The sequence below is a fragment of the Pyrgilauda ruficollis genome, unplaced genomic scaffold (genome assembly GCF_017590135.1).
Source record: "Pyrgilauda ruficollis isolate IOZ18807 unplaced genomic scaffold, ASM1759013v1 scaffold12, whole genome shotgun sequence".
NCBI classification, from domain to species: domain Eukaryota; kingdom Metazoa; phylum Chordata; class Aves; order Passeriformes; family Passeridae; genus Pyrgilauda; species Pyrgilauda ruficollis.
In genome coordinates, this window is record NW_024510321.1 from 6,026,811 (window position 1) to 6,098,899 (window position 72,089).

Here is a 72,089-nt window from a genome sequence, read left to right on the forward strand (position 1 = left end):
CAATGTGCTTGTTAAAACAGTTCCTAATATATTGTATATGACTGAAAATGACTTAATTGTTCTATTTCTTCTGACCCCAATAAAAAGTGTCCCCGATATTGTTTGAGTCACTCCCTGTTCACAAGAGCCTACATGTATGTCACCGGGTGACTTTGAAACATTTCTCAGCTACATCAGTTCAACTGCTCTTATTTATTTATTTAGATTTGTAATAATGACAGTAAATGGCCATCTGAATCAATCTGGGCACTTTGCAGTCATTAATACTGCAGCATCGATATCACATAACACAATTATAGTGCAATAAATTACCCACATGCCTCATCTGTTGCCCAACCAAAATAAGAACTCCCTGTATCTATCACATTGCTCATTTATGCCCTTTCCCTCTAAAACACCTTGATAGCGGAAAAAAGGGCTTTGAAATGTTCCTGAAAGCTTAACAAAACCCTGTCCTTTCAAAGGGAAGATGCAGATATGAGAGCTGAGGAAATGGCATGTGGGATGCTCCATCAGCTGATATGTCCTTATGAGTAGAGAAGGGCCCAATCCTCCACACAGTCAACTCATAAAGTTACTTAAATTAACATCAGAAAACCTCAGAACATCTTTCACTGATCACATCTGCAACTGGATTGTGTGACAGTTCAGGAAGACTTCAGCTCTCTTGTCTCAAACCATGTGGGGCTTCCAATGACGAAACCAAAACCTTGATTTTTTTGTAGAAACCCTAAGTCACTGACACAGCTCTGAATCCAATGTGAAGCCAGAACTAGGAGCAGTCTGTCACACTGCACATCATTCTGAGCTTCCATATTGGCCTGAGAAATAATTTAGCAGTGCCCAATTCAGCAGCTTAACCTTCAAGAGTGGAAGGACTTGGGAACATCAGCACCTCATGCTGATGTTCCTTCCTTCCACTTCAGGAGTGGAAGGAAGGAACATCAGCACCTCAGTCCCACTATGACAGCAAGTACCTTTTTCATGCAACCTCCTTCTGAGTAGCAGAAAGGATTGTTTTTACCTCAGATGGATTTTGGAGCATCTTTATTGGAGGAACAGAGGAAGGGAGGGACAGAGGGAGGGGGGAAAAGAGGAAGGGAGGGAGGGAAGTTTCTGGAGTGCAAAGAGCTCTTTGTGCAACCATGAAGATCAGAGCTCCCGTGCTGTTTTGTCATGGGCTGGAAGGGGAAAGAAGCTGAACCAATGATTTTGCAGAAGCAGTAGCTCGAAGCAGCAGTAATCCTTGGATTCAAGAGACTGGAATCCTTTTTCCAATTTCCCACAGGATCCCCTTAGAAAACCCATTAGAACAGCAGACTTGACCCTGGTAGGCCTTGATTCAAAGTCCTCTGGATTCAATAGGAGCCTTTCTGTTGTTTTTGGTGGATTTTGCATCACTTTGATGTTAAGTCCATCACATTTGTGTTGCTCAGAGCAAACTGCTTGTGTTGCTGTTAACAATTCCTCAGGCTCATACATAAAAGCAGGGAGGTAACACTATGGTTTATAGCATCAAAGTAGTGTGCCCTGCTCAGTCCTGCTGGTGGGATTTCTTTGGGTAATTCAACAAGCAGCTCTACAGGGTAACAAACTGTGTTAACTATTCGTGCTAGATGTTTGTGTCTCCTTCACAACTGCAGCAGTATTGCCCAAATCTGCTGTAACGTGACAAATAATCTATTGGTCAAATTTGTTTGTAGAATGAATCAATTCCAATCAGTAATTGCCTTTGGGCAACAGTTCAATTATGGCCTTATCTTTTGCTTCTTGCTGTTGTAAAAACATCTAAGTAAGTTTTGAAGAGCAATTGGCTTCATTAGCACTCAGAATCAGGCATTGTTGTTTGTTGATGCTTATTTTATTAATATAATCCTGTTTTCTGCACGTCTTCTTTGCGGACATGGAGTAACAATGTAGTGACAATACCATAGCACACAGTGAACCATGCTAAATACAAATTAACATTGATAACCAAGGAGGAGTATGATGCATCTCTCACCCCACTGCTGGAGTTGTGAGATCTCTGCATCTCTCAAGGTTCAAACAAGAGATGCTGTTTTTATTTCAGCTGTTCTCTGTGTTTATTTTTCTGTACAGAAAAAAAAAATACTTGCTGGAGGTGCAGAGTTTTTCTTCAGAAGGAAAAAGCACACTCTTGAAATATTCATCATAAAAAAAAAAAAAAAACCACCACCAAAAAACCCCACACTCTATTACTTCACTCAGCCTTTCTTTTGGAAAGCAAAATAAATCATAATTTATGCATGGAGACTTGAAAATCGTCACAAAGTAGCATAAGGGCAGCCTGACAAAATAAGGCACAGACCTTAGGCTAGGAAATCACCCACCAAGTAAACAAGGTGACACAGACAATTGGGCACTGAGAGCTTAGTGATTTTTGAGGCAAGGGAAAGCATTTTGCTGATATAACCTAAGGGAATTTGAAATCACTCCAAAATGCACTACCTGAAGACAGGCAATTTTTTGGAATGTGTGCATATTATATCATTATACCTAAATATGCTGAGCAAAGAGCAGGATAATATTTGCCTTTCCTTAAATGCTGTTAAAATGAATTCAATTTGGGGCAAAACTGCTCAGCTTTAGTCAGTATTTTTGTGCATTAGTATCCAGTTGAATCCCAGGGCAAGCCAAACAAGCTGCAGACATTGGTGCAGCTTGATATTGCTATTTTTATTCATTTCTGTTTATTGCAGCAAAGCTTAGAAGCCAAGAGAGAACCACCTCACTCGGCTTTACCCAAACAAATATAAGAACATCTCTTCTTCAAAGAGCCTACTCTTTTATTTGTACTGTTTGTACTTCACCTTATCTGTATGAAGACCCATTGAAGTAAGTGGAACAATTTACAGAATGAGGCATATTATGATTTCCAATCTGATGTAGCAAAATGAAACTTTTATAAAGCCCTCAGCTGCTCAGCTGATAGGATGCAGTGGGGGAAATGCCTCTCTTGCCTTAGCTGAAGGTGTCATCCACACATTTTAAAGCTTTCTGGCCAAACTCATCTCTAGATATTGCTGCGGCAATTATACCCAGAGTGATCCAAACAGGACTAGATACTTACATAATTGGAGTATCTGTGCTGAGTAGACAGTTTTAAATGATGTGTGAGCTTTAGTAATTTTGAAAGAAAGTTTCATTAATTATTTGGAGCCAGGAGGAAACTCTCCCTTTAAACACCTTTTTGTGTAAATAACCATTTTGAGGTTCCGCCAGCTGTATTCTCTGAACTTGGCTGGAACAAAGGGGGAAAGGTTTTAAGGACTCCTGGTGATTTGGCAGCACAATGATCCTTCTTAAGAAATGAGTTGTGCATCTGCAATCTCTGGAACAGAATTGAATTGTGACAGCCTCACAGGTCACTGTCAGAGCGCGTCCTCACTTGTGGCAAATGTACAAGATAGGTTTATCACAGAATCACAGAATGGTTCTGGGCAATGACACCTTCCACTATCCCAGGTTGCTCAAAGCCCTGTCCAACCTGGCCTTGAACACTGCCAGGGATGGGGCACCTGCAACCTCTGAGGGTAACTTGTGTCAGTGCCTCACCATGCTCACAGGAAAGAATTTCCTCCTGGGATCTAAACCTCCCTTCTCTCAGTTTGAAGCCACTCCCCCTTGCCCTATCCCTCCATGCTCCTGTCAAAAGTCCCTCTCCAGCTCTCATGTGGTCCCTTGAGATAATGGAAGGTGCTATAAGGTGACTCTGGAGCCTTCAAGTCTCCAGGCTGGATAACCTCATCTCTCTCACTCTGTCTTCATGGGAGAAATGTTCCAGCCTTCTGAGCATCTTTGTGGCCTCCTCTGGACTTGCTTCAGCAAATTCATGTCTTCCTCATGTTGGGGACCCCAGAGCTGGACACAGCACTGCAGGTGGGCTCTCATGAGGGCAGAACAGAGGGGCAGAATCACCTCCCTCAACCTTCCTCAGCCAGCTGGGCACCCTTCTTTTCCATAGAATCATGGAATCACAGAACGTTCTGAGTTCAAAGAGAACCACAAGGATCATCAAAATCCAGTCTCTGGCCCTGCACTGTACAGCCCCAAGAATCCCACCATGTGCCTAAGAGAACAGTCTAAATACTTATTGGACTCTGCCAGGCTCACCAGTGCTGTGACCGCTGCCCTGGAGAGCCTGTTCCAGTGCCCAGCCACCCTCTGGGTGAAGAACCTTTTTCTAACATCCAACCTAATAAATTTGATGCTGCCCAGAACACAATTGGCTTTCTGGGCCGTGAGGGCACAGTGCTGGGTCATGTCCAGCCTCTCATCCACCAGCCCAGCTGGATGCTGTGGATCAGTCTAGGCAAGCTCGTGTTGCTTGTAGGTGCAGGAAGCTGGGAGAGCCTGAGTGGCTCGTTATGGTAGGTGAGATGCAGTGTGGTGACTAATTCAGCCTTGCCACCCCGGTGCTTCCTTGAATCCATAAGTGGCTTTTGAAATTTTCGCTCAGGTAGCATAGTGTTGCCCAAGTTGTTTGGTGAATCAAGAATCAGGCTGTGAATGGCAAGTCCTACAGAGGAAAGAAGCAAAACAACTCCACACCTTTCATTTTTCAAGTCACAAATACAATGTAGATAATGGATATCTTTAATTTGTATTCACATTTTCTAACCTGATGTCTTAAAGCTCACTATTATTTTCCCTAGAAATAAGGATTATTTCAATCTATGCTTAGATTATCAGCTTCTAAAAACCTCTTCTAAGATCTTAATGTTCTGTACATGACAGCCACTTAGAAAAACAAGGGTTTTTTTGTTCTTGCACTGTGCAGTTTTTATTTCCTGTTAAATGCATTCATTATACATTAACATAATTACTTTAATTTATTACCTTAGTAAATGTCAGGCCCATAGGATGTCAGCGTATTCCGTGTATTACACTGCACTCATCCTGTTTAACAAAGAACCTTGATCAAACTCAGCCTCATGGTTCTACTCCACACAGGCATTTTTGAAAGACCATTGTGCAATAAAAAATGTGCACTTATAATTAAATTCTGCCTTTGTTTATACCTATGTACTCCTGTTGTGATCCACACAAACTGAGACCTGCAAAGCCATGTCCAGCTGGCTGGGATGCTGAAAGGCCCTGTGTTGCTACTTCTAATCCTAGTTCTTTTAATGCATTAAATCACTCTCACACCCTGACTTTAGGATAGAGGCTTTTTGTTTGATCTTTTTTCTCCCTAAAGTTTAAAAATGTTAGAACCCTCAAATTTGCTGTTTAAAAACCTCTTTGATTCTGCTTAACACATGGGACAGAACAAGAAATGATCCCAAGAAGTTTATCTAACTTCAGTTCCTGATCCCAGATCAGGATCACGTTCGTCTTTACCTATGATGTGATCAGGATCACAGCATATTTACACTTATTCATAGCTTCACTATTAAAAATGCAGATTTTGAAGCAAGTTAGAGGCACTGGCTACAACACTGTATGTCATCTGCTGTGCTTCATCAAGAGGGAACTGCTACTCCCCTTTTCTGCCCTTTGCAGATTCCCCAGCAGCAGGTACCTCACAGGTAACTGCTGACCACACAGTCCTCTTAGAGGAGGGTTGAAGTATCCTCCTCAGACTCTTGGAGTTTCTGTACAATCTTTTTCTTTTCCAAGGAAGGCATGCAACTTCCTGTTGAGGGTTATAGACCCATGTTTTTCAAAAGAAATTATTGCAAACACTGTTCCTGATCTGTATTGGCAGAATGCACTGGAATGACTCCATAAAAGTCATGTTTGTTTCATATACTGTCAATAATTATAGGAGTAATATCCTCATCTGGCATATTCACAGACTATATGATTTCAAATATTTGCCTCTGATTTTTTCAGTGCAATGCATTGACAAGCTCAAAGAAGGCAGATCTTGTCTTGACAAAGCATCTGTACTGTCTATTTCTGTAAAACATCCCCATGACTTTGGAGAGGCCTTCTAAAAACACTGCATAGTTTCTGAGATCTCTGCTACAGTATTTAAGATATAAGTTATTCATTATTTTCTGCAAAACAAAAACATGTGACAGGCTGAGAGCAAGGGAGATGAAAACAAAATATCAGGGAACCTGTTTCTCTCTAGATTGGAAAGAAAATCCAGTGTTTTCTTCAAACCACTCATCTCACTGTGAGCAGACCACTTTGTGGGAATATATACAGAAGGAGTGGACACCTCTCTGAACAAACCTGTTTGAGTAGGACTCTATTAGACCAGGTTTTCTATACGTGTGCAGCCCAAAGCATGCCTCAGGAGAGTTGTGGAAGTCTAATATAATTTATGAGAAATCATAAATATCTCCTCTCCAAAGAACTTAATTTATTTTCAAATTTGATAGAATTCCCAGAACAAATAGATAATTCTTCTAAAATGCAGGCATAAACTATAAAAATATGTTTCTTAGAAACAAAACCATTGACATTTTTGATCAATATCTATATTTTTTGTCTTGACATAGAAACCTAACAACTTTTCTCTGATTTTTTTTTTTTAAAAACATGATTAAAAATTATTGTGATGGGAAATTTTTCATTCTAGATTAAAAGAAGAAGTACATTTTCAATCCTTCCTCTCTCCAGATGTTATTGCAATGACTGAAATCTTCCAATCCATCACATTTTAGGCAAGAAAATTTGCACCTAGGTGTCAACTAGAAGCCATCTTCTTCCAGTGCTGGAGATGCCACCAGTACTCTCAGCTCTGATCATAACTGGGTTTCTCTCCTTCACCATTGTTCCTGGGGAAACAGAGGTGTGCAGGCAGCAACCTTTGCAATGAGGACCATTGTGGATGATTTCTCATGGATTTATGAATGAAAATCTACTGTCCAGCTTGTCCAGTTTTTTTTTTTTTCCTTCTGAGAACATTCTTTTATTCTTCCTTGCTGAGAAATGCAGAGAACTTCAACTTAAGACATTTTAAAAAGTAATATGATAAAAAATGTCTGTTTTTTCTTTCAGAATGGTGCACTTTACTTACTCATTCTCTGCTGAAGAGTGAGAATGAGCATTTACCCTTTCTATATAACAACATTTTCTTTTTATTTTTAGACTGTCAAGTACCAGACTGAGAAGGATCTCAGCTAGGACTGTGTTTGCTGTGAAGGTGCAGATCTTTCTTTGGACTTGATGATCTTAAAGGTATTTTCCAACCTAAATGATTTTATTACCTTATTTTATGTTGGGGTCCTGTACCTACTTTAGATAAGAGGTTAAACATGTGAAAGTTCAACATTATAAATGTCTGTTGCATGATCTAAGTAGTGTGGAAGGACATGGCTTGGCTCGGATGTGGCCTCCTTCCCTCTGTGGACAGACAGCCAGGCACAGCTGTCAGTGACCCCAGGAATCTTTTCCCAGGCAGGTGAGTTGGACTCTTGGCCTGATGACATCAGCTACAATTAAAATTTCATCTTCACAAGCTCATTTTGAGGCCAATCATGGAGCAAGAGATTATCCCTGCACATGTGTTGTGGGGTAAGCTGTTTTCACACTTTGATCTCCTTTCTGCTGGAATCTCTTGGTGCATCCTGGATCCAAGGAAGAGATGAGCTGGAATATGCCTCTGTTACTTGTGCGATTTGTGAGCTTAATGTCATGAAGCACTGTGCCCTGGGCTTTCCTCAGCACATTTTTGAGGGAAAAGAGAATCTCACAAGAATTATTACAGCATCCCTTAAGATGAATGCCCACCACACTTCTGGAACCTGTGCTTAGTTTTGTCCTTCTTGTGAGGATTTCAAGCACCTTCAAAGTGAATGCTAAGACAAATAAGATAGTTATCTTGGTGCTATGTCTCTTGAGTGAAGTACAGCAGAATTTCTCTGTGCATGAGCTTTCCAGCAGAGCTGGGTCATTAGATTTCAGTCATGAGTGGCCAGCAGCTACGAGATTTTTCTCAGTGCAGAGACTGTCAGTCACATCAGATCTGATTCATTTTGTGATGTGGCTAAGCATCCAAAATGCAACAGGCTGAGACCAATAAACTAATTTCATTTTTGATCTGTGGAAGATTTGTGGCTTTTATGCTGAAATATCAGGGTTCAAAGCAGCTGGTTTCACCACATTCTTGGTGCTGCCCCCTCCTTTAACCCACAGTAGCAGAATCACATGGAACAATTTATGAGCTCATGTTCATCCGAGACCTTGTGTTTCTTTGCTTACTGTACCTTTCTATCTATAAAAAAAAAATAAAAAAAATTAAATAAATATGCTTAAATGAGTCAGTGATTATTGAACTGGGAAGCAGATCTGAATTTTACAATTACACATAACATATCTATATTGGGGTACAGGAAGTAAAGAAAAAAAAAAGAAAAAACAACAAAACTTTAACATTTTCACATGCCAGAAAAACTAGCTTTCATGTACTCTAAATAAAAGAAAGGTAAGTTGTGTTTGGGAATAAAAACACAGCCTTCAAATTCACTCTTCAAGTATACTCTGTTACAGCAGCATGATTCCTTTTATGATTGTATCCATCATGCTGTCAAAAAAAGAAATCTTATCTTCACTCATTACTAAATATACAAAGAGCTGGGATTTCCACTTGGCAAATGCTCCTGTTTACCTGAAGGCTTGATTTTCCCTGCACTTTGATAAAGTTCATTTGCTGAGATAGACTATACTTTTTAATCCTTAAACTGCTTGAGTTTGTAAACCAAGTTTTGCTCTGAAGTAAGAAGCATGTGCATGGAGTTGCTATTTTCTTTAGGAAAATTAAAGATTTTGTTATGGAAGGAAGCCAAAGGGCCCATCTGGATCTGTCCTGTCTGAGTTGTGAGTTATAGCTCCTGTTTACAACTGCTCTGCAAAATGAAGTCTAGGTGAGGATGCCTTCAGTAGTCACTGTCAGCCTTGTCTTCTTCAGTTTTTTGTCTTCAAGAAAGGTCTATCAATAATGGAGACACTCTCTTGGCACCTGTCATCCCCAGTATGTTTAGACCTTTGTAATACTCTCTCTCCTCATCAAAACCTTACATTAAATATATCAAAAAGAATGTTGCTGGTTTAGAAGACACAGAACCAGGCTCTCATGTGCCATAGGTGTACTTTTCTTCATAATGAATGTGAATAATCCTCTCTAAACATGTTGATGCAGACGAACTTCCTGAATCCAAGTATTGCTCTGACTGCCCTGGATTGCTTCTCTTTCTCTTGCATCCTTTCAAAACTAAAATAACTATTATTATTATTATTTCTATTATTATTATTACTTCTATTATAATGGCAACCACAAACCATTACTGAAATCATGGTCTCAGTTTTTTGAGCAGTGTTTAATTGTGAAATCCCAAACAGCTCTCTACCTTGTTATTGAAAGAAACACAACAGGGAAAGGGTGTTACTGTAACTCAAGTGCAGAAGTGATTTGCACAATAGATATGACAACTTTCCCTTTGATTTGAGGCTTTGTCATCCACTTAGTGTTCACTACTGTGTCTGTGTCTCTACAAACCCTACTATTGTAGATCATTTGTTCTGTCTGAAACCTGTCTCCTTTGATTAGCAGTCTTGGAGTTACGTAAATTTCTTTTTCCCTCCCCATTATTTTCTTACTTTCTATTTCAGCATTGTCCAATTTCCTGTAGGATTCAGTCCCTAAACTTTACTCTGGTAAAGTTTGGTGGAGACAACAATCACTACAGCAACCTAGTGCTGCTTTGTCTAAGACGGGATTGCTCCCGTCAACAGGTGCTGTTGGGGCAATTCAGCACTAAAATTCACCTGGGTTAAAGAGTTCTGCTCCTCTTTAATAGTTCTTCCTTGTTCTTAGTACATTTTCTATTATTTAGTCTGTATCATCTGCAGTGTTGTCTCGTTCAACTCATGTTGAAGTCCAGCTTTGGAGTCCTCATTAATGACTGTCTTTCCATGCAGGTACAACCTGGCTAATTTAATCTCCTGGTTCATTGTTTCTTTCAGGTCACTGGCATAACAATGTGAGCAGTGATCACCCATACACTAATCCTTTTGAGTTTTCCCCTCCTATCCTGACCTGATTTCACATTCACTTAAACTACAGACTGGTTCTTTATGAACAGCGACCTGCCTTTCAACCATTTGTGCATGAGTTTATGCTTTTGCATGGTGCTATATCCAGAAGTCAAGAATTCTGATGTCCTTACATGATTTCTCTGTAGTTATGACTATCTTTAATTAAACAATAGCTTTCTAGGCGTTCCCCTGCTGTGTTCCTGATTAATGTTTCCACTAACTTCCCAGTTTATGAATCAAAATCTGCAATCTGTTATCATTTTTATGCCACCATTGACTGAAATTCTTTATATGTGTTAAAAATGAACTTGCCAAACCCTATGACATTTAGCTGTGTAATGTGTGTAGATGCACACATACACACAGGGTTCAAATCTGCAACTCACTCCCAGCTTGTCCCCAGCTTCTTGCTGGTGTTCACACACCTTTATCTTCTTAATGACCTGCAGAATATTGGGTGAATGCTGCAAAATGCAGGAAGGTTAAAATAGAAGAAGGGCTATTTGTGTTCCATTTATATTTACCCATAATTATTTGGTTGATTTTCAGTGAAGGGGATTTCATATAGGATGTGGAAAGCTGTTTTTTCCTGACACCTGGCTATCTCCACATTGAATGGTCTATTTCACAGGTGACAGAGGCAGTTAGAATGATAATACTCAGCAAACTTCCTTTAAGAATCCTGACATGTTAACCTAGGGAAGGATTAGAGGGTACCATTGTAGCTCTCACACAGAGTTGCATCATCCTCTTTGGGAGCCAGGGTGGTTTTTGGTGTGTGCAGTGGTGCAATCAGGCAGTGATCAGATTCAGAGTCCCAGCATTTCCAGGCATTTCCTGGAGCTGTGCTCTTCTGTCCTTTCCCCACCCCTTGACCTATTGCTCACTCCTGGGCCCTGCTTCTACCTGCCCTGGTGAAGGTTTAAATGAGGAGTTGTCATTATGTAGATGAGCTTAGAGCTGTTTTATTCTGAAAGGAATGATACTAAAAGTTTCCTGATTTTCTTCCAAAATTCAGTAGTTTTGCTGGCTCCCTGAACAGATGTGAACTCAAATTCCTGAATGATGTGAGTCCTCAGCGGCAGGACTTGGACTGGATTTTTCCCACCATTAAGTGTAAAAAGAACTTGAATCCCTTTAAGCATCAGGGTGAAATAAAGGGCCAGCAGATTTTCCACAAATACAAACAAAAAAAAAATTCAGCAGAAAAATATACTTGACAGCAGTCTTCACTTGCACCTGAGATGCAGAAGACTGCAGGATGGTCTTGGCTTGCTGGAGAATGGAGACTGAGGGTGGGGCTTCCCATGTTTCCAGCATGTGTCCTAATCACTCTACCCTGCAGGGAGTGAATTTCCCCAGTTGTTCCTATGAGAACTTGATCATTTGAATAAATAATTCATCACCATAGGGACAGTAGCCACTTTTTTTTAAATTTTTTTTAATATATAATCCCTCATTATGTCCTAGCCATTGGGGTATTAAGACTTTTACTGTCTCTTTCTCACATACACACAAACATGTTTTCTTTTGACCAGAACCTCCTCTCTGGCCTTGTGTTGTCACTTAATAAGTGGGATTTTTTTATTATTTTAACCACTGTTTTCATGTAACTGGAGGTTTTCAATGGAAAAATATTGAGATCAAAACCATTTCTCACTAGGTTTATGCCATCAAGAAAGAGAATAATACCATGTCATGTGACCTAACCAGATTGTGATATTCATATTTTCAAATTAGAAAGAAAACTGAAGGAGAATTGTACAATGGAGATATGTGTCCATCTATATGGTTGCCAATAATAGTGATTGTAGACATTTTGATTGCATGTTTCTCCACAAATTTTGCACATTTCTGTTTCTTTCATTGAGAATGACAAACATGTAGCATCAAGCAGATGGATGATGTGTACTCTCTTTGCCTATACTTTGGGTCAAATATGTCTCTTTGAAATTAATTGTTTTGTTTTGTTTTCTTTACTCCTGTCTGTAATAGGACCAAGCATTTCATTCCTATTCTTTGGTCTTGCAAGATCCCCAGGGTAAACCAAATTTGGTTCTATTCCCATTGAGTAACATACTCCTTGAGCAATCCCATCAGCTTCTGTGAGGCTATTTGGGATCATCCAATGGGGTCAAAACTACATGAGTCTGGCCCCAAGATATTTACACACTCCCTGGCTCAATGGCACCTCAGTTTCAGTCAGTGTCTTTGGGTGATGTCGCATTTCAGCCTTTAATAATCAGTTTGTTTCACCTCTCAGAGTCACATTTTAATGAATAATCTCTTCATGTAGAAACCAAATCTGTGACAGTGTAAAAGCATTGAAGAAAATGTTTTCCTATGGATGTCTCACAGAAGAAGAAAGGATGAACTCACCCCAGCAACTATTTGCTTAGTTCTTGGGGAATTTACGCTTCTACGTCAATGGTTCAAAGGTTGTCTGAACTTGCAGTGACCTCAAATGTTCAGCATTTACATCCAGGAGTTATTTTCCATTGGAGAAACTTGTGGGTACCCTACTGCCTGCTTTGGAATGGTGCTGGGCTCATCATTCTCAGAATGTTTCTCTGCTTCTGCTCTGTTCAATGGAAGTGGTCACCATTCTAGACTGAAGCTAGGAACATTTTTTTAAAAAGAAGAACATGTTTAAACAAGAGTAACAGAAGGGCCTCGTAATGGAGAAATCAAATCACAAAATATTAATCTCACCTAATTTTATCCCTTTTGACACTTAGTTATCTAATCTGGAGTCTCCTGTTGCCAGTGAAAAGAGATAGACAGCAATGAATGGCCTTCTGGAGGTATTTATGTCTCTTCGTGCTGACTATAGGTGGAGCCCAGACAACTGGTTTATAGTAAATGTTGAGCTTCTCATGGGCTACAGATAGAGATGTGATAAGTGGATCCCGCCCCTAATATCCCAAAGCCTCATCTTCTTCCATCAGTGACTCAGGAGAAAAATAATAACCATGTCTACAAGCAAGGAGTGTCTACACTAAAGGAAAATATCAATTTGTTATAAATCCTGGCCTGGGCTGAGGGTGTCTCAGTGCAGGGGAGCAGGAGCTGGTCACTGGGTTCACTAGAGGGAGCTCAGAAGAAACCTGTCAGTCTCACCATGATCATGATGTTCCTGTTGCAGAATTATTCCAGAGAAAGCACTTATGGTGGAAAGGCCTCTGAGGTCTTTTCTCCTGCTCATAGACATAATGCTGGATTTATCAAACCTGATTTTTCAGCCAGATTATAACTTCTCGTCCATTTGATCTTATTTTGATTACCTTACCTGGAAAAGACATGCATAGAGAAAAATGTGGTCCAAGATAAGCACATCTTTGTCTACAGAGAAAAGCAACAACAACAACAACAACAACAATCACAACAATAAATCTCTCTTCAAGAACAAATCTTTCTGTCTTGGAAAGACTTTGGACACATGAGCACCTCTGGATGCATTTCGCACGTGTTGTACACATGTATATAGCAATAAACATGCCCTGTTCTAAGATTTATAGTTCTGAGGAATGAAAAAAGGCTGACCATTCTCTTTTCTTTCTAAATCACCCATGCCAGCTCATACTTTGAATCAGTGCTTCCCCAGATCTACAATATTTTCCATTTTGGTGGGTTGAGACAAGAAAATCTTGCTACTGAGGTCAGTGCTTTAGCAGCTTCTGTTCTGGATTGGTGGACTCAGATGAGCATGAACTTTTTCCAGAAGCAGTCCCAGCTCAGTGGGATGTAGCTGATTTCTGTGAAAGTGTATGTCTGCCTGCACAACTGATATCCCAAAGCATTCTATTTTTATGCTGTGAGTTGCTGTGTTGAGATCTAAAATGTTCAGAATTATTTTTATTGGACAAACACAAGCACTGAAATCATGAGGTTCTGGCAGGCTCCAAGCTCTGCCAGCTTAACACTTCTTTGTGCTTGGCAGGCAAAACAGTTTTTAATATTTTAATTTTACTTTGCTGGTTCCTGCACAATGTGGGTAGTTCTCAGTGACTTTAATCAAAAGGTAGGAAGTATGCAAGGACTATTTATGAGACTTTTAACTGAATTGAATCAAATAATGCATTATCTGATCAATTTTAACAGCAGTAATGCAAATTTAATTTTGGACCCAAACCTGTATAATTTGCTGCAGCTCGTCAGCCAGCTGAATTACCCAATGTGCTGGGTGTCTCACTGTACAGCCCAATGATTCAGATTTGTTTGTGGTGCTGACTGGGGATAGAAACCTGCTCTCTGTAAGCCAATGGAAAGGCCCAAATAATTCCATTGGTTTGAAGGAAGTTATGTTCTGTTGACCTTGGACCTTCAGCCCCTTTCCTGCAAAACACAGGCTCAGCAAGGCAAGTTTAGTATTTACTTCGTGCGATGAGAAGGGGGGTGGTAAGGAAGGAAAGGAAAACCTGGATCATCTCCAGCAGTAAAAAGCTCCAGGTAGATCATTGCCAGGTTCTTTTCTGCAGATAAGCTTAAATAGATGTTACACCCAGTGACTGCTACTGTGACCTGCAAATGTCACAGTGCGACAGAGCCCCATAAAAGGGGTACAAATCAGAGGGAAAACAGAGACAAGGATTGTGACCTGCAAAGAATCAGTTCCTCTCTTTTCTTCATAACAATGGCATGAGCTTGGATTAATATTACCAACATTAGAGACTGCAGCAGGACTGCTGAGCCAGGAGTGCGCTGTAAAGACAAAGTAATACATCCTTTCAGAAGCTGCTCTTGCTCAATATTTTCTTTTTCTGTGATGTGTTTCTCTGCCTCCTGATTATTATTTCCTGTGTGCACCTGACACAGTTGCATAAAAAGCATACAGAGCAGCTTGGTGAGCTCACCATGGCTCAGCAGTCAGGCAGGACTATGGATTGTAATTTACAGCAGAGCCCAAGCTCTGAGCAGCAGATTCAATTTTATAAGTGCCTCTCTAGTTCAGCTTAGGTAAGAGTCTCTGGAACAGACAGCTTTCCATGTGCTATAAATAGTGAGTGGTAAAATGTGCTCCCTCAGTACACATCATTGATTGCCATGCAAAGCACATTCTCAAGAATAGCCAGCCTCACCCCCCTCATCACGTACCGGGGTATTTATTTATTCCTTATTGTCATTACAGGCAAATAAGAGGTTTGACCCGATGTAGCAGAGAGGTGGAAGGCTGATTATTTTATTTCTACAGCTGTTGCATTGCTGTGTTTTACAATATGTTTGTAAATCATCAGCATAATGGCACGTTATTATAGCTGGCAAGTTATATCTTCAAGGAAATATATTTTAATTTACTGAAAAGGAATATGAATAGCTAACTATCTTATCAGCAGGCCTATCTTAAGTACAAGAACAAGGTCCACCCAGATACTGATTAATATCAACTGTATTGATTTTATTACTCATACTTTATAAACGACACTGATATTCTTGAAGAGTGCAAACATTTGCTTTCTTGTGCTATTGTCTCAGTTGGAGTGTAAATCTCTCAGTTTTGTGATTATTGTTCTGGTCATTTTTTCATGACTGGAGGCATTTTAATGATGATTTATGGGGTTATATATAGTTGTACTATAAACTTCTGATTGCAATTAAAAACAAGTTAAATGAAAACTTCCATCTTGAAGGCAGTATCTGCTTATCACCAAAAACAATAAAAGACTAAAGTGTGGTATTTTGGAAAAAAACCATCAATAAATAGTTGGGTTTATTTTTCCCTTTTCATACTACAAAGCAAAAGAAACATCTAGAAGTCCATATTTTCAGTATATTTTCCAGGAGGAAAATTTCAGAATATACCACCCTAGCACTCCTGAACAACTACATATTGCTTTTTCCATTATTTATATGCTCAGAGTGTGCTCAGCTGAGAGAAAGAGACTTTTTTCTTGTGTTTTGTTAGAAGAACTGTGAACCAACAAAACAACCTGGGGTGCTCCAGAGTGCTCCTTGCTGAAGTAGCAATGTAAATCCTGTCCTCATGAAGAGGGGAATAACTTTGATACCACAATGAAAACATCTCCTTCCATTTTAAGGCTCTCCAAGCTACTTTCCTCAAATATTATATTTTAATTTTTACTATTTAGCAGCATTCCCAGTATGACATTGGCCTGAGGTGTTGCTGCCTCTACATGAAAAATATTGCCTTCAAAATGCCCCTGATTTTTTTGGTATTGTTATAGACTAGATTGGCCAGCATAGAAACAATTTTGGTTGCGTTTGTAAGGTGTGAGCAGAGCAAGCAGGTGCAAACAGTCCAGGGACGCCACTGGAACCTTTGTGTTTGCACAGTGGTGTTACACCATCACACCCCTCTGGCTTATGAGGGTGTTTGGATCCACACTGCTCGGGAATTGTTCCACTGTCAGTGAAAGGAAGTTGTGTACAGCTCTTCATATAATTGCATGTTGTCTGTTACACACTTCAAAAGCGAAATAATTTAGAATTTTCTGAGTCTATAGAAAACCCATCATCTTACCCATCACTTTTCCTTCTGTCTCATGGGTCCAGCTGTGTTGGCCACTGAATAATTTTGGCACTGATGGAGAGGGCCACAGGTGAGAGGGATGGTATGCCAGGCTGATTTCAGGTTTTGTTTAACCCTTTGCTGGTGTATCCTGTAAGTCCGGATAGGCTACTGCCACCACCCAGTCCCATATTGTTCACCCAACATTATTCCAGCCTTATCATCTACAGGGAGCAATTTTTAGCCCTGGCACTTACAGCAGCAAGTGATGTGCTATTTCTAGGGCATATGGACATTTCTGATCTGCAGACAGACCAAAAAGGCACAAATAGGCTGAGTTTTCCATTAGCTGACTGCTGCTGAAATCTCATAATTCTACATTTTCCCTTGCAATAGGGATTTCACATAGGTTGGTGTAATTTGTTATATTCCTGCCAAATACTAATGTCCTGAGTAAACAGTGGTGGTGCTGGAGTCATGTGTCTTTCCTTTCTGGTTTAGAAGACCACTAGAAGGACCTTTATATATCCCAAAATACATACATAATTCTTCCAGTTTATTTGCAAGGTAAGAAAATCAAAACCAAGCAACTGTGCTTTTAAAGATGCATTCCTGATTCTAACATAGGTGCTGTATTAAGTATTCCCTGTATCACATTTATGCTGTATTTCCTTCATCCATTCTCAGAAGCCTTTTTAATTTGTAGAATAGGCTTGAATGGGAAGGATCTATGAAGTTAATGGTTGCTCAGCTCCTCTGAACCTTGGCAGCCTGTGCTCTCTTTTTTTTGGGGAGCTTCCAAAGAACAAAATTTGACAGTTGTTGGTGTCTCCTGTTGACTCTTTCTGAACCATATTTAGCACTGGACATGACCTTGAAAGGAAATGCTGTGAGATGATTACAAGATCTAACGAGATGCTTTCCAGTGCTAATATTATATATAAAATTATATATAATATACATTATATATAATTATATATAACATATTACATATAATATTATCCTAATATAATCTATAATGAACCAAATTCCACTGAGGGTAATTTGCAATGAGGATATTTTTTGGAGAATGCTGCTTTCCATAATTCTGGTACCTACTTCATGTACCTAAGGCACTCAGATCAACTGGCGTGTACTTGGATATTGACCAGTTACTGGTGGAGTGTTCAAGGACTTTCCCTGTCCTGTGTGCATGCAGAAATGTGAATTTCCTTGAGAGTGTAATTATTACCAAAATAGGCAGCACAAACACATGGCCGAAACTCCTGCCATCACAGCTTTATTCCAGCTGTTTTCTCCACCTTGGTAGGGTGTTTTAGTGATCAAATAGTTCAGCTGACTGTCTTTTTCCTGTCCTGACGATCACTGAGCCAGGAGGGATCCATGCTTTCTGCACTCTGCTCATGTAGAAGTCACCCAGAGCATATGTGGAGTGTGCTGTTAGGACTTCCCATTTCTTATACTTAAAGGTGAACAGTTGTTTCATCACTCTGAGTTGTGGGATTTCTTCTTTTCTGTTTGTCCTTACAATACCTTTCTTTCTAAATTTCTACCACCTCCAGAAAAATCAGAGTGGGCTCTGTTGAGTGATTTTCTGCTTCATCTGGCCAGAGGATCAAGGGCAGATTGTGAAGAACTCCATTAATTGCAATTTTAGTTAAGTTTATCATTATACAATAAGGCATATTTGAACGTACTTGAAGTCAAAGCACCTGAGGGAATGAACACAAGAGTTGGGAGATAATTATAGGTGGAATATACTTGAAGGTAATACCTCTGTACCCCTCACTGCTTTCGGGGGACCTCTTGGTCATGGTGTTTTTCCACCTTCAAACTGCTCTACGTGAAATGAAGCCCTTTCAGTTATTGTTGTGGGAGAAAGAAATCAAAATTAACTGAGCTGGTTCTTCACAGGTTTTAAATGTAAGAGCTAAAATCCTTCTAGGACATAAAGCAGTGTGATCTTACCAACTACTCCGACTTTACCAAGTATTTGGGACAAACTCCTGGTTCCACTGTGGTCAAAACAGTGAAACTCACTGGGGTTTGATGGTGTTTCAAATATCAGCTAAGAGAGTCATCCGGGTAAGCACATCATAATTTCCTACCCTCATAAGGAAGAAATAATAATAGAATCATAGGATTATATTGGTTGGAAAGGACCTTAAAGATCGTCTAGTTCCACCTACCCTGACATGGGCAGGGACACCTTCCACTACCCCAGAATGCTCCAAGCCCCATCCAACCTGGCCTTGAACACTTCCAGGGATGGGGCATCCACAACCTCTCTGAGCAACCTGTGCCAGTGCTTCACCACCCTCACAGCAGAGAATTTCATCGTAATATCTAATCTAAACCTGCCCTCTTTGAGTTTAAAGCCATCATCCTTTGTCCTAAATAAACTGTGATGATCCAAAGGAAAACCAGACGAATGAAACCTGAGAGCAAAAGCATTAGATTGCAAAGAAAAACAACTTTTTATTTACCTGCTGAGGTTTGCAGTCCAGACTTGTGTTTTCTGTAGCCTGACAGATGAATTTTAAACTGTCAAAGCTGCTGGTACAGTAGGATAATCCCGCAGAGGATAGTTATGAAAGCTGACATTGAAGTTTCAGGATCTGTGGATGTCGCACAACCACCTTAGGGCTTTCCAGTGACACCAAAGTGTGGGCACAGCATTTGGGCAATTACATCCTTAGACCCAGCGGCAATCAGACACAGGAAGAGTTGTCAGGGGCTGGGGCTTAGCGCTGTGTTTATTGTCAACCCAGGAGTAGGACCATTTATGTTCTTCTCTTGATACACCATGGGATGAATCAGTGGTGCTGTGGGTCTGCATCTGCACAGGTTTTTTCTGCTGGAATATTGTATAGGCTCGGGCTGCTTTGTAACAGGCATTTTTAGGAAAACTTGAGAAATAGGCTTCCAGGTCTGTGATTGTCTGCATTTGTAAAATGCAGGCAATTTGCAGAATGCAATTTGTCTGGTCCTCTTCCTCTTTCAACCCAGCATAAATGCAATACATCCTTCTGACTCCATGGTGGTGAACCTCTGCTTCATCTGCTCTGTTTTGGAATGCCTGGATTTAATGAATTATTGCTGCCTTCTGGACATTTAGCAACAAATACTGTGAACTGACACAATAAATGAAGAACTAGATGAAACCCGCTGTACAGCTATGAAAAGCTGAAAATTCCCTTTTACTGTGGCTATGAAGTCACATTAACTTTTCTTAAATAATTGCTCTATATTGTTGTTTTGTAATTAGTCATAGGCTCCTGTGTAAGCCAGCATAAATGAATAGGCAATAAATACCTACAAAAGAATAGTTTTAATAAAAATGCTAAAAGAGCAATATTGTAAAGAAAGTCTCAGTCTACACAAATCAAACAGGAAATAATCTTGGAAAAATCTGAAAATGAGTACAAGTGCTACTGACTGTTACTCAGAGCAAAGAATTATTGATCCTTGCCTCCTTCTATTGATTTTATGTCACTTCTGTGATTTAATCATGTTTTCCTTGTTATCTCTTTGCAGTCTTTCTTCTATTGTCTGCTATGAAATCTCAGCCAAGGCCTTTCAGCCTGTGGTGAATCAAAATAACTTTGCTTTCCATTTGCATTGTTTTAAAGAAATGATTAAACAATCACACTGGAGTGATCCTTGCCCAGGATTATATAGCATAAATGCATCTCTGAAAAATGAAAATGCCTCCTTCTTTTCCTTCCTCAGGGAGTCAGAAAGGTTGAGTAATGCTTCTGCAGACAATCCAGTGTGCAAGCCTGTGCAAAAGGGTCTGAACACTTCACTTTTGCATTAATCCATCTATTAGTTTCTTTTCAAAATACTCAAATTGTGTTAGAGTTTCTGGCCACTGAAGTCTGTGGGAAAAAAAAATTTGCATGTGGGAGAGACAAAACTTGCATTTTATTAAGGCAGTGTGGCTGCTGCCATGCAAACTTCTTTCCAAGATAGTACTGTGCTTTCACTACAAAGTGCTCAAATTTCACTTTCAGGATAATGGCTGCAGTGAAGAGCAAGATTTGGCCTAATTCTTGACGTATGTTTAGAAATATATATCTACGTTTTCATTATTATTTTGAAGTAAAAAAAAAACAACCTAGAAAAGATAATTTCTTTGAAAGAACGAAAATAAGACACACATTAATAGGCATATGCAGTGAAGCAGATATTAATAGGGCAGCATGTAGATATCTACTGCTCTACAGTTCACTGTTTTCAGAAAATAGGTATTGATTTCTCTCCCAATTTCATTAGAATATGCTTTGCACACATAGTTGCACACAACTGGCAAAACACTGTTTTTCTCTTGTGTGCGCTTGAAATTGTTAATGTTGGATGTTTCCTGATGCCTGAGTTTATTTCCATAATGGAGTTCCTTTCTCACCCTTTGTATTAAGACTCCACTTAGAAAGGGTTCAGAGAGGTTTAATATGGAGTCAGTGGATTTATGAGTGTGTTACATACATAATTATTATAGATGGTTATAAGCATGTCAAAAGGAAATGTAATAGATGTTTGTGAGCTCTGGTTAAATGAAACCTGTTGGACTCTAACAACTGAATCACCGTGTATTAAACCTACCTTAATAATCAATTATAGCCTTATTATAGCTTTTAAAATAATGCTCAATTATTTATTCTTCCATTTGAATCTGGACTGTTTAACCTAATCTGCAATGGCTATAGTAAATTCCTCACTGGGAGAGGACTGCATTGCCAATGGATGGGAATTAGAGAATGTTATTCAGGTTTACAGCCCACAAAGGTGTAGTCTGTGCAAATACATATTTTGCCAGTTTAATTGTTTGCAGTCCAAAATGTTGTAGGAATCCATGGGATCTTTTTGAATACAATGGACCATGCAAACCTTTCAGCTCCCCTTTTGAGCTGTAGTAGAAAATATGTAGAAAAGTGTCTTGGGGACCATCAAAATGTTTGGTCTTTTGTGATGTGGTGACCCAGTTGCCTTTTCAGTGGACATCTCTGGCAAACAAAAGGTCAAATTGGAGGCAGAAATCAGAGTGGGTGGGGAAAAAAATCAACACATAAAATGCCACTGTGCTACTTGTTGCCCTATGACAAAGATAGTGTGGGAGGACAGATTGGAAATGCAAGTGAGACCTTCCCTGGGCATCCACAAGTTGTTCTCTGCATCAGCCCAGCACAACTTCTGTGTTCTGGTTAACAGCAAGTGCTCTAAGCCCTCAAATATAAATAGTTACTGGTGACTCATCCAATGTAATTCTTCAGCTATGTCAGTGGGACGTGAGGGTGGCCTTATGGGTAAAGGCATGGCTTTCAGGCAGGAAGTGCACATTTTATTCCTGCCACTAGCCACAAGATAAGTCATAAGGAATTTCTTCAATCTTTCCATTTGTAATTTTGTGAAAAAAATTTTACCCTCTTCAGAGCAGTATTGTGAATTCATCTGGGGTCAACAAAGCATCCACTTGCCTATGGCAGGGCTGCCAAGGGCTGCCAGGGCCCCACTGCCCACTTTGCTTGTGCCAGAGTGCCAAAGTGCTGGGCTGGGTGCTGCTGTTCCCGGCAGGATGGAGCTGTAGCAGTTTTCCTGCTGGGAAAGAGGAACATCCCTCTTAGGAAGAAGAAGGCACAACTACCCCATCTCCTTTCACCATGCAGATCATCGAGCCTGGATCTGCCCCCATCCCTGGTTCATCCACCTTTTCTGGAGCATTATTTAACATGCAAAAGCAGCCCTGCCTACCTCATGCTCCTGCCCTTCATCCTAGTTCCAGGAATATGTGATTTTACAGGTGGTGCCGTGGAACCTTATGCTAATTCAGGTCAAACTCTTTTGCATTGTGACCTCTTAAGACTTTAGACTTCCTTGGGTACTTCAGGGATTGTTGCATTCTGGAAAAGCTGGTGCCATATACAGTTATCCAGTGTATATAGGAGCTATAGATTATAACCCTTATTTTCAAACACATCTAGAAAAGCATAAATTAAATAGCACTGTAGAACTGTTCCTCTTTTTCTGGGAAAAGAGGTTTCATTTGTTAGGATTTTACAGCTGCTCATTATGTGTGCCTATGATTACTTAAAATTGTATAGACCGCAGGGCAGAATTTGCTTTTAAACCTCAATCTCCTTTTCAGAAGGAGAACAGGTTGAAGTTAGAAAGGTTTTCACTCAGTCTTTACTGCTCTTTGTGGTTCAAAGCCTGCCTAACATGGGCCTGAGCAAGCAGAGAGAGCCTATGCTCTGCAAGATGATTACACAGTGAAACCCAAATCAAAAGTTTTGAAGTCAAATCATCAACTGTATCCTTGTCCATTTGCTCAGGGAAAAGTAGGATTTAATGTATAAGAATATGGATTTAACATATAAGAATATGGCTCATTCAGAGCCTTTTAGGTACAGTCAGGTTTTGGTTAAATGCAGAGAATAATGGCAGTTGGTTTAATTTGCACTTTATTCAAGCTGAGACTCCCTTACGACTGAAATTTGCTTTCATTTTAGGTGTGTGTAGTGCACGTCCCCTGCATGTGTCCTTTCCTCATGCCTCACTACTCCTGAGGGGTAAATTCTGAGCTAGGAGTCACATAAGCAGAAAACCATGACCCAAGGAGGAGCTTTGCCCTGTTCCAAAGCAAGGCTCAAACTCCCTCTTGTTTCTTGCATGTTTGATATCAGATCTTCAGGGGAAGCATTTCAACAGCAACCCACAGCTTACTCCCATATATTCAACAATTAGGTTATTGACAGTGTTAGACTGGGGTAACAGATAAAAAAGGGCAAATATTTTCACAGTACAATAGAGAGTGCAGCTCTATTCTGAAGCTGAACTTCTCTCATGCAGAGGAAAGATGTGATATATAGCAAGAAAGGCTCACAGTGCATGTATCTCTCTGCTTTCCCTAAAAGGCTCCTCACTTGATGTAATGTCTATATAGTTGCTATTTTTTGCAAGTTCATTTCAGCAGCTACATCCTGGTATCGAGTTCTGTTATATTATACTGCTGCACTAACACTTACACGTTTGTTTTTGCTGATGAATGTCTCCTAATATTGAGTTATGTATCAGGTTATTGCAGGAAATCTGAGTGAAGATGTAATATTTCACATGCTTGCCTTAAGAGGAAAGAACTGCTAATATCATGAATAATTTCTCACAATAGAGATCCAAGCTGTCAGCTCCAACTATAATATCTGGGCCCCTGGGGAACTCAGGTTTTCATCTGGAGGTGTACAGATCCAAAGGAAAATTTGGCAGTGTTATCTTGACAGTGGTGGAGAGTTCTACTTCCTTACTCCAGAGTTCCGTTAAATACATCAATAGATACACCGTATTATGAATTTTTAAGCACCTCTCCAGAGACAGTACTTAATACAGAATATTTGAGGACTCAGCCACTGCAGGGTTTGTTTGGTGCTTTAGAAATGTTTCTGCTGGGTAAATTTCTGTGGGAGTAGTGTTCACCCCTTTATTTTAATCTGTCTTCTTTCAAGATGAATGTGTTTGTTCTTAAGGTCCAGGTGACATTCTTTAGGCATCTCCAGACACCATGGCTGGAAGATACCACAAATTTGTTTTGAAGGGTAAGATTTTTTTGAGCATTGACCAAGATAGAATGAAATTTTCTACTGTTTTCAATGTTCTTTGAAGTCTCCTTAAAAAAACCAAAAAAAAAAAAAAAAAAAAACCAAAAAAAGAAACCCCAAAGCTATAAAAGAAATTATTTCCCTTGTGAGAACAAATATGAGGGCCTTGTGCTATTAAAGGGAACATAAGTACAGAATGAGATCCTGGGACACTATGATCATGGACTCAGGAATGCTGTCGTAGGTTGGATTTCTCTGAAGCAACTCAGATATGAACAACCCAAAACTGCTTTCAGCCCCACTTCCTAAAAAGAGACAGGAGAAACCTTCAGCAAGAAATGGGGTTGATTTTGCCTGGTGGGGTGCACAGTTGAACAGCTCCCTCAAACCCTACAAAAGACAAGGGGGCTCTGCAGAATGTTTTGTGCTTAGAGATTTTTGTGCTCAGAAAGTTTCAGAGGCAGGGTGGAAGAGCCCAAGAGTTGTCATTTGACAGTCCAAAGCACACTGAAACCATTCCTACCCTGTGTACATGCAAATACAGAGCCTCTGTCATTTAAAAAGATTGAAATAAAAAAGAATTTTCTTCACTTGCCCTGGCAAAGGTCTTGTTCTACAACCTGAAGATTGACACATCCTGGCATCTTGGTAGGGGAAAGGATTTTTTTTTTAAATGTCTGACTTAATTGTCTATAAATTCAGCCCCAGCATTAAGCTTAATATATGGTATTAATTATGTCAGAATTCCTTAAAAACAATGACATTCTTCCCAGTGCTAAGGTTGAATTGGAGAACTAGTTGTTAAGGCTGGACAAAAAGGCCATTTCAAAAGCCAATGTCTTATCTTGGTGTTGGGCATTGCTCTGCTTTCAGCCTGTAGGTCTGCTGCACAGCTGATGTAAATGTGGGAGATTTTTCATTTGCTTGCACCAGCTTATTCTGGAACTAGCTGCTGTATTTAAAAACAAAACAAAGCACTGATGATTGTATTTTCAGTGCATATACAGAAAGCATGTGAAAATAAGCAAAGAAAATGAGCTTGCAGCTAAATTTAAAGAAAATAAAATGCTCAGAGCGTGGTAAGCAGGAAAACACAGCACTTCTGTGAGGAAAAAGCTTTGCACTCTGATGTAAAGAGCAGCCAAGGAGAAAATGGTTAAAGAGGCAGCGAGACTCATTGGAGAGGCCAGTGACCTGATGACAGCGCTCAGAGGCGTCTCACATATCCACATGACATTTCTTGAGCTAGCAAACACAGCAAGGGCAAAACCATATTTGCAATCTGCAGGTAAATAACGGCTGTATTTAAGGTAATTTCTTACCTCAGGTATTTCCGTGTGTTGGTATAAACTTTCAAGCTAGACTTAAACTGCAAAATCAGATCGGTAGAGCTGGTGTGTTAGACCTGAAATTAGTGTGCAAATTATGGTTCTGTCCACTCACACCAAGCTCCCTGAGTCACTGAGTCACTATGAAAAACTGTTTACAGGCTCAGACACTCCAATTTGGGCATGTTAAGCATCTCTGCATAATGATGTCTGGTGGATATTTTCACTCTGGGCCTAGTTGGTCTGAGTGGTGGCATGAACCTGTGTCCAAATTTGCATGGGATCATATCAAACATTTGGCCACTTCCTTGGGTATGCCAACACTGTCTTCAGGGTGTCTGGCCAAGCAGATGTGTTTGAGCCATATGTTCTGGCTCTTCTTGCTAATCCAGAAATGCACATCTCTGAAAGATTCAGGGTTTTTTGATTTTGCCCATCAAAATGTGTTTGATGCGATAGCATTGCCTGTTTAGAGTTGTTTACATGTGATAACTGCATGCATTTGCTTTCAAATTCAGCAGATTTCCTAACAATTGTGATGTTTTCTCTCTCACAAAATAAGGAGGCTGCTTATGTGTTGGAATAAGAAAGATGGTCTGTGCAAATAGTGGCTCCCTTATGCAGGGAAGGGTAGTCCCTCAGGAACGGCAAACAGAGGCGTTGGAATCAGGAAATATCCACCTCTTATTCATAAAACATAGAAGTTGTCCTAAAATGTAAAAATCCAGATTCACTGTGGGGAGTTAAGCTTCTAAGCACTATTGATTTAACAGGAAAGAAGGGCTGCTACCTGGATAGATTTAGCATTATGGCTTACATTAAGCAAAACATGCCTAATTGAAAGCAAGTGCCTTATCCCATTGCAGTCAGCGGGATGTAAGTACGTGCTTGTGCTAGACACGGAGGAAGAGACTGCTGAATTGGTGCCTGAGCAAGGGACAAAACTGGTTTATTTATAAGCACTCTATTTATAGCTTTTGCTGTGTTGGAATACACTAATTCATTTTAAGTGCTCTATCTCTGCGAATGAGCTCATAGCTCTGGAGAAGGTGAAGTTTTCTGTCTGTGCTGCCTTTTCTGATGCAGTCCTGCTCTCACTGAATAGGACTCACCATGACCACTGAACTCCTCACCATGACAAATGCCACCTGGGAGGTAAGCAAAGAAACAGTCAGGTTGTGTAACAACCTGTTAAATTGAGAATATGCACTGGAAGGACACCAGGATGCTTCCTTGCTGTGGGAGAGCAGGGCCAGCTGGGCAGAGGTGGAAAGGCTTCACTGAAGAGATCTTGATGCAAGAGGAGCAGCTCATGATGCAGGACCCATCCATGGAAATACACTGGAGGACTGCAGGGTCAGAGCGAACCCAGGCACCCAATACAGAGCACATCTCCACACTGTCTATCACCACAGGTTTGCTGGGTTTGGGCTGAGGCAGCGAAACTCCTCCCTGTCTGTGGCCAGGCAGTGAGCGGGCAACAGGATGGAGGAGGATGCTGTCCTGACAGCCCCAAGGCCACCCCAGAAACATTCACAAAAGCCTGTTTGCTAAAGCCTTTCCATGCACTTGATGATTTGGCCCCCAGATAGCAAGATGTGTAGCCTACAAGCACTCTTGCCTGTCGAGTCAGCCCAGAGCAGGCTCAGTCCTGGGAGAAGAGCAGCAGCTCATGTGAGACTGGCTGCATGGAGGAGGCCATAAGGCCAGTCTGCTGATGGGCAGCAGAGAGAAGCCCTTCACCTTCAAAGAGCAGAAAATGTAAAGCCAGCTGAAGCTGAGGCTGGAGGTGGTGCAGGGGATTTCAGGATTTCTCTTCCTCCCCTTTAAACAAGAGCTGCACGTTGAGCCATTGTTCACATCCCTGGGGATCTACACATGAATTTCAGGACATCTACTTCAAAGCACACGTCCCTGGAAGCAGGAGGAGGTGTGTTTGTGTGGGGCAGGCTCCTGACTTGCATCTCTTTCAGGGAGCTCTGAGTCATTATTTGATCCTGGTGTGTGTGGCAGAGACGGTTCTGGGTTGCCCCCATGTTTCAGGCTCAACTCGTTCCTCGTTTGTGGTCCTCTCCTAACAGCATCTTGAATTTCCAGTTTTCCCCTTGTCTAAATTTGAAACTGGACCAACCTGTCAAATTTCATCCCCAAGCCAGACAACCCCTAAGAAAACCCCACAGTCCTACTTTATCAGTGGACATGTTTTTAGGAAAGTCCTTGTGGACATGTTGCTAGAGATGCCACCAGACACTCCAGGAGAGGAAAAACAAGTGGAAACAGATGACAGAATTATATGCAGATTTCATGATACAACCACCATCTTGTGTTTACAAATCACACAGCTTCACCTTGGATTGTTTTCTTTTAAGACCTTACATGTGATTTTTACCCAATAAAAGGGAGTAAACTAGACATGGCAAAATATGTACTTTCCCCATTCTTGTTCTTTTCTAGAAACAGTGAGAAAGCAAAGGTTAAAAAGGGATCAATATGTATATATATATATATATATATATACATATAAGAGTTTGTTATTTATTTAAAAAAAATATGATTACAAGTTTAGCTAAAGTGGCCTTCTCTTATGTTTCTCTCTTGAACACAAAGGAAATATTTTTAGGAGCACAGAGGATTTTTTCAGTGCAGCCTGCTCTTGGCTTTATCTTTATTTTCTATCAAGTAACTGAAAACGAAACAAAGATCTCAGACATAGGTACATCTTTAAGAGAATTTGCTCACTCTTAACTTTGTTTGAATGGGTAAACCTCCTCACTGTTTGCCCTTAGAGCTATTCCAACAGAGAGCTGTTTTATCAACACTGGCTGCTCAGTGAGGAGAGGCATTTTCTTCCACCTTCAGAGCAGTTTTCTATGCCACTGTTGGGGGGTGGGAAGTTGACCTTAGGTGGACCCTCAAGACAAAACCAGAGGTTTTAAGCAAGTGAAGAATAGGCAAACACTAGCCAGCAGTTGCCATATACAGAGTACACTGCTGAAAAATCCCAGAAATCTCACTGATAGAGCGTTACCCTGTGACTGGATAGTGCTTCTGCCCTTGTAATTTATACATGTGTCAATAGGAGATTACGCCTGTAAGTACAGACTTGGCAAACTCACTTCTAGTGTTTATTAGGGAATTTTGGGGGAGAAAACTAAAAGAAGTACTGCAGGTATTTTCTCCAGTCATGGTGCCTTGGAATGGTGAAACTGCCTCTGGAACTGTTTTGTAAAAACTCTTAGACAGTGAGTTTAAAACAACAGACAATTTTCTGAGCTTTGTGGAGAGTGATTGTAGCTAAAAGCTTAATGCTAAAATTCATAGAGAAGTAAATCTGCAAGAAAAGGTCTGCTTGTAATTATTAGTAGAATAAAAGTCCCTAAATCTGAGTATCTCTGAATTTTGCAAGGTGTAAGAAGCAGGTCTGAGTTCTTCTGACCCATAACTCAGGGCAATCATCAACAGCTAAACAGTGGGCTTAAAAATAAAGCTAATACCTGCACTGCACAGATGTTTTAATGTGTCTCAATCCTGTTGGGAGCAGGTTCAAGATAAAATAAATTATGCTACTGTTTTAACTGAAGCAAGAATGCCCACAGACCTTTTTGTACTGATTTAATGGAATAAATTTTGGGGAAAAAGGTATGGTACACTTCCTGGTCTTTTCCCAGGAATAGCTTTGTGGCTGAGGCACTGGAATGGGTTTTAGGAAATCTTGATTCTATTTCTGGCATTGCCAAGTCATTTATTCTCTCTGTGCTTCTATTCTGTTCCATTCAAGTAGCTGCAATTAATAAATCTCTTCCAGCCATGTAGCAAGGGTGAAACCCTGTGTGCTCAAAGACTACATGATGTGGATTAGAGGAAAAACACAAACACAAAGAGGCAAAGTTTTTCAGCATAGTAGGTGTTACCATCTAAAACATTCCAAAACCTGGACATTTACACACTCCATCAGAAACTGAAGTTGCCAGCTGTATGGATATGATTAATTCTGCTGCAAGAAAGTGCAGAGAACTCTGTTTTAATGCAAATGCCATCTCGCAGCAATCCAGGAAGGACTGGCAGTTTGGTGTTCAGATACCATAAACCAGGGATGTTCACACACTTTCACATAAAAAATAATTCAGATCTCCATATTTGAAGCTTTCTCATGGACATAAGGATCACTCAATAAATTCCATTACTTTTTCAATTGTATTTCAGGGGCTTACAAATTAGTTTTAACAAAAGATTACATACAAAAATAATTACTTCAGCATTCCAAAAAAGGAAATCCTTTCTAAGTTGATTTAAACATTAAAAAGTTAAAACCCCTGAGATGCTGAAGTACATTTTCATCTTCATCCTGCAACCTTAATTTAAAAAATCCTGAAGCCAGATTAATTGTTCCCATAATTTAAATTTTTTCATTACTGAATTCCAGCATACATAATGCAAACATGGCAGTGCTGTGATCTAGAAAGTGCAACTTGCTCTTCATTCAGCTGAGGTGACGTAATGTTCTGCTCAGCCTTGCAGCTGCATTACATAAATATTATTAATGATGAAATGTGGGCTGGGTGCTAAAGTATTCTTTTAGAGTAATCCAAGGCAATATCAGTGACAAGGTTTTTTAGACACTATCTAAAATATGGCAGATGAGTTCCCCATCAGGAAAAATGTTTCTCAGGAGACAGGATCATATATTGGTAGCTCTGATTTTATTCAATCTGCTGGTCAAAAGTATAGAGAGAGATGTCTTGTTATGTGGAATCCAGCCATGCCCATTTGGGGATGGGGGTGTGGTTTGCTGCAAGGCATTTCAATGCAGCAATGAATAAAATACTTTTCCCCTCAGAGTTTGCATAATATTATGGATAGTCATGCAAACACAGGCTCTACTGCCATCAAAACTCCTAATCAAGGGCCTTATAAAACTCTCCCCAAAGACAAAGGAGTTTAGGAAGCAGTGCATCTCAGCCTGAGCGAGACATTTACAATAAGCCAGATGAACTGGTCCTTTGCTCCTGGAAGCAGACAGACAACAGGTAAACTGTGCATTGTGTCTGAACTGGTTTGGTGGGAATTTTTAGCTTTCAGGTCTTCTATGTGAACTCTTGCTCCTACAGAAATTGCTTTATGGTCTTTGTTGACTATATGGAGGAAATGGGATCTTAGATCTAAAGGGCTCATTTGAAAGGCATGTATATGCTCAAGTATTCACACATCACACACAGAGGCAATAAAATCCATAGTTTGAAAACACATTTCCAGAGCCTTCGCCATCACAGTATCACTGAAAGATGCTGTCAGCTCACGTACTACAAACCTCAGTGTTTTATCTCTCTGGATTTACAAAATGGAAATAATGCCAGAAAAGCATACATTTGCTGTTAGATTGTATTATTTTGTTTAGCTGGGACAATGATGAATAGCAGAATCTTCTGCCTTTTTGTTCACAATCTTTTTCAGTCACTGCAGATTTGATTTCAGGCTGCACTGGGTGGTTCTCCTTCAGACCAACTGCTTTCAATGGGATTTTTTTTTTTTTTTAGTGAAATCACATCTATTGATTTAAGAATTTGCCACAGTGTGTTGCTGTTGTTTTTATTAATATAAATCAAATTGATAATGTCCCCTTAGTGCTGAGTAGGGAAAAAAAAATCTTTGTTTTGAAATGGAACTCAATAAGACCCAAATCCCACTATGAATAGAAGAACGAAGGATTACAGCAGCCATATGTTTATAAATGAGTAATAACCTTTACATCAGCAGAGTCCTTCACCAGGAACATCACAGATGGCGATATTTACAGTAGTTCTCTCTGAAGGGCTGACACCTAGGGTGGGTGAGCCTCCCTTAACACAAGCAATCTCAAAATGGCAATTTTTGACCTTCCAGGCCGGACAATGGAGGAGTTTCATTTTTCCAGAGATTTTTTGCCTCCCTTCTGTCATCAGTTTTGCCACGTTGCTTAGTGACCTTCCGGCACTTGACCAGTCGGCGATTTTCAGAATGCAGGAAAATGTTCATGGGAAACAATGCCAACCCAAGTGCCAGCTTTCCTCAATACCCTGCTTTTGTATCTGTACAATCCAAAACCTGTAGGAGTAGGAGAGATATAACGCCGCAGCAAGTAGGACTCTAAAACAGCTATTGAAAATTCATATGTTTTGATGAGATAGCACATAAAACAGTGACTGGCATCCGGCCACAGCATGATTGCAAATGTTCATATTTGTTGGCAAAAACGAGTCTTCTGTGACCTCCCAAGGTCACCTCTCCAGATTTCTCTCTCTGATTCATCAGTAGCAGTTTTGTCAGTGTGTGCAAGCACACAACTATGAGCTCTTCTCTTTCTCCTCTCCTGGCTGAGTGCCACTTCTGAGCAATAAAGTTTCCGGAATTGCTTCTGCATATTGCCTGTGACACTTGCCCCACTCTGGCTCCCACTGCTTGCAGAGAGATGGCAAGGGAGTGAGCAAAAGCTCACCCACATGCGACATCACAAAGCCAGCCGGCGGCTGGAATGCCACGCAGCCTACAAAAATGCTGTGAATTTGCGCGTCTGAAGATCGAGGAATTCTATCCCAGGAGATAGGAGCCAGGATTTGGGAACCACCAAATAGGAGGAGGGAAGGGGATCTGGATATGCTTGAGACAAACCAAGGTGTCTGGTTTTCTAGGAGATGCCTGAGGTGTTTGGTGTTGCTCTGTTCAGGTTCTGCTGAGGTCCAGTCTCAGTGCCCACCAGGGCTGTGTTCTCAGCGTGCAGGGGCCAGGCGCATTTCTGAAGATTCAGCTCCCCAGCCTGCACTTTTGTTGCCCTCATGGGCAGATCCATCTTCCTATTCAATCCTTGGGCTGTCCCTCTTCAGTGCTGGTTACCTTGTGATCAGGGATTTTTTCAGAGGCACTGAATGCAAATGACAAGGTGGTTCCCACATCCTGGCTCAGCCGGTGGGCACAGACCCTGTCTGGACAGTAACATCCTCTGAAGTCCACCTTGAACCATCCATTTCTCTGTTGGAGCTGAGCTCTCAGGAAAAAAATCCTGCCTCTGCCCTTTTCCCCAGACACTGCAGCATTTTAGCTCAGGGTCTTCTCTGTTTTAACTCTGGTTTTAAGTCCATTGGATGCAATTTACACCTTCCCTCATCAGTGACACACCATTTATCTCCCCTTCACAATGGTGAGGAGATCAGAAAATGCATCTTATGACTCCAGCTGTACATTTTCATAGCCATTTCATCCATGTTTAATCCAGATCTGGGTTCCTTACTCTCCTCTGTGCCTCAAGGTAAAGCACTGGCCCTTTCCAGTGAAATCAGCTAAGTAGAAACACCATAACTGCCACAGGTCCCTGATGGTACCTTTGACTCCTCCTGCAGGGTTTCAGATTTAATGACTTGGAATGGGTAGCAGATACTAATGGTTTGCACATCTGTTACACTGCAGCTGGAGAGTGTGTTCCTGTGTTAGAGGCTTGTTGTCATGTCCTGAAAGTAGATGGACAAAAATAAAGGCTCATTAAATATTGAAAAGAAAGGTATCCTTTTTTAGTCAGATTCTTTATGACTCTTCTAAAAATCAAAGTTTATAAAAAATAATCTTATGTCTTCCTTCTGATATGAAATTATTCTCTTTCCCAGTGGAATAAGCCTATGTTTTTTTTTAGGTTGTCTCTATTTTGACTTCAAATACTCATCAAACTATTCCTCATTGTTGATTTTTCTTCTCTCTTTTCTCCACGCCCATTTTGCTTAAAAAAACCAAAGCTACCTTGACTCCTGGTGTATTGGAGGAAATAACGAGACTTACACAGAAGACAAAGACAACTGTAAAGGAAATTTCCTTTACAGATTTTCAGTCATCTCAATACAGAGATCTTATATGATTTCCTCCATCTTGTGGCACTATAAAATACTCTGGAGGACCTCAGTGGCAGGAAATTCAAACAACTGATGGCCTTTTCTGCTACCCCCATTGATCCAATTAAAAAAGTGCTATCTGTCTGTTGAAACCTTTGTTTCAAAGAAAGTACCAAACAACAAAATGCTTCAAAAAACATCTAAATCACTGCCCAGAAGAAGGGGGCCTCACTTTCTCTACTCCTGTAATGAAAAGAGAAATCACTGGGTTTTGCTTTGTATTTTGAGACCTTGTAGTGTTATCTTCTTTGAACCTTCAGCACTCTTTGTTTTTTGCCATTGAAGTGACACTTCAGGGACAGCTGTCCTCACTAAAGTTCTCATTTTCCTACTATTACATCATTGTGTGCACAGAGAGAACCTAAATATATTTGAGAAAGTGGCCTTTCTTATACTGGGTACGAACAGGAAAGAATGAAAATGAAGTCAGATCCTTGAGAACCTGCACTGGAGTAAACAAACACAACAAAAATATTACCGTGACAATCAAGGAGGGCAGCCTGAACTCAGTGGGAGCTATCCACATCCATCTGAGCACAGGCTTTGACTTGCCTTAGCAGCAAACTTTAGAGGTGAACCTGACCTTGAAAGTTCAAGGGTGCTCTGATTTAAAGTTCTGGTTTGATCTCATCTGCACTCACAACAGCAGGACAACAACTTCTGTTTCCCCCTCTTTGGTAAAAAGGTCATAACTTGCCTTGGTTTTCAAAAGCTTGTTCTTTTCTTGCAAGAAAATAAGTAGATAAAAAGAGGAGAAAAGAGATCAGCAAATGATAGAAAAGATTTGTTTTATTTGAGAGAAAATAATGCTTTATCACAATAGCCAGTTTTCTTTTGCAGACCTTGTTTTTTTTTCCTTCTGTTTGTACAGCAGACAGAAGATGGAATGGGGCTGACTGTGAACAGGAATATAAAGGTATGCACAGATGTAGGACTTTGTGAACGGCATGGGGTAGGAGCCTTGATTAGTGTTGCTGAGTAACAGATTAATTCCTTTAGCACTTTCCCGTAAACATGTCTGACTGTTTATGCAGGCAGAGCCTTTAAACTGAATGCATAACTCGAATTCTGCCTCTCTTGTCCATGTGAGCCCACATCGTGTGTTCCTTCAGCCCAGTGCTTTTTTCTACTGTACCTGCCCTTTCCCTCAGTGGGGATTTGTGCTCCAAAGTGCCTTGCAGGACCAGTTTGCAAAGGCAGAGCTGTGCCTGTGTTTGCTCCCATCCAGAGATCCAGGGGCACAGCGGGTCTGGACGGGGCCATGGAATCGGACGCTGAGCAGTTTCCAGTACTGAAAGGGTTAGGGCTGCCTCCACTCTGCCAACAGGAATCCTCCCATCGATTTTCCACTAGGAGCAAGTTCAGGCCCTTCTTCAGTAAGTTACTGAGACAAGTATCAGTGTTGGTAATAGTGGCCCTGCAGCAGATGGAGTGCTTCAATTATCTTGGGCCCGTGATGAATGAGTACTATTGACAGCTGCTGCAAAATCCATAGCAGACTGAGGATGCACAGACAATTATGATATCGCTGGTAAACATATGGCAGGATTGGATCTCTTAAAAAACTACAAACTCGGGCTCTGCTGGCCTTGGGTTTGGTCCAGAGCCAAGTTCCATGTTGGACTTCAGTCACACAGCAAAATCCCACAGGGGTGACAAACCAGGGTCTTAGGGCCTTGGTATCCAGAGCTCACTCTGCCTTTGTTGAATATTGTTTCTGGGTGTTATTGGTGTTTATTTGGTGTGAGTAAAGGGAAAGTTTGTTTGTTTTCCTATACTACTGCTAAAAGGTATGGGTGTACTCTTTTCAGCCTATTTAATTCACCTCAGTACACGCAGTACTGCCTACAGAAAACTCTGAGCAGGTCCATCAGGAGAATGTATTTCTGCACTGACCAAGCCAAGGAGTCAGTAATATCTGTTATTTTAGCCCAATGCAGTTCATGTAACAGTCAGCGAAACAGGAAAGCAGAGTTGGTTTACCTTCTGCTCTCTTGCTGATTCCCATCTCCCCTTTACTGTGAAATTAGGGTGGCTTTGGGAGTACTCTGTGGCCTTTTGCAACCATCTCCTATTTGCTTCATCTGTGGCTCTTAATATTTCTGGAAAGGATGCTGAGGTAGTTGCACACCCACCTTCAGCCTCCATGGTCCCTCTGGGCACTTGTGGCTGTGCCACTGGAGTCTGGAGGGCTCAGGACCCCCAAGCCTCCACCAGCCCAGTGCTGCACAGAGTTCTGCCTCACTGTTCCTTCCAGACTCTGAGAAGGTGCCTTACAAATGTCATGAGTTTTTATTTCACTCAATTCAGAAAAACAGATATAAAACAGGAGTCTCTTTTTCCATCTTTTTCTTCCTGGAGAGGATGGTTTTTCAGTTGCTTTGTTATACAGTTGTTCTTTTCCTTCAGCATTATAAACTATATATCATGATTAACAAATAAGTGTCCCATCAGCTCAGAGAATTAAGAAAACCAACAAAACTCACAGTGGATGACTGTTTTTTTCTCTATTTGTTGAATCAATTTCAGCTGATTCTCCTGCAACAGGCCATATTCAGAAGTCTGCATGTACATCAGACAGCTGAGAGCAAAATTTGCCCTTCACATACACTTTAATCTCCTATCATTTCACATCTCAGTGCCTCCCTAGAAAATGCACCGATTTTCATTCTTGCTGTATTGTCTGTAACACTTATTTATCTATTGTCAGCTGGCAAAGTTATGAGATCAAAGGCTTGGGCAGGCAACTACTACTCTAAAATATTAGAAAAATAGCCTGAGTGATCTTATCCGATTCTCTATTGTTCAGTAATTTGGGAGAGACTTTTGGATCCTATTATCTCTGTTGTCATTTCATTTTTTTTAATGCCAACTTGTTTTTTAAACATTATAAATTATGATACCAGGTGCAAGCACTTCTCTACACAGACCACTCTCTGAAACACATATTTAATTGTATCAGATTATGTTTTTATTTTGTTTTTAATAAATAAAAATATGTGAACACACCTACACAGGCAAGGGATGTAGGAGCTTGTTTGCTTACTTTGAAACCTACTTGCATGCAGAGAGTTCAAAAGCTTGAGTCAGACATCATGCTCTGCTTGGGAGAGGCTGAATAAAGAGGTGATGAGGGGTCAAAGAGGGAAAAAACTCCAACCAAAATGGCTCTGTAGATGACCACAGTAGATGTGAGGGCGTGTATTTGCACTGGACTCATCAGAGTTATCTCTCTTTGTCTGGACTGAGCATTTTGTGTTGTTTAAATACTGGTACCTTATCTTGGCTACTAATATGTGGCATCTCTTTCCCCTTTGTTCATGGCACAAGGCTTTCCTTTGGTTGCAAACAGGAAAGGGATTACTGACAGACGAGAACTACATTTAAAGACCAGAGAAAAAGGTCTGTGAATTCAAAGAGAGTTTGATAGAAGTGCTTTGCCAGCTCAGACCATCAGCCATGTCTCTGTGGAGCACAAGCCACAAGACATTTCCATTTTCCCACAAAATCAGAAGAGTCCTTTTGCCATACAACTGCATGGCCAGGTTTATTCTCCACTCTCTGTGAGCCTTGTTCTCTCCAGCCTCTTCCAAAAAACAGAGGTGTAGGCCCAGCCTGCTAGAAAGTATTTTACAGACCTTTTTTTTTTTTTAAAAAAAAAAAAAGAGTGTGGGGGAAGAACAAAGGAATATCCTACTTTTTGGGTCTGAGTTCTGTCACACTGAAATTTGAGGGAGAGCATAGTATATATTGTTTTCAAAATGCAATAAGTAGATGTGCAAATAAAACAAAACAACAAAACAGCAATGTAAATCCCCCTGCCAACAGGTTATAAACATATTTTGCTAAACCAACTCAGAACTGGGGACAAAAGTGGGAAAAGATGTGCCCAGAAGACCACAGCACTTCTTCCTTGTAAGGCAATGCCAGCCTTTTGTTGGCACTATCCATCATTTCCATGGTGGCTGATGGCTCATCTTCCTCTTAGGAAGCATTCAGCATAAATTATTTTTTAAGATTTGAGATTGTTTGAGACTGTTTGGGATTTGAGATCCTTACCAAAGCCGTATTAGCAAAAACACCAATCTGATATAAAAAAAAATGTTCTGTTCCATCTGGGGTCAGACTGCATTTGTTATCATTTTAATTTAAAATGAGGCTAGAGAAGATATAAAACCCTGATATTCCAGGAACTGACACAGCCTCAGGTCTGACTTTGAACAATTTATCGCAGAGACTAGAGTTGTCAAGGGATCAGTCATTGCCTGTAGCTGAAAGTCATAGACTGTGTAGGAGAAATCCAAATATGCAGGAGGGAAAAAAATCTATTATACTCCATTTTTTCTGTAAATATAAGAGTCTTGTCCTTGTAGAAGTTTTTGCATTTCACCAAAACTCACTAGGAAAAGCCAATAAATCATGCCCAGACAGCAATATGGGACCAGCAATGCATTTTTCCTGATTTTTGTGAATTTTTGAAGGATACTTGTATTTAAGATTGACATTTGCTACTTAAAATACATTTTCCTTATGAGAGCTGGTTTTGCCACTCTTTGGTTCTAATGGTCTTATCATTTAAATGGTCACAAAGGGGTTTAGGCATAATGTCCCTATTAAGATGTAAGAAAGGTGTTCAAACCCCTGCTGGATTTATTTTTTTTTCAGCCTGTCTGGCTGCAGTTTCGACCAGATTCAAGCACATTGATTTGCAGAGCACAGACAATCAGGATAACCAGAAATCATCTGCACTTCAGGGCATATTTTCCCCTTCAAATCCATTAACTTTAGGAAGACTTTCTGGGCGGGTAACTTCAGGGGAATAATAGACTTGTGAACTTAGAAAGAAGCGACCTCCTTGCTGAAGCAGTTAGTGAGGTGCTTTAAAACCCAGCAGCTGAGCAACTGCTTTCAGTTTGGACTTCAGGGAGAAGAAGGGTCCCACCACACCAAGCCATGGCCCATGGAGAGCTGATGTGCACCTTGTCCAGCCCCAGCACAGGAGGTGGTGCTCTTCAGAGTCCGGGACATCTTCTCAGCCCACCACCCTGAACCCCTGAGGGTGCACTTGAGTTTTTAGTGCTCCTCCAAAATGGGTGGAGTCTGCTGCAGTGTCCTGATGGATTCATTCCCAGAATGAAGTTGTTTTTTAACACTAGGACATTTGTGCAGCTTCTCCATTACATTAATTATTTTTTTGCATCATAATAATTTGCTCTGTCTTTTAACCTCTCATGTGCTCAGAGGGGCTGGACACAGTTTCTCCTCAGTCTCAGGCACTCCCCCATGGATGCAGGCAGCAGTGGGAAGGGGATGATCAGAGCTGGTGTGCTTGGCTCAGAGGGTCCCAGCTGGGTGCTCCTGCCTGGCCTTCTCCCCATCCACGTGTCTGGACACGGGTGGAGGTTCATTAACTCTGTGCTTCTGTTGGAATTCCTCTGCTGTGCCAATCTCCTGCTATCTGATCATTTCCAGCAAATTTATCTGGCCAGTAACGTAAAATTACAGCAAACTCTGACAAACTAGGGCAAACCATTTATTAAACTCCCAGATGAAACAATTTACCATTTCTACCATCATTTAAATACAAATGGCTTTTCTTGGATTCTAGTGAAAAACAAGGTAAGCTGCTAGAAATACATCAATGACTTCTACAACTCTACAGATTGGGTTTATGTCTTTTACTAAGTGATGTCTTAGAAAGCATTTCTGTGTGGATTTCATTTCTTAATGTGGTTTATGGCCCCAGAAGCCTCATGAGCCAGTGGGTGTGCAGCCTCCTTTCTACTTGGCAGTGCAAGACTGATACCTTTACTTTACACTGATCAGCCCATACTAAAACTGATACTGCTTCCATTGAAATATCTTTTTACCTTATGACTGACAAATCCTCTCTGACTCATTTTTTTTCCAGCAATCACAAATGCTGCTGGATTCAGTTCCTATTGTTTTTTTCCTTACCTTTATGAGTAACTACCCATTCCCATAGAGGCTGCAGAAATCCCTCCTCAGCCCAGTGCTGCTGACAAGGGCCTGTAGCAGGTATTTCAGGGAACAATGTAAAAGCATAGCAACTGTAGAGGGATACTTTATTCTGGCACACCCTCCCAGCAGTCTGTGCCTTAGGGGCACTGGGAGCCAGAGATTGTATCTGCATCTTTGCGTTTTGTAACGCTCGATGAATTTTTCAGCCAGGAATTTGTCTAATTGCTTTTTGAGCCCATTTATACTTTTGGCCCCTACAACATCCTGTGGCATTGACTTCTGCAGTTTAATTATGCAGCATGTGAAAAAAGAAATAAAAATTTTGCTTTAAATCTGCATCTTGATATTTTTATGTGATACCCTTCCTTGATACCCCCTTTCTTGAATAGTAATAACTAATTTAGAACACACTATACTTTTCTTATTTTAGAATGGTTTCTCTTTATATCTACTATTCTGCATTTATCAAATAAATTTCATTTGACTGTTTTCATCAGCTGGTCACTAATTGACATGAAAACCTTCAGCCATACATCTGATAATTAGGTTTTGCTTTTAATTTTGGTGGTGGTGTTTTTGGTTGTTGGGTTTTTTTGGTCATGTTACGCATCAGCTCCTTTTCCAACTTGTTTATTAATATTTTGAAGAGCAGAAGTCCCAGGATGGTTCTCTGTGAAACTCCACTGATAATCCCCGCCCGGTAAAACAGGATCATACATTTCAACCCTCCTTTCCCCCTTTTGTCTAGTTACTGGTTCACAGAACAATTTCTTTACCCACAAGTGTTCACTTTCCCTGAACAGTCACTGAAGGACCTTGTAGGAACACTGGGGACCTAAGTGCAGTATGGGAGCAGCCAGGGTGGGTCTAACTTGGCCACATGCAAAGCCATACTCTTTTTCCACTTTCTAGGTATTCTTGCAGCACACCATGCCTTTGGGCTATTCTTTTTCCTTTTTATTATACTCATATTGCATGCTTTCATAGAACTTCTAGTTTGCTGGTACAGCCAAGCCTGTTTACTTCTTACTTCAGAAACAAAATGGATTTTATAATCAAAGCAATGAGCTCTCCTTCATTTCCCAATAGATTTTGGCCTTCTACAGAAACTGTTTTCAGGTCCAGGCTGTTTGCTGCCTGGATATTCAGAGTAACTTCCCTGAAAAGACAGTGGTATGAAAGGGATTGTTGCTAGATACATTGTGTATTCAAGATGAAGTGATATAACAGGGTTGAAAGGAGCCTCCTAAAAAGCATCAGTACAGTGCTCTTCACAGACTTTGGGATGGTGCAGGAGAATATTCAAGTGGGAAAAAGAGGGAGTGAGGTATGGGTCAGGAGAGGAGAACTCTTCAGAGAACAAGGGAAGAGAGTACTGCAGAGAGAACGTGGGTCCAAGAATTAGCTTTGGAGTGTGTAGCAGTTACTTCTCTTTATATGTAAGTGGAAATGGCTTCCTGTGTTTCTCTTGCATCCTGGGAGTGAGGACTGGCAGTGCCAGGCTGCATTAAAGTGGCCTGTGGGACTGGGTCCTGCTGCGCACACCTCTTCTGGACAGCCTCCAAAAAACCCAGCAGACAGTCAGTGATGCAGGTGGTGATGGGGGACTTTGGTGTTTCACCTCTTCCTGAGCTTCCAGCACCTTGTTCTGAGTGATTCAAAGGCCATACTTCACCTCAGGTCTAGAGGAATTCTGGGCTTGTCTGAAATCCTCAGGCCTTGATTATCTGTGCTCCGTGAGTACAGGGAATATGCAGCACAGCCACAATCCAGGTGGATGGTTCTATGATTCTTGTGTCCACACAGTCCAGCTATGCATATAATAGACAAAGCCTGCATGTTGTATCTCAACAGAGCTCCCTCATCCCAAATATGAGGTAAAAAAATCCCTCTGAATCCTTGCCTTCTTCTGTGTGCCACCATTTACTCATTCTTGTCTGGCTTGCTGTCATTTCCAGAGGCCACAGGCAGGTGTGTGGCATCTCACAGCAGCACACACCTTCTGGCAGGCTCAGTGTCTCCTGATCCTTCAGGCCTGTCCATTTCTGCACACAGCTCTTGAAAACATCTGCCTTGATTTTTCATCCCTGGGGCCTTCTTAGAGACATTGGCTAAGGTGAAAAACTAGGCACAGATTTTTAGAAGTAGACAGAAAATCGTGAATGTTCTGCTTTTCTTGCCCCATGGTGCCTATCCAGCTGTGAAAAACATTAGTTTTTCATGCTGCCCATCTTCCCAGGCTACAAACATGATTTTCCTTTGACATTGATCATGAGGAGAGTACTGCTACCTTTCTGCATCTCATCCTCTTTTTCCCCCACTCAAATAGAGCTATCCTTTTCTTCTTGAGGCATGGCCATTTTTTGTCTTTCCTTTGACCACACGGTACAAAACTGCTCCATTACTGCAAATTGATAATTCTTTTTTCAGAAAAATCTGAAACTCTTTGCCAATCTTTTTGTCTCTCTAGATTTAATAAGATATATATGTCTTTAAAATTAACTTCTATTATTTTAATTGAATTGGAATAAATGCCACAAGAGAAATAAAGTAACAACAGCAAGAAAAAGAACCCACTTGGCATGGTGAGTGCGTCCTTATCTCCAAAGCACATCCAGCACTATTTCATATCCAGTCCCTGGTTTAAATTCCAGGTGCAAGGCATGGGTAATCAAAAAGTTTTTCTTAACTCACCAGAACATCACATTCCAGACCTTAACTGTGTGGTGACTGTGGTGTCACAACAGCTCTTCAGCTTTCAGGCAGAACAGTGAAATATATAGGCCTACAAATGAGCAAGAAGCTGAAACCTTCTCTTTATTGCATCACATGTCTGTCCATCAGTGTCATTATTCTTGATTTTCTTATAATTTCCCTGATTAATGTTGGTCACCAGAACAGTGAATCCATTCTGCTGAATTTTCAGAGGCCAGCATCTTGGTATTACACCTGGAAGAGGCAGGCTTGGGCGTTTCATTACAAGAGAATTTCTCATGATTCAGCGCTCAACCTTTGTCACTGGGACATTATTTCATCTTTGTTTTTCTCCTGTGACAAAGGGCTTTATCAAAGACCTGTAACCAGTTTTTTAACAGCTATTCAACAACAAAGATTCTGTGTCCTGTTCGCGTGGATCAGTTCAGGGCAGGGATTGGGAGGCTGATGCTTCAAGATCTAACAGCAGCAGCTGGACAGGGATAGTGACTACATCATCTGTGAGGAGGAAGAAGAGTTTGAAGAGAGTTTGGAGAGTGTGAAGCAGCAAGTTTAGGTCACGACAAGAACCAGACATTCTGCAGCAGTGAGAAGGATTAGTGCCCCTTCCTGAGAGGAGTTCCTGTAGTTTCAGGAATGAGATGTCTGCTCTGTGGTCATAGAGAGGACTTTATATAAACATTTCTGATGAAAGGCAGCACAAATGGCTCTTATTTTCCTCCACGGGCCCTTTTATAAGACTTCACTTGTAGATCAAGATAAATAATATATGAGTGCATAAGTGCAGGCATAGATCACACCTTCTCGGAGATCAGATTTTCTCTTCTTTTAAAGGTTTCAGTCCAGAAATAAAAGACAGCATTGATGATCTTATTGGTCATCATGGAACATGCAGTTGTGCCTTGAAAATTAAATGCATAATGCCTTTGAAGTGAGGTCAATGAATTAACCTTGCATTAGATAGTTGGATCCAGTGGGCAAAAATTAACCTATTTGTTGTCTTTAATCATAAACCACCTTGATTTCAAACTTTGTTAACACTTAGAGCAGTAAATAAACCTCTGTAGATCTCTGTCTCCCTCTTAGGCCAGCCAATACCATTAACCACATCTTCTACTTTTATGTTAGTGTTCATGTGGTGCATTTGAAAGATCTTTTTAGCTTCCTGGTGTAACATTTAGGATGAGTCTGTTAGTGCTGGGGAAGCTTATGATATTTGCCACCATTTGATGAGAAGAAATAGAAGTGTCATCTCTATTTTTAGCAGTGAAGGCCTCTTCCCCAGTCAGCAGAGCTGTTCCCCTCCTCGTGAGGGTGTCACAGACAGCATGGTCAGAAGTATGGGGTGGTTGTGGTGATCTCTGCTGGCCTTGAGTTTATGTAATCCTCTGTTTTCCACCCATGATCCATGCAGAGGACAAGCTTTGGTTGTCCCCAGTGTTATTTCAGACAAATGAAACTATTTTAAACAACAGCAAACACTGAACCTCAGGCTTCAGGCACCAAGGAAGGAATTTCTCTTTAGTAAAGAATAGTGTTCACACACAAAAAACCCCACACAAAAGAGAAACACCCCACAGATAAAGAGAAACTCCCAGATGGGGCAGCATAGTGTTCCCAGGTGACATGTACAATCATCCTTGCCTGAGTGTTGACCAACATTCCTGGTTCATGGGCTCAGGACATGCCAATTTCCAGATTTTGGGACTGGGTGGGTACTTTCCATGAGGAAAAACTGCAAAAGCAGGATCACTCTTCTTCCATTGCTCCCCAGAAATTGTGGGGTTCATTTGGGCTTATCCCAGTTCATCAATTCTCTGTCACTGCAGGAGTCTCAGGCTCTGTTTTCTGTTCTCTGATTCTTATACAAGAGCTCAAATAAGATACTTCGGTGGATTCTTTTGTTCTTGAATCATAAGATAGTGTGAAATTGGAATTTGGCACATTTGGCTTATACTCAGTGAAAGACAGAGCTGTTGCTGTCATAATTTAAGGAGAATGATGATGGAAATGGATGCAAAATGCCCTTGAGAATGATGAGCTTTTATACCCAAAGCCAATGATAGAGGTAAGGGCAATGAGCTAAACCAGGATGCAGTGCAGAAATTCTGGGGTGTCTGGAAGTTTGCCCTTGCCCACCTGCAGACCCCCTGCAGCCTGTAAAGTGGAGCAGCTCTGCTGTAGTTGGCACAACCATGTCCATCTGCAGCCAGCAGATAATTTGGCCATTGATCCCCACGTGTGTAGCTGTGCGTTACAAATTTGATGGCCTTCTATGGCCAGGCTTACAGCAATGGTGGATAAGGGAAGAGCAACAGGTGTCACCTAACCAAGCTTGTGCAAAGCTCTTGACACTGTCCCACACAACATCCTTGTCTCTAAACTGGAGAGATGGGGATTTGATGGATGGAGCCCTCGGTGGTTAAGGAATGGCTGGATGGTTGCACTCAAAGAGGGAACCAGGAAAGAGTTCTGGTCCTCAGGGGTTGGGATTGGGATCGGGTTTACTTCATATTTTCTCAGAGACTGAGGCACCATCAGCAAGTTTGCCAAAGACACCAAGCTGAGTGATGCAGTCAGCACCCTGGAGGGAAGGGATGGCATCCACAGGGACCTGGACAGGCTGGAGAGGTGGGATTGGGTGAACCTCCTGGATTTCAACAAGGCCAAGTGCAAGGTCCTGAACTGGGCTGGGGTGATCCCAAACACTAACAAAGACTGGGCAGAGAATGGATTGAGAGCAGCAATGGGGAGAAGAGCCCCCAAGGGGTGCTGGTGGATGAGAATCAGAACACGAGCCAGCAGTGTGTGCTTGCTGCCCAGAGAGCCAAGGGGGTCCTGCATGGCCAGCAGTGTGACCAGCAGGGCAAGGGAGGGGACTGTGCCTCTCTGCTCTGCCCTTGTGAGACCCCACCTGCAGTGCTGCAGCCAGCTCTGGGACCCCCAAAATAAGGACAGGGACCTTTTGGAGTGAGTCCAGAGGAGGGCCATGATCACAAAACTGGAGCTATGAAGAGAGAGGGCGATTAGAACTGTGGCTGTGTGAAAGCAATCAACATTCAAAAAAATGCAACCCAAAGTAATGCAAATAATCTACATAGAGATTATTTTCATAACCCAGAGAAGTTGAGAGAGCACCTTCCAACCCAAACCCTTCCATGATTCAATGAAATCATAGTCATAAACACAAGAAATAACAAGATACTCCAAAATGTCACGTTGAGGGTGATGAAAGCACTGATCTCACTTATTGCCAGGTCTCCAGGAAATATTGATAGGAAAGGAGTGTCAGGGAGAGTGTATGGAGTAACAAGTGGCAATAAGGAAATATTTTTCCTGGAAAATCAATTAAAATTAAACCAAACACAGCCATCTCCTTCTTTAGACTAGAGAGTTCAGCTGGCAGCTCTTAGAGTTAGTTCTTTATGACAGTGTTAGCAGCACTTCTCTTATGAGAAATAGCTAGTAAAATATTCACCTTCTCTGTGGGACTTTACACATCAGGGCCAGGATACCTCATTAAGCTTGGTCCATGGTTTAAAGTGTTTTTCACCACTCTCTGGTGAGGATAAATCTAAGCTAATGGTAGATTTGATAAGACAGCAGTTTTATGATCCAAATACATTGCGTTGTCTATGAATATAGCCTATTTTTGTCAGTTACATTGGAAAGAAATAAATTACTCATCAGTCAATCCATTATTATTATAATAAGAGCACGGCACTACTTAATTGCATCAGTTAAGTGGATATGACTTTGCCAATGCTCATAAATGCCATTACATCAATCCACAGAAATGGACCTGTTGATTTATTAGATGATGATGGACAAAGAAGATGTTGCAATCTCTTTTATAATTTAACCTGTGCTTAAGACATATAGGTGTTTAAGGCCAATACATGTACAGTTATTACCACAGAGAGGGAAAGGGAAAAGGGAATTGTAAACCATAACAACCTCCATCAAGTACATGCCTATTTTGGTATGTGTAATAATCCTGAACATGCATTTATGTAACACACTCTATGGTACTTAAGCTGCTGCGGGCTATCAAGTACAGTAAATCCACATTTAATCAAAGGACCCATGCCATATGATTGAGAACTCTAAATTTTCTTTGCCATGGAGAAATGCAACAGCAGAACAGCAGTTCCACAGATCAACTGCAGTCATGTGGATTGTCTAGCAATAATAAATTTCTCAGAAGAACTTCTGGTCCCCCACGGGTGGTTCATTTACCAAGTGTCTGTTTTCATTTATTTTTATATTTTTGACAAGAAATCCCTACTGCACAGCAAGCCAGTGAAGGCAGTCCCTGTAAGGGTATCATTATTAGGAATAAGGACAAATAACCTGCTGTGATTTGACAAAACACCTGCTCTTCAGTTATTTTTGCACAATTCCATTTGTCTGCACGAAAGGCCTTCTGTATGCTGGATAAAGGTCAGAAGTGACACAAAAATGGAAGTCACCCCAATTCTTGTGAAAGCTGTTTCTATTTGCCTTTTGCTCTTCACTTTGTCACTGAAACAATCTGTGTTTATACATTCTAGTCTTTTACGCGTGTTTTGGGACAAAGGTGGTCCCTGAGAAGAGTCTGACTGGGGAGCTTTAATAGATGGTCTTCCAGAAGCCTTCTTCACCAAGAGGAAAGGCCAGGTTTTCTCAAGTGTCTGAATCCCATTTAGGCACCTGACTAGAGCAGTCATATTCAATTAATTCCTCCCACACGGAGCCCTGGAAGCTCTTTGTTGAGAAGGTCTTAAAAAAGCTGCACAGTGTGTCTATAAACATAGATGTTAGTTGTTTGAAATTCCAACTCAGAAAGTCCGTGGGAAAATCTGCATAAATTCTAAAGTTCATATGCAACTCTAAGCAGCTGACAAAAATGAGAAATAGGTTGAAATTTAATCTGTTTCAATTAATTAAATATTGAGATTTTATATTTTTACTATTTGCACTTTTGACTCCCCAGTGGGTATAATATTATATTAGTCTTCCCAATAAGTCTTCTAATTATAATATCTAGAAGGTCAGCATCTTATTAGAACTAAAAATTAAAACTTTGGAATAATACTGAGCGCTGTAGCATCGTGAAGCAGCCATGCCTGTATTAGCAAAAGCCAGATTCCTGTTCCCATTATTCAAGCTGAATAAATATATTTCTTCGTGAGAAGCTTCCTTAAAGTCAGTGGACTGTGCAGTAAGTCTCTGTTTGCCATGATTGAAGGCACCAGGCTCTGACCTCAAATAAGGAAAGAGGTTTTGATTTTGCCAAACCTTTGGACCATATTGCACAAGGTGATGGAGTTCCGGGTATGCTGACACAGGAGAAACCTGCACAGCAGTGAAGACAACTGAGTTATCTCAGGAAGAAGCAGAATGATCAGTCCCTTTTGAGAGTTGCTCTTTGGGCCTCACAGCCCATTCAACCTCCTTCTGCAGGAGGACAAAGGTAAGCCACAAGCACAATTTCATGGGCTGCTTCTCTGGCCATCAAACTCCCCAGCAAGGGGAAGAGAAAGCACCTTATGTCTGTGCTCCAGGGGAAAAGGCACTGCAGCCATACGAGCTCCCATTTCAGGCAACATGGAGCTTTTCCCCCCACCAAAGCTTGAATCTTCTGGTGGAACCATGAAACCTTGGACAAAGTTTCCAAGGAACCCGCTCAGACCGAGGGCTATCCCTGATCATACCCTCCAGAGAGGTTTTATTGGGTTGCTGCAGTGAGTATATTTCTGGTTGATATTTTCAGGAGAGCTCCAAGAGATCTGATGAAGCATATCCGAAAACACAAGAGCCCATCCTGTACATGTCAGAGAGGGATCTGGATCCAGCCTGGATTAAAAAGCATCTCTAGTACACTGACTTTGGTAGCATAACTGACAGCAGGATTTGGCCCATTGTTTCCTGGGAAAATTAATGAGCTGTAAGAAAAATATCTGACCATCATTTGACTTATCAAAGCCATTGTGACTCCTTCCCTAAATAACATTAAGATGAATCACCTATTATTTGAGAATTGAGAGTCACGGTAGTGACTGAAGCCAAGTTAGGAAAATAGCACTGCCATTACTAGCTTTGCAGGATTGAACTTGACTTGGAATCTGGGGTTTTGCCCTGACAATACCACAGCGTTTGAAACCTTATTTACTTTGTGGGGTTTCTTTTGTACTAACCTACTCACTCTAACATCACATGAAACCTTTAATGGGTGTCCTACATACACGGAATTTATCGTCAGCTGCTTGAATCCTGATCTCATGTGCACTGGTGCAAATAAGAATGAGGGTGCTGCAACCAGTGCAGAAATGTCTGGTTTTGTTTTGTAAAATGCAGTCATTGAATTTTACAGCAACAGAATTGGACCTGCATGTAGATTATTTGCATTACTTTTGGGTTGCATTTTTTTAATCTTTATTGCTTTCACACATTTTTTAAAGTGGCTTTTCTATGTTCTTTACTCTTTCACTGTTCCAGTTGCACAAATGAAAAAATATGGGAACCCTCTGGTGGCCAAAATAATATCTGTAAATCCCACTCAGCCTTAAGCACCTCAGCATGATCTAGTGAAAGGGTCAAACTCTGTTGGAGTTGCATTATTTATATGTTTCATCACCTTTTTCTTCTACTGTCTGTGTACCTTTGTACATAACCTGTATGTCATTGCCTCTTACACAAAAAGCCCTGCGTTTATCAAGATAATTTCAACAACATGGCTTTTATTGTGGTTGAAGGTCTATTGGTCTTTCATTGTTGATCACATGCTCAGTGATTGGGACATTTCTCAACAATTAAGTTGTGAAGAAATGGATTAAAGAGTAATCAGGACTGCCTATCATGGAGCCCTCTGTGCAGGTCAGTCCAGATGTGAGAATGCTTAAAGCTAATAGAATTGTAGAATTACAGAATGGTTTGTGTTGGGAGACACCTTAAAGGTCATCTCGTTCCAAAGCCCTGCCATGGGCAGGGACACCTCCCACTATCCCAGGTTGCTTCAAGCCCCATCCAACCTGGCCATCAACACTTCCAGGTATGGGACATCTGCCGCTTCTTTGGGCAACCTGTTCCTGTTCCTCACCACCCTCACAGGAAAGAATTTCTTCCTAATATCTAATCTAAACCTACTAGCTTTCAGTTGAAAGCCTTTATCCTCAAGAACAGATGAAATTTTTCATCATCCTTCTCCTCAATTAGAGGACTTTAAACCACAAAACATGTCAGCCCTCCAGTGGTTGAAAAAATCCAGAGCAATCCAGGGGTAGTGATAAAGGGTTAGGTTTTGAGGCAATTGAGAAGCAATGAATTGGCATAACCTGTCTGCCCACTGTGGAGAGGATTCTTTTCTACCCTTCTGTCATGAGCAAGGGCATCAGGCCTCCAGCAATGTCTACTGCAGCGCTTGGACTTTGTTTTGTCTTGTCAGCTTCATTGTGCTTCCTAATAAAAGAGTAGATTCCTCTCAATTTGCTTTCAAAGTGCAAGGTAAGCCCACAGGACTCTTTCATCCTTCTTAGCAATCTTCCCTGGAAGCTGCAGAAATATTTAAATTCTGCCAGAGATCTATGGACCACAGTGTGCTAGTGCCCTCCAGTTTGTCAAATGGATGAAGGTCTGGTATGAATCACCACTTTTCCATTTTGTGCCATTGTACAATCAATACACACTCATATAAATGAGGATGCAATGGCCAAGGCTCCAGAGGGAGTTGGGCCCCACAGACTGCTGCATCAGAAAGTGGTTGCATCAGATTCCTGCTCTTTTTTGCTGATGCTAACTTAAATTTTATTGCTACATAGGCAAATTTGGCCCACTGAAAGTCTTGTGACAACTGTGACAATCAGTATTTCCTGATCAGCTTTCACTTACATTTTTATTAATTTCTTATAGGAAAATAAAATATTTTGATTTTCATATATTGATTTAATTACTTCTTGAGAACGACTTCATTCAGATCATTATGTACAAATTTAGGGTCATAAAATTCATCAAGGAATATGTATCTATGCTGCTCACTTAGATGTTGAGCTCTTCAGGATAAGGATCATACAACTTTGCCTTGTGGTGCTCTGTAACACCCACTGTGACACAGATCATTTGCAATGCCAGATTCCACATGTGTTGTGGTTTCTTACTTGGCATCAGCTTCTGGGTATCAGTGAAGCAGTAAAGGATTGTTCTTCATCTGCTCTTCTTTGCCATCTGAAGTTTAAGGAGTCTAAACCCAAGCAAGCCAATCTTCAAATTCATTTTAGTCAATGGAGAAAAGTAGGAACCAACAAAGAGAGTAATTAATCACACATCGTGCTGGACATCTAAGATATGTCAGTCATCCCTAAGGAGTGAACCCATGGCACTGGACTGATGACCATCCACATGTAAATTGTTGGCCTGTTCCCTGAAAGGGTTTGTGTATGTGTCAACCAGCACTCCCTTAGACATTGCTTGGGTATCTTGCTGGGGAAAAATGACCCATAAGGCTGTCCTGGGACACAGCTGTGCCAAAAAATGGTTCATCACCACAAATTCTTCACTATTGCCATGCAGTATACCTACAACCTCCCTTTCCTACTGTGAAGGCATCTGTCTGACAGGCTGCAGCACAGCCCTCATATAATTTCAGACACTTGCAACTGAAAAATATGATATTCCAGGGTCAGGGAGGCAGAAAACAAGCCCAAAGGAGACTGAGAGTCAATTGGGTGGGTGAGGTTAGGTCTTGCTGCTTGGTTTTGAGGTCAGTCTCCTTTATAGTCAATAATCTCTCTTCTCTTTTTATAAAATTGTATGTAGGTAAACACATTTTCATTTTGAGTTTAAAAGGCAGTATTTCTGTCATGCCAATTATGTGGTCATTTTTTATGATTGTATTTTATTTAGGCAAATACAGAGAGAGATGGGTTAAGCCCAGGAGCAGCAAGTAGGCATAAAGGGACTACATCAAGGGAAGCAATACTTACTGTTCTGTGGATGTAGCAGTGCTGCTGTATCACAGAGACAAACCTCTTCAAAGGGAACCAGGGAAGCTACAGAGACCCAGCTCACTCAGCCAGCTCAGCCTCTGGTAGCAGCCAAGGGCAGGAAAAAAGGCAGCCATGTATTGACTGTTTCATTAATGTGCTGCTCCTGCAGCACAGGGAGAAGTGCTTTGTGAACATAACAGAACATATCTTGCTGCTGTCTACCTGTGATGTTTTGTTCTGAAAATTCATTGCAAAAAATGTCACCTTCTTGCACTCCCAGGCACATACACAAACGTGGCTGTGAGAGGCCACAATGTAGAATTTACATTTCGAGTCGGAGACACCTAGGACTGGATGTATTGCTGGTTTCCATCCTAGTCTGGCCAGATAGCATGGACAGCTAGAAAAAAAATAACCATTTCCACACAGAGTGAAAACCTGCAGCCTGAACTTTTTGGGACAGACTCCACATGCAACTCTGCAGTGCCATTTCTGCAAGTCCTTCTAAGAAAGGAATTTCATTTAAAGTCCATGTGGAAGCAAGCAGAGGTGAAACAGCTTCTCATTTCTTAGCAGCCAGTAGTAAATTGATGGTGTTTTGGTTTCATGGCTTGGGGAGGGGTAGATGAAGGCAGAGCCTGGCAACGTGGGTTGTGTTCAGACCACCTACAAGAAGCCTCACTCAGTTGCCATGACTATTATGGCAATTCAGTTCAATAAAGAAGGGAGACAGCAGAGCCCTGAAATCCAGGTTTGCTGGATCTTAGCTCCCTGTGCATCCAGATGCTGGATGGGAGCAGTCACTGTGCCTAAGTTAGGCACTTGCAGCAGAAGGGTGCAATGAAGCCCGTGTGCTTCTGCCTCATCTGCAGAGCTGGATTGCTTTTTACTCAAGGAGGCTCTGTAATGCTGCCAGGAACTGATTAACATCTGAATCACGTTGTCCTCTGTCTGTGTGGCAGATATAAATAGGTTGCAGCAGAGGTGGGCTGTGTCCATGAGATCTTCTCTCCTCAGGAGTTGGTCTTATCTACAAGCACACAAAGTAGAGAAGCCTCAGCCTTCTTGAGCAAACTTCCAAGATATTCCCCTTGTGATGAGGAGCTATCCTGCTGATCTTGTGCTTTGGAATCACCCTCTGACCCCTTGTCTCAGAGGCTTTACTGCTGGCAGGCACAAAGCCACAGGGCTCTCCACCCATTCGACCCACACGAGACTGGACAGCTGAGGAACCAGCAAAACTGCACCAGCTCAAATTTGCTTTCAGTTTATTGTCTGTGTAGTGTCACTATAAAGGTCTGAGCTAATCTTAGCTGCATAATGGGCTGGTAGAAAGTATTCTATTTGTTATGCAAATAAATATTTACTTCAAATGTGGTTTCCCAAAGTATGGTCACCTTGCACGCATCTGCTTCCAAAAATGCATCTGCTTTACAACAAGGTAGTAATTATCCTTTCCTCAAGGGGGTTCAGTTTGAACCTACTATGTGTACTAGACTGCTGGCAAAGTTTTTAATTTTGGTTTATGATGTTTGTAGTTTTTGGAGGCACAGGATCAAACGCTTGAAATGCAATATTCATCTGATACTACATACCAACCCCAAATACAGGTAGGGTTTGCTTGGTGGGCTTTTTTCTCCTTCAGGAACTGTTCTTTTCTCCTGCACATTTTTTTTTCCCTTAAAACATCAGTCAAATGAGTGGATAGATGCAGAAAGTGAGTAAGTTCATTTTACTGGTAAAATACCTTAGTGGAGTAACACAATAGCATTATCATCCTTCTTTTTTACTGGTTCTCTTTTAATCTGCATGTCATAATAGTGTCATTAGAGGGTGACTTCATCTTTTTACCAGGCTATTTCTACAGTACTTAATGTCTGTTTGATCTTTCATTCAGATATCTATTACCATACATATCTATTATAAGTTGAAAAGGTTTTTAGTCTGACATAACATTGGAGAGGAAGAAATGTCAGCTTCATTAAACCTCACAGTTCTAAGACTGGAGGTAGATCACTTATTCAGCACATTTTTAAAGAAACATACTGGAAAAAATCTTATGAAAATATGTAGTTTTTATTTATTTATCTTCCCTCCGCTCTTTAATCCACCTCTTAATGCACTTTGCTCTGCTTTTTCCAGAAAGGGAGCAGTGAGTGAAACAGTGTCATGAATGTAGAAATAAGGCAATTCCTGAGCCCAGCTTCTGCTGGACTGAGCAGCTCAGTGAACTCAGGGCTGGGAATAAGAGTGAGGAGGAGGCTTGGGGGTGACATTGTCCTTTAGCTCCTCACACACCGTGGCCCTGTGGGTGATTAGAAGGGTGCACCTGTAGCTATCCACTGCAAGGCATCATCTTACTGCCATGATAAAATTCTGAGGGGGTTAAAGCAGCAGAATACTGTGTCAAGTCCATCAAAGTCAGTAAGGAGACTCCTTTTTTTTTTCCATCTTGATCCAAAATGTGGGGTTGACAGGTAATCTGGTGAATTGGGGCCTGATTCAGCAAGAAGCATAAGCACTTTCATAATTTACAGTGCAATAACCACCCGAGGAAAGCAGAAAGAACGGCCATAGGGTGATGCCTGTACTTACCTGGTTTACTGAACTAGGACTGCAAGGACACAGAGACAGTGATGGCTTTCCTCCCAGGGCTTGTGGCTTTTCATCTACCTGACAATCCTCAGCAGTGGCACCAAGGCTGACAGTCTGGGCATCAAACAGCACAAAACTGAAGTCCTTTTGAAGCAGGGAAGTGAAGAATGCATACAGAAAGGCGGGCAAAGGAGGGGAGCTCAGGGAACTGAAACTCAAAAGTGTTAGCACACACTAGCTACTAACTGTTGAAAATTAATAGCTGGTGCCTCCACTTTAGGTTTTGGTCCTTTGAGAGGTCTGGCAGGTGAGGGGTGCAGAGGCTGTGCTTTAGATATGAATTGCAACACAGGCATTATGTAGACTAGAACACGGACTGGTTTTTAGACACCCTGCTGTAACTCCCTGCATAACTCTAACTCTGCTCTTTCATTAAGATTTTAGTGACATGTGCAGCAGCATCCTGGTTGTCTTGATTGAAAGAATTATCCTGTGTGTTTTAGCTGGATCTTCTTTGCTACAATCCATAACAGATGCCATTGGTGTTTTTGTTACTATCACTACTTGATGGCTTTCTCCAACCGCACTTCACATTCCTGAAGCTGAAAGATTTGTTCTCTTAGCCACCAAGAAACACTACACTCTTATTTTGGAGTCTCCCTGCATTCCAAGATAGCACTGGCAACAGGGGACATGCAAGGGTCAACAGCTCCTCATCCAGCAGCACAACCTCATTCATTGCAGCAAAGAGGTTTTCAGAGTTTGGGAATGCCCTGAAGAGTTTTACCTTCTGTGTCCCAAAATGAATGTCACTTGCTCTTTGTTCCAAGGCAACCCAGGGAGACACAGACAGCTGTTGTCAAATATTCTGCACCCAAATTGTCCCTTCTTGGCACTGAAAAATCTCACTGAGCTCACTAGGGGTCTTGAATTCATACTGGGTATCTTTGGGTTTTTGATTGGTAATAGCATCTTTGTGCCATTGCTAGACTAAGAAAAAGCAGGCTGCAGGCTTAAGGTGTGGTTTGTAATGGCATTTGCAAAAAATTGTTCCACCTTACCCCTTGTAGCAACTGGGAAAATGAAAGTGAGAACTTTTAGCAATATGCACCTTCAGCTGTGTGAAATTCTGCCCTGGATTTTGCTTCTGCTAACCTGATGAATGAGATTCACAGTTGTAAATTAGGTCTGTATTGGGTCATGGATAATATAAACAATACTGAGATTAAGCAGGAGCCTTTTGGTGTTTTGGCAAGATATTTTGAACTCCTGCAACATTTTTATATTGTTACATCTGAGATGTGAAGTGTGAATAGCTGACATACCCTTGGTCTGAGGAGTTGTCACCAGCTTTCAGGCTTTTTTTTTTCCCACAGGTGTCAAACTTTTACAAGTAGCCTGTGCAGCTCCTTTTCAGTCACAGCATATAACCCTGGTCATATCAGATGGAATGACCATGACACAGTGACATTTCTATTTACCCATTTCCATTACTAGAAATCAAAGATCACATTTCCAAGTTATCTGTGACAATATTGTGTTATTGCTTCCCTGCAGAGAAATGAGACAGATAATTTTTCCATTCCTTTCCAGACCTGCCACTGTATTTTTTTTTTTTTTTGCACCAACAAATTTTTCATTTCCTGTTAATTTTTAGTCTAAGAGAAATAGTTTACTCCAGGAGAAGCCGTCTAACAGTTTGTTGAATAAAGACTGGAAACACATGATCTACTATTGACATTTTTGAATTTTTGAGAGTTTCTGTCAAGAATTATTTTTAAACAAAGGACTAGAAATCTGGTTTAGCACACAGAAAGTCACCAGTTTTTATACCTGTGCCTGTCCCCACAGGAATGCCAGCAGGTCCTCACAATAGTGATGCAGCATGTAGCAGTAGGAGATTTTCTACTTTTGTAGATACAACCCCTCTGGGCAGCACAATCTACAGTGATAAAATCGCTCTCCTGTCAGTGTCCACATGGAAGACTTTTTTCAGCCTAATTTTGGCTGCTGCTGCTGTGAATTTTTCATACTGCAGCCAATATAGCTGTTCTGGAAGAACACTGTGAGCCAGACCCAGCCTCCATAAATCAAAGCGTGCCGAGCCCACGTTAGCTGAGCATCTGGAGGGGGAGGCAGGAGATGCCTTTGGGAGTTACTCTGTCTCTTTGCAAGGTAGCCAGGAGACTGAAAGTGAAACTTCTTCGTGGGAGCTGCACTCTTACCATGTTTTTATTCTTAGTTGGCAGAGTGTAGGGCTGGCAGAGGGTCTAGCCTGGACCCATGGGAGGAAAAGTGACAGATGGAGGTAGTGAGTCCCCACAAGGGAAAATCATAAAATCATAAAATGGTTTCAGTTGGAAGGGACTTTAAAGATCTTCTTCTACCCCTCCTGCCTGCAGGGACGCCTCCCACTAGACCAGGTTGCTCAAAGTCCCTTCTAACCTTGCCTTGAACGCTTACAGGAATGGGACAGCCACAACTTCTCTGGGCAACCTGTGCCAGTGCCTCACCACTCTCTGAGCAAAAAATTTCTTTCTAAGCTAAATCTACCCTCATTCAGTAAAAAGCCATTTCCCCTTGCCCTACCAGTCCATGTGCTTATAAAAAGTCCCTCTCCAGCTCACTTGTAGCTCCTTTTAGGTACTAGAAGGTGCTTTAAGATGTCTCTGGAGCTTTCTCTTCTCCAGGATGAACAAATCCATCTCTCTTATCCATATGAGAGGAATCTCCATAGGAGAGCTTCTCCAGCTTTCTTCATGGCTGCCTCTGGACTCCCTCCAACAGGCCCATGTTTCCCTTATTTTGAGGTCTCCAGATCCAAGGTGGATCCCACCCGAGTGGAGCAGAGGAGCAGATTCCCCTCCCTCAACCTGCTGGTCATGCTGCTTGTGATGCAGCCCAGGATGTGGTTGGGTTTTTTCTGGGCTGTGGGTTCGCTTTGCTGGGTCATGCTGAGCTTCCTGCCCATGAGCACCCCCAAGTCCTTCCTCCCAGGGCTGCTGTCAATCCATTATCTGCCCAGACTGTGTTTGTGCTTGGGGTTGCCCTGACCCAGGTGCCCTTGTCCCGTTTAAACTTCATGGTTGAGGGTGTGCTCAATCCCACAGCCCATGTCACCAGCATGGCAACACGTGTGAGAACACAGGGCAGAAACCTGAGAATGCCCTCACCCATGTACACATCTAAAAATAACTGCCATTTTTGTTGGGTTTTCCTAAAATACAGTATGCATGAGCCACGTGGGTTGTCGTGCTGGCACCAGAGTGGGAACAACAGGGAGTCCCAACTTCCAAGTGAGTGGCCCAGTGAAGCCCTTTGGTCCAGGGTCAATTCCTAACCTTTGTCTCTCATTAAAATATCATTCAAGTGCTAAAAACGTTCTTCCCACTGGTTATATCATTATGAATGTTTACCCTGCCAGTACCTGGAAAAAATTGCTCTCTGAGGTAGAGCCAAATACCATTACTAGATCTCCAAGAGATTTGACAGTGAAATTAATTAGTTAATCTTTGTAAAGTACTTTGAAGATGAAGAGCTCACTATGACTTTTAGGTAATGTTATTATAGGTTAGTGAGTCATTTTGTGAATTTAAGGCAGAGGGGTCTCTTTTACAGCATCTTATATCATGACCTTCACCGTGTCTGTGGGGCTGGCCAGTCTTGTCCTGTTGTTCCCTGCACCCTTCCTTCTGTCTTAATTCTTCTGCTGCCTCTAATCCTGTAGGGCAAGCTCCATGGTCAGGGACTGGGCTATTTGAGAAGAAATTTCCCTTGGATATTGAGAATATTCTGCTAAAAATTGTTTTCAGCTAGTTTCAGTCTTTTTCACTGCTTCCCTCTTTACTGGGAAGTTTGCCACCTGAGCCTGTTCTGGCTGAGCTGGCTATTTCTCCTCTGCCCAAAGAGACTCAGACCCCGACATCCCCAGTCTCCCAGAAAAGGGCAGCCCAATCCACTCTGGCTCGCTGCCCTGGGCCCCACCTGGATGCTCTCTGATCTGCCTGTGGAGCTCCTGGTTGGTATCAGGTCAGGGACTTTCCTCCTGCTCGGTGTTTGTGCAGAACGCAGCACCCTGGTTCCCCACCAGACTCTCAGATACTGCTGTAATGCAGGTAATAAATAATAACAACCTTTAAACCTCCAGTGCAAATTACAGCCTCATGCAACACCTACGTAATTTGGTATAATATTAGCACAGTAGCTACCTTGGGATAACTATATTCAGATAAGAGAATACACAATATTAACCCTTCCATTTGAAAGCAAATGGAATTGTTTAAATGCCTACAGCTCCTTTTCTGCCACAGTGTGTTTTAAAGAAAAGTAGGAGCACAAAAGGGAAGTGAGGGTGACATAAATAACCAAAGACAAAAGGAATCAAAAAATAGTAAAGTATAATAATGATGTGATTTTTGCTGTATAATACACAAAAATTCTTCTTATATCTGAACCCCCCTTGCATCTAGCCCTCCATGATTACATTAGAGGAGATGAGCCCTCTCCCAGTGTTTATAGTCTGAGGTTCCAATCTTGCAAACATTTACATGCATGTTTAACTTTATGCACACAATTAGTGCAATTGAAGTCATGCCACTTGCAAGACAAGATGCAACAAGTGAGTGTATCAAACGCTAGGTGGGAAGAGGGCGGCAGACAGATGAAGGGTAGTAATGATAAGATCATGTGGTTACCTGGGCTAACTCTGCACGCTCAGTGACTCCAAATGCCTTTTTTATTTTTGAATCATCACTTTAAAAGTTTTCCCTGTCACTCTGTAACTGCTTGTTGTGACTCAGAAAATGCTGGGCTTACTCATGTTCGTATAGTATGTAATTAGTGGACTTTTTAATTTTCGCTTCATAGAAATGATATCTCTTCACCACTAACTAATCCTACTTTAAAAAGAAGAAAAAAATGACCCCAAGCCTTTCTCATTTACTCTTCTGCTTTTCTTCAATCTGTTTGTGTATTAACCTCCCCCTCTAGATACCTTCTCCAAATGAGCATCTTCTAGTTTCCTGAGGCTTTTCTTATCTTCATTGCAGCTGTCCAAGAGTCAAGATCTGAGGAACAGGAAGGCAGACCAAATATAGCATTACATGCAGGGTCCTGGGGTTGTGAACCACACAAAGGCTGCTCTATCCCTCCTGGCTCTTACCAACCAACACAACATAGGGAAGCAGACCATGAAGTCTGGCAGTGCTGAATAATGGAACAGCTGGGCCAGTCAGGAAGGACAAGATAGGATTGTGCAAAGACCACCTCGTTCCCACTCTTCCTTGCTCTCTGGGGAGATAGGAAAGGCCTTTTGGCAGCTAAATCTCTCCTTGGAAGTTCTTCCAAAAATGCTGCTTCCCCACAGACTGCCATGGGAAGCTTTGCAAAGTCAGATTTAGGAAAGTCACCCAATGCTTCTCTGAACACACTGCTGATACTTGAGGCACATCTGTGGAGCAGAGAAGCTGTTCAAAGTTGGATGGACTTGGGAAGACAATTTAGTTTACACGTAACATTGTTATCACATAAATTAGAATAATTATCACATTTGTGTTGTATTTTCATGATATTTGCTTCACTTAAATTGTTGTTATAAAATAATTTTATGAGTTATGTTGCTATACTCTGCGGCAATGTAAGGGAGTTTTCTGAACTCAATGGTGAGGCCATGTGATTTAATTGCCACACTATTTGTTAATTAGTCTGGGTGAAAATGCCAGCACCTGAGTGTGTTTGGAGAGTGGGCGGTGAGAATGTAGCTTTCTGTGAAGTAGTTCCAAATGCCAGAGAGCTTGAATTTGTGGTTCTGACTTCTTGATGTTCTGACTTCTTTAGCTCTCCCCGCCAAATAGCTAGCATTCAAAGTTTTCATAGGCAGAACTTGGCTTGTGTATCTCATGCATCTGAGTGGAGGAATGTTGATCTGATTCATCACTGGATCACATCTCGTGTAGTGCAAGTGGGTTTGCATCACTCTCGGACCAGGGAGGTGGTGTTTTATGCCACATTGCAAGGGTTTGAGGGGCTCAAACAGAGGGGTCACCACCAGCTCCCTCAGTGTCTAGCTGTAGAGCAATTTGCTTGATACCAAAGGTAGACTTTGGTAGACTCACCAAAGGTGAGCCACATAGTCTTTGGGTAGTTTATAGCGATCAGCTGCTAAGACCCGGCAGAGTCTTTATAGAGTCCTGGGCCTGCAGGAGGATCTGGTCAAGGCAGAAACACCAGAGAGCAAAGACAATGATGATCATGCCTAGTTTGTATCACCCACAGACATGGGTCATGGGGTATAATAACACTGGCTTTTTCAGAGAGAGGTAGCACTGAAGGGGCCCAGGGAGCTGCAGGTCCTTTCCTGGCTGTTGATCTGGTTGTAAGCAGCAGCAGCCACAAGGCTGTCAGTGCTCTCAGTGTTAATATGCCCAGGCCTTGAGCTGCAAATTATGTTTTACATTATGTGTGTTATTTCTAGGCTAAGAAGTGTCAAGTTCAAACATCAGATGAGTCATGTATTTCAGGGAGCAGTAAGGGTATGCCACATTCCCCAGTTCTTTCTGATGTTACAAAGCAGGCTATGGCAATCTCTGAGCTGGCAGAGTCACTCACAGCTTTTAAACAGCACAGATGAGAAAGTAGCCATGCTTCTGTCATGTTTTGGAAATACAGGATAAAACACTCCCTACATAATACATGTTTTGATGAATCAAGGCTTAAGGAAGAAAAATGGATCTAGAAAGGATCTCTTTGCTGCATCATAACAGACAAAGCAACAGCCTGGCAGGAGAATGACTTGAGGGAAAGGAAGTCAAAGCCTGGTGGTGGACTGACAGCTCCTTCAGTGCAGTCCAAGGCTTTGGGAAAGACTGACTGGCTCACAGCAGGATGAGGAAAAAGTCCTACTTGTGAGTGGCCCCTGTCTGCCCAAGATCTGTTACACACAGATATTAATCACACTGGGAATGTCTGTGTACACATGCTAGGTTATCTGGCCCTGGTTTCGTTTTCCTGAGTTACTATTTTCATCCCAACAACCCACCATAATGGTGTATCAGAAAGGAGAGACTGAAAAATATCTGTCAAACACACTCACTACATCAATTCTCTTATATCCACAGGGATGGTCTTCCTTTTAGCAGGTGGGTAAACCCTTTGTCTGCATCATCACTGTCTTTTGCTATCCTGGCCATAGATGGCAACAGTAAAGATGACATAAAAAGAAGTCACTCTCTTGCACCAGCAGGTGGGAAAAGTGCTGAGTTCTACACCACCCTAAAGGTAATTATTTCACTGGCATTTCAGAGCAGAGTCTGCCTATATGAGAGGGAAACTGCAAGTCACCTGTGCTTAATATTTCAGTTCACATTAATTTATACACAGTGTGCTAAACTGTGCCCTCATTTATATGCACACTGCCCCACAGTGATTATGCAAGAGAAACTGAGTGGAGAACTTGATCTAGTGTGATTTCGAAAATAGCACCATGAAGTTAAATTGGTATAAGCGCAGAGGGAGTAAATCCACAGAAGAACATAATGTATGGTATAAAACAGCCAGTATCAGTGATGGCACTGTCAATGAAAATTCAACACCTGGATGGTCCCAGTCCAAATAGCAAACTCTCACAAACATGCTCCTGTCCATCACACGTATGCAAAGCCACATGCATCAAGAAAAGGCAGGATGCTCCTGGGTGTCTAGAACCCTGGGAGGAGAGCAAAGCTCTGGCTGAGGAGCACAAAAGGAGGGAGACAATAAGCTGTTTAATCACCCTGCAGATAAGATAATTGTGGCTCAAATTCACAAGTGTAAGGTAAAAATTCACTACATGCATGAAACTAAAACTATTTTATTTCAGGAAAGCTGGCAGAGTGATTCAACAGCTTCCTGTGGCTTAGCTGCTATGACACAGTAGAAATAACCTTTCTTCTGTCTGGATCTTAGGAAGTATTGTGTTTCATCCTTGCTGAGTGGCCTGTATTTCACAGGTCAGATGTAAAAATTATCCAAGACTCAGTGCTCAGCGTGTTGAGGGTTCATTAGAAATGATGGCTGGTGCAGGATGTACCTGGCACCTGGTACTCATTTGCCCCTCCTTGTTCACAGAGCTGTCCAGTTCCCCTGTCCCTGACTGCTGGCCAAGAGGACATTCAGATTCAACACCTGCAGAAAGAGGAGGTATTCCCTTCCCTTTGGATCAGCCAAAGTGGTGCAGAGAATGAGCCAGCCAGACCTCCTGCTCCACTTGGGACACAGCCTGCCAGAAGTATTGTGGGGAAGGAAAAGGTTCTGCTCCTAACTGTGGCCCTTGCTTTGACTTGTGTCTATTGACAGCAGCAATGGCCACTGCTGGGGCTGGCAGTGCCTAGAACAGCTCAGTGCATTCAATTAATAGGTGACTGAGAAAAATCAGCATGAACCACAGCATTAAATTTTTCTGTTTGTGTAGTTTTCCCATTACAGCCTCAGGTAACATGAAGTCATTGAACTACCACTCTGGCTCGGCCACAAGAGTTTGAGTCTCATATGCAGCACTGGGACCCCATTACAATGACAAGTGATGGTGCTTCAGAGAGTATTACAGGAGCTGTGCTCAGATTTCTACAGTGCTGTATTAAATGGTTTCCAAACTGAAAATACTCTGGTGGTAGAATAATACTTCTTCTTTTCCAATCTTTTGTTATTCCCAGGTGCTTAATTAAATTTTATGGGGACATAATAACATGGTATCTTATGCACTGTTATGATGTTGAGGTTTGTAAAATTTTTTTAAAAGTTCACTGAAAGGACCTCAAGACATTTAAATATCTGGCAATATGGATGGGACTTATCACACCTAACACCAGCCAACAAAATGGCACAAGTCTAACCTAAGTGAGCCATCTCACATCCCAAAGGGGAGCTCAGCCCTGGCAGAGGGCAAGGCATACTTCCTGCAAAAGCCACTATATGTCATTTCATGGAGGTTTCTGACTCTTTCCACTGACCCCAGGTGCAGCTGACATCCATGGATTATATGAGACACATAAATTTTAGAGGCCTAATTTATAGACATTGATCCAACACTAGGGTGAGATGTGGTACTGGAGTTATCTGTACAATACTGTTACAGGCACATGCAACTAGTAGCTAAAGCTGTCTGCATGTATATTTTAGGCACTTTTAAAGTTTAAACTTGAAAAGTTAGGAGTTGGTGACTTTTATTCTTCTCCTTGACCTTGATGCAGCTGAAACCAATAGAAGAGACTCTTGGTGTTAAAAATAAAAACTCCCAGTCAAGGCAAACTTTTGGATGCTGAAGGTTTTGCGTAAGATCACTGTGGGAGCTTCAGGCAGGTAAACAAGTCACAAGGCAGCTTAGGTGTGTAAAATTACTACAGATCTCTTGAATTAGGTCCAACTCATCTCCTTTTTATATCAACATAGGGCCCCATAGGCCCAAGGCTGTGCTTATTCTTTTCCAGCTTAAGTGTTTTTCTGTACGCAAAAGCTCCTTCTGACCAGAACATTATGGATATAAATTCTAAAGCTTTTTGAGATCCCTGGGTTTAATGCAGTGCATAAATGCAAATGCTACTATTGAAGTTGCTGCACTACTAAAAGTAGAACTTCAGTGACACAGAAATAGAGTTTTGATAATTATTTGATATGATGGATCAGTTAACGATTCTCCTGTGAGTAGCCAACAGCCTAAATTTGCTACAGCCCAGTCTTTACATCTGGGGCTCGCTCTCCTCCTCACCTTTCCTGGAATGCCAGCTATGATGAGCAAGCTATTTTCAGTTTCTTATTAGGAAGCTGCCTTTGGACCAGTTCCTACACTACTTAGCATTTTGCCTGAGTAGCAAATTCAGGATCTGGCCCTAGGAAACCCGCTCTCTTGGCACATTCTCTTGGCTAATTCCTTGTCAGCATAGTTACCTCTAATATCTGCTATGTGCTGTCTGCAGTGGCCTGTGCAGGCACCTCTAGGAAGATGGAGTTGTTGTGACACTTGTCTCACAAAAGAGCCTCTCCAGTTCTTCACTTTGAAGGTCCACTAAAAGGTGTGTCTATGATGACACATCTGCTCTGATATTTTTTTTTTCTTCTTTCTCATATTAAAAAGTACAGTGATAAGTTCTTGTCGCTGTGCCAGGACGTCACTCGATATGTGTAGAGGAGAAACAGTTTAAAGCTACTTGACTAACAGCTTCCTCTGTCAAATATGACATTAGAGTTATGATTGTCTCTTTTTTATCTCTTCACTTTGATGACAGGCTTATCTGAGGTAGTGAGACAAAGAGCTGAGTTGATTCAGCCTACAATGCTGTGCAGGTGAGAGTTTTGAGATCAAGTACAGCTGTTCGAAGGGCAAGTCCTAGTGCTGAATGACAGCTGCTTTCATCAGAAGCATAGCTTGTTTTTTCTTTCTTTCTTTCTTTCTTTTTTTTTTTTTTTTTTTTTTTTTGACAATGCCAAGAAATTCTACTGAAGTTTAAGGAATGTACAAGCTTAAATATCAAAATGTGACTGCTTGTGTAATAATGTTAGTGTGAGCTACTGGCTCCTTTTGATATTCTTAGATCAGATCAGATGTTCTTAGAAAACCAAATGTGTTGTTGCTGATTCTGGTCAGGACTGAATCTGTTTACCAAACCTCTGTGTGTGGATCTGACAGTACAGGATATAACACCTAGTGCAATACTGTGTGGAATATTAACATTCCTGACTTGTTGCTAGGAAAGGGCTGCAGCTTGCTCAGTTCTCTGCTTTGCAATCAGCATTTTCCATGATCACACCTCTCACCATTTTTTGCGAAGCAAAGGGATATTCCATCCCTTCTCCTTCCCTTCCCCTGCCACCAGACCTCTCCAAACCAGTTCTTAGTGATTTGATAAGTTCATTAGCCCACTCTCCAAAAGCCCTCAGACTGTGTACGTTATTGGGACTTTTGATGCATGGCTATTTTGAATTTCCCAGAACACTCCCATATGCAGATGCAGCATGAGGTTTTGCAAAAAAAGTGCTCAGCTTTTATTGCATGAACAAAATCTCCCATGTAAGCAAGCAAAGAGGTATGTGCTTATCCAAGTATTTATCTATGCCTGCAGGTATTTGAAGTTTGTGAAGGAGTGCAGGGTTTGTACATGCACTGGTTGGACTATACATACATGTTATTAAATCTGGATATTCCTAGGGCCCTCTCTCACTCTGCCTATCCAAGAAGGACTATATTTATTTTTAAACCCTGTTCAAGGAGCGCAAGGTTTTCTTGAACAGAACAACCTGGTTTTTTTTCCCCTATTCTTCCCTTTTTACTTGTCTGCTATGTCACAAATATTTTATCTTCCAAAACCATCAGACACATGACCACAAGCATGCTTTTTACTATTTCCTCTTGCTTTTCTTCAAAGACCATTCAAGAAATCTTACTTTCTAGAACTGATAGATCCTGGCCATGTGACGTTGGAAAGTCTTAAGGATAAAAACACTACAATTTTTTCTATAATGAGCATGTCAACCAGTCTCTGTAGAAGTACTTTTCCAGAATGGTTTTCTTTCCAGCAGGAGACATTGCTTTTTCTGCCATGAAACGTGTAAGAGCCTAGGAGTTTATCTTAGGTGAAAACAATCATTCATGTCAGCCAGTAAAGACACTGGAAATAAGAAGAGTATTTGTAGCCACTACAATATTCCAGTATATGGTACTTTTGGAGCTATTGATTAATATTCACTGAAACCTAGAGAGAGTAGATTCTATTAATACCAAATCTACCTATTAATCTCTATTAATATTAAAATAAGACTGACAGAGTCATGTGAAGAAACCCAGGAAAGTCAGAGGGCTTGTACATACTGTAGCAAGTCTAATATTTATACCAGTACTGCTGCAAAAGAAGAAAAGAAAAAATGCTGGTGATTCTGTTTCCATATATGCATCATAACTTATTATATAGTACTGTAACAAACTTATGAATTGATAAACTCAAGGAAGACACTTCTAGCTGTGAAATTATCTCTGTGTATTAGGAATTTGGTCTTTCCCGTGTAAAGGGAAATCCTACACTCCATGGGATCCTGTTCTCACACTGAGGGCCACCAGTGCCATTATGCCATATCTTCCACCTCATGCAAGGCCACAGAATGTAAAGAGATATAGGAAAAGAGAAGTATGTGTCTCATTTCAAAACCTTTTGGAGCAAGGCTAATTTAATTTTATTTTAAATAGGAATCTGGGAGAACAGCCACCTTTTACTACTGCAGCAATGCAGGCTTGCACAGGGATTAGGAGTCTAGCATTGCAGAAAACCAACACCATTTTAGGGCCACTGAAATTCGAGGTACTGGGTACCTAGATGCCTTTGAAAATCTCAGTATGCCTTGATTTGCCCTTCTTGACATCCAGGTATCTTTTAAAAATATCATCACTTATCTTCCAACAGAGACTTCAAAATGTTATATCCTTTCATTATTAGAGTCAGAGTGGTAGCTAATTGTTACTGAGGAGCTTTTCACTGTGGCAAACCCAACAATAACAAACAATAAAAATCTAATAATCCAAACAATCGACTGTGTATTGAATAATTCTTCTGAGAGCACAGTGCAAATAGCACAATTCTGGGCATACTAAAGAGAGTGAAAGATTAAAAACCTAAATGAACACAGAAAATGTCTGTCACGTCAGATACATCAACTCTGTCAGTCCAATACATACACTTAATTAAAATGGTTCAACCATCTGTCCAAGAGGGTGCATGGGAAAACTTTAATTGATCGTCTCAATTTTTTCAAGCGATCAGGAAATAGGGCTAAAGCTAGTTCTCCTGGAATGGATTTAAGAATTATAAAACTGACAGTTGGGGAATTTTCTGCTTTAGCTATTTTAAGCCTCTCTTATTTCTCCCCACAACTTTGACAGAATTGGACGTTTCAAAAATATAGATGCATCTGAAGTACACCAAGAAGGTGAATGACATCCCTGGGTGACAGCCAGGCCTTGTGCCTGAGGGGTGATGTGCTGTGAGGAAGGGTAGGTGCTTTCCTGCCCTCCCTGGAGGGCACTGCAGAGGAGCAAAGTCAGCTTTCATTTTCCACTGGGGTCTCCAGGAGCTCAGTGAATGGAAACAGCTGAGAGGACATGCAGGGTCCCTCACTGCTTTATTCACCTTACTCCCCTCTTGATCAGATCCTTGCTCCAGAAAAAGATGTAAAGCCAGAGTTGTGTTTGCCTGGGTGTAGCCACCTCACTCAGATTTGTGCCTAAGGTGGTGGATCCTGGGATGAGATTCAGCTCATTTTACTTCACCTGCCTAAAAGATATCAAGTCTGAGACTGTCATCTTATGAAGTCAGTGAAAGAAAGGCCCCTCTAGAAGGTGGATGAAGCTTTCTGCTGCTGGTGCTGCTGAAGGCCTCCAGAAAGTCATTAAGTCCCTATAACTCATTTCCTTAGAAGACAAGTTGTAATCTGCCACTGAAGACAAGCAACCTCCATTCATGCTCATCTTCACAGCCATTAGCTTTCCCAAACCAGACCCTTTCTGATTGTTTTTACCTAAATTCAGTCTTGGGGTTACAATCTAAAGTGGCTAGTTTATCTTCTCCTTTGCAGCATCCACTGCCCTCTGCCATTTACTAATCTCCAAAAGTCGAAGTTCTTCTATCAGCCATCCTCACAAAAACATCCTAAAGGACAGTTTGACCAGCTTCAAAGGGGGAAAGTGATATGTATTCTTCATATGGAAATTTCTGTACAAGACCAAAAAATCCTAGTGAAACAGTGGATAATCTCTTGCCCCTGAGAGAATGTTTGCCAGGTGGCCCAGGTTCTTCCAGCTGACACTGTATTGTCATCCACCAGCCTCTGAAATAACAGCCTCCACTGATGAGGTGAAGAAAAGCTACAGAGAGCAACCACTGAAGCAGGGACAGCTGACACAGGAGCAATCCCTTTTGTAATCATCCCCTGAGGCCCTTCAAAACCAGGATGGCAAGAGCTTACCCACGGCCCTCTCACCAGCATCTGTGCTGTTATCATGGCTGCCTGCTCTCTCCAAGACACGCTGACTCCAGTGGTGTTTTATATTCCTTGTTGTGGGAACAGGTTTATGCCTCCTCATTGCTTCACTAAAAGCTAGAGGAGATGGCTGAGCAAGCTGAGCAGTGGTAGGAACAAAACAAGCACTCCTGCCTGCTCCATAGCCTCAGGAAACAGCAGGGTTGGGGCACACCCTGCTCCAGCAGGGTGGGTGGGAATGGAGCTTCAGAACAGTCTCTATCCCTTCAGACCACTAGCAATCTCCAGTCCACTCAGGTGTCCGCAAAGAGGACAGACCCCAGACACCTCTGATATCTGACATCTCTGTGAGCTGGATGCAGCCACAGCTGGCGGACAGGTGCATGTGTTGGCCTGCTGGTGGGAGGTATGCGTGTGGTGGCACTGCCATGGGGTTGAAATGCATTCCAACGCTCCCCCAAGCACCCTGGGAATCCAGCTCTCCTGGTGGCTGTCTGGTTCAAGACCTCAGGTCCATGAAGGACTTTGAAATGTTTGTTATGAGTGTGCAGGAAACTCGGTGACTGCCTAATGGGTGTCAGGTGACCAACAACTCGCTGAAAACAGCCAGTGATCAGAGCACTTTCAGAAGTGTTCCAATCTTGTGGGGTATAGCAGTGTTTTCTACAACCCTGTCCCAGTCTAGCTACAAGTTCTGCAGAAATGTGGGGAGAGAGCAGTCAGGAGGAAAGCTGGTGGGAAGGCTCATGAACTGGGACATTCTGTGGGGATTGCTTCCCTGGTGCACCAAGTAAGGTCCTTTGAGGTTGTTAACCTGCCCTTGGTCCCATCTCCAGTCTCTCCCACTCCTCTCCTCTCTTCCCACCATCCACCTGCTCTCCATCTCACTCCTGAGCTGATATCTCTGCCTTGAGCACAGGCCTCTGTCGTATACATCCAAACTGTGGCTAGCACTGCCATAAGCTGAGCCTAAAGCCATGCATGTGTGTCTTAGCAGTGCCCAGGCCCTACACCTGACTGCCCACTCTACACCTTTCTCACCTGGCACTCCATGAACAAACCCCACTGTTGTCCTGCCCTGGCTCTCTCTGCTCGTGCTGTTCATGGCACCCAAGGTCAAGTTGTGCTCTCACCCAGAGAGTCAGTTTGGGAACAGATTAGATATTTTGTCTGATTGAAAAGTGGGCAACTTCCACTCCTGAACATCTTCTCCTGTGCCTGTTGCACTGTCCCAGAAACTCCCAGTGCCAGCACAGTTCCTCAGAATTGTTTTTCAACTTGGTAGCATTTTCCCAGTGGGGTCATACTATATATTTGTGTTCACCGAGGCAATGCCTTATCTTCCAGCTACATGAAGCTTGAAGTGTTATTATCCTGAGCTAATTTTCTCATTTAATTTCAGGACTATAACTGTGTGATTTGTTTGGAGGGTCCTGCTTCCATTCACAGTAGCTACTGTTTGCTGAAATTTACACTGTATTATGACACCTCATTTTCCCTGTTAAAAATAGATTGTCACCATCCCAGTCTTCTGGTGTACTGATTTAGTAGTTAAGCTCTCTGGGTAAACTGGGGAGAGTTTATAAGAAGACATATCATCCTTAATATTTAAAATACACTTTAAGAGGAATGACTAATTGTGTGGGAATAATGTCATCACTATGTTTGCATTATAGCTCTATGATCAAAGACAGACTTCTAAGATATAATCTAAGCTCACTTAAATCCTAATGAGAAATTACATGGGAATGTTGGTATTTCAACTATCCACAAGAGTAGCTGAGCTCAATTATCCCGATGTCATAAGGGATTTGTTTGGATAATTGAGACTTCTGACCATTGAGACAATGTTCATTGTAACTAATAGGCATACAGGGATAAATCTCTATTTTGAGGAAGAGGGAATTGTGCACAGCTACACCTTTGAATAACCAAGTTGTGCTGTAAACCCAGTTGGGATTCCCATGGATCCATGTGGTTAATAAATAAGTAACAAGGTTGGCCTGGAACTCCTCTGAAGCATTTGTCAATTGGTTTGTAAACACGATCGAGTTAGCACAGAGATAAATGGCTCCACCTGTTACCAGCCCTGCAAAATTTATCAACTTGAGATTGAAATCTCTTTGCCTATCCTTATGATGAAGTTCATAATTATGAAAAAATGTATCATATATTACTTGCAAGTCAAAACAAATACTATTCCTTAGATTAGTGGACCAGCACAATTACACAAGTCTGCCTAATACTTTCTCCTTGAACTAATTAATAGGGTGCGAAAATGTTCTAAATTCTTTGTAAGGGTGAAGCCTTTTTACACTTGCTAGAGACATCTGTGTCTTTCTGGGTCTCTTTGAGCCAATGTAGTTGCTGGGGCCAGCTGGACAAGATTCACTCCATGCTCCTATGGTTTCAGAGTCATCCCAAGACAGTAGAAAGTATGGAGATGAGAGCAGAGATATGGGCAAAGAGCTCACTGTGTTTCTATCTGAAGACTATGAAAATAGGTCAAGTAGGTTTGTTTGTCTGTTAATGAAGTCTGTCAGAGATTTCCCATTTCTTTTTTAGGAGGAGGCTCTTATAACACCTAATCCTATCTGACTGGCTAAGAGAATAAAGCAAGTGTTGAAATATTTTTTGAGAGCACCTTAGGATCACGTCTCTCACTGCATGTTGGTAAAGGTTGTGTTCAGAATTCACCTCAAATTCTGAATACTGTTTCAATTAATGAAGATTTTAACATCTTCAACAACCAACCAAAAACCAAAAAACCAAACCCAAAACACAGAAAAATGAAAAATATCTTGTTGCCACTTTAAATTCATGACAGTTCGATATCTTGTGTATTTCATGAACTCTAGTGGCTCTCTGTCTAAGGTAATAAGAAAAGGAATAAGAATTACAGGAGTGATCAAACAGCTTGGATACAAACAGAGGTGGAATAGCTTAGGTTCCTTTAATTTGACAAGAGAAGATCTATGATAAGAGATCTAAACACACATGAATGCTGTGAAGAAGAGAAAGAGGAAATGATGAGTCACAATTTTCATAATGGCAGCATGTTCAACATTGTAAAAGGGTGATTTTTTTGCACAATAGAACCATGCTAACTTTCACAGGAAGTGGCAAAGCATGGAAATGCAGTAGGTTCAAAAAGGCTAGAAAAATTCCAAATGAGTCAAAATGGAGAGTGGTGACTATTAAAACTGATGATCCGTGTGCAAATCTGGTTAATGGAAACCTTTATCTGCTGATTGGCAGAACTGGAGATCAGATGGACTATGTTGTATTATTTTTCATAGGCCCTTTCCTAGGGATCTGGGCAGGCCAGGACACAGGAAGGAGAGCTGTTTGGAGGGAAGACTCTGCCGTCATGGAAAGCAGGATGTACTGTCATGTTGGCCTTGGGGCCCAGAAATGTTCCTTATCCAGCTGAATTTGCTGGATAGATGTTGGCAGTGTGGCTGCCTTTGCATGACTGACCACAAGGGAAACTCCTGGGATATGGAGTGAAGGAAACCTCTGAGTGGGACCTTCTGAAGGCTTCTCTCATAAACATGAATTTCAATGTGAAGTAGAAGGTGTTATTGAAAAGTAAGTTCAAGGATTTTTATCTATGGAAAGGTGACCTCTGAATCCCTAAAAAATGCCTAGATATCAGGAGAGAAAATCAATGAAATGTGGTGCCTCTTGAAGGAGGTGGCAGCAAAGGGTTATTTAGAATTTGTGTCATGTTTTTTCCATGAAAGGCAGGGAACTACCTGAACACATCTTTTAAGTTCTTACTTGAATAAGTTTGAAATCATAAAATCACAGCTGACCAACCATGGATTTATCTGGCTCCCTATATAAGGTTCAGAAATTACCATGGGCAGTACACGGCACAGTGCCAGTGCCACACTCTAAATTAACTGGGAGAATCTAGTTTTGCATTATGTACCACTCTACTATTAAGAAGATGGGCAGACATGTTAGACAGGACTTGTTCCCACTTGATTGATCTTGGCTCTGCACTATTTTGGAATCTAAGTACTTTAACCTTTATCCCATTGCTGCTTGGTGTGATGTAATAGTAGAGCTCCTAAGTGCATTTCTTGTCAGAAGCATCTTAAATCATGTACAATTTAATCGAGCTATTAAAAAATAAAGTTTCTTCTCTTGCTTAGTCTATTTTCCATCCTCAGTGACTGAAGTCCACTAGTAGAAGTCTATAATTAAGGAGTGATTGGCTTCTTTCCTTGGTTTGCCTCATGGAACCACTGCTTACCTTCTCTTGGTGTGCTTCTTGGGGCTCTGATCAGCCTGGCTGCATCACAGCAACACACTAGAGGCATTAATTGAATGTCTAGAGTCATATCTGGCACTATATGCCCCCACTGTGTTACTAGAGGCTAACAAAGTTTGGCAAGGAAGAGGAGAATGGCTGGGAATTCACACGGTTTCTGTGAAGCAGTGTCCCACTGGTGGGCTCTGTTTTTTGACTCACTTTCAGTCCTACAGTTTTCATGTAGGAAAACCTCAAAACAAGGTAC